The 69260-nt window shown below is 38.8% G+C and overlaps 2 protein-coding genes, 1 long non-coding RNA gene and 1 pseudogene across 3 annotated transcripts; all 4 read right to left on the bottom strand.

The window, feature by feature from the left end:
• Positions 1-1863: 1863 nt before the first annotated feature.
• LOC127537085 (uncharacterized) lies at positions 1864-18703 on the bottom strand. The gene is made up of 6 exons (XM_051958809.1): positions 18557-18703; positions 16897-17304; positions 11499-11948; positions 8816-9253; positions 4303-4743; positions 1864-2343 (listed from the first exon to the last, which is right to left on the bottom strand). Exons 1-6 carry the CDS (start codon positions 18694-18696, stop codon positions 1911-1913), a joined length of 2310 nt encoding a protein of 769 aa, XP_051814769.1. The 5' UTR covers positions 18697-18703; the 3' UTR covers positions 1864-1910.
• Positions 18704-28351: 9648 nt separating this feature from the next.
• On the bottom strand, positions 28352-30934 carry LOC127537090 (uncharacterized). Its single transcript, XR_007946572.1, has 5 exons — positions 30765-30934; positions 30512-30648; positions 30341-30408; positions 28941-29377; positions 28352-28763 (listed from the first exon to the last, which is right to left on the bottom strand). It is a non-coding gene; the product is annotated as an uncharacterized LOC127537090 (long non-coding RNA).
• Positions 30935-32570: 1636 nt separating this feature from the next.
• Positions 32571-50665, bottom strand: LOC127537239 (extended synaptotagmin-3-like). The gene is given in 22 exon segments (XM_051959371.1): positions 32571-32716; positions 35111-35208; positions 35349-35544; positions 35547-35709; positions 35918-36027; positions 36030-36066; positions 36410-36496; positions 36705-36776; positions 40012-40071; positions 40153-40215; positions 40396-40485; positions 41261-41309; positions 41667-41749; positions 42385-42561; positions 42783-42903; positions 42999-43054; positions 43141-43230; positions 43314-43383; positions 46171-46247; positions 46399-46533; positions 48353-48394; positions 50192-50665. Coding segments are annotated over 22 exon segments (2352 nt in total). The 5' UTR covers positions 50522-50665.
• Positions 50666-54009: 3344 nt separating this feature from the next.
• On the bottom strand, positions 54010-67590 carry LOC110956357 (protein mono-ADP-ribosyltransferase PARP14-like; annotated as a pseudogene).
• Positions 67591-69260: the final 1670 nt, after the last annotated feature.

Genomic DNA, 69260 nt, shown 5'->3' with positions numbered 1-69260 from the left:
CTATACACTGTTGGACAACAATATCTCAAGAATTATTGAAGTTAAAAACCTGAAATTTTTACTGTTTTCCTCGTGTCATTAAGTTAGGATTGTTCATATTGAAAAAGTATTTTTTTAAAAACTGTCTCTGATGGTGGGTGAGCAGACATATGAAAAAGGAAAAATTGAAGCCATCATGAAAAGTTCCATCTCTGAACTCACATTAACAAACAAATAAAATATTGATGCAAAACTCAACCAGTGATATTTTCTGAACCACATGTAGCTGAATGTCACAATAATACACACAGAACACCAAGAATACTTTGAATATAAAAACTTGGTCACAAATGGAAAGAAATGTATTTCCATTGAACTTTCAGAACTGAGCAGCTTTGACAACTTGAAACACAAAAACTGAAATAATAGTAATACTCCGATCTGTTTCAACAGAGTTCTGCAGTTTATAAACTCTTCTCCAATATAACACAGAAAATATATGTATATTTAATAAGGGCATATTTGTCATCTTCAGACCCACTTTGCAGACATAAATGTAGCTTTGGAGGAGACTTGTCATGTAGTTTGCTGTCATTTCTTTGGAATTATCACTGCATCAGATTATGAGGATGACAGCAGCAGAATAGAACCAAATCCACTCATCTGTTGGATAGTGGGATGTTTCTAGTGGGACATTTTCATACCTGGACATATATTTAATGCTAATCTCATCCACTAATGTGACCAACACTTCACTGCTAAATTTATCATCATGAAGGAAAGTGTTTGATAGGAACAAAATGGATCCTCTGCTTTGTGTTCCACTGAGAATAAACTTCAAGACCAAAGTCACAGCTGGACTCTGACAAAGTTCAAGTGTGACAACATGAATATTTAGAGTGACTGATGAAGAGTTTACCTTCAAGCATCTGCAATAAGTAGGAGGACAATACACTGAGTTGAATTTGTGGAGACTGAAAATGATGTCAGATGCTTTTATTCAAAAAGAATTTATCTTATTTATTTAAAGAAGCATTTTGAAACTCCACAACTCTGTTCTACTTGGATCATTTTTGTTTTTGTGGTAAAAATTGTCACATCTGCTCTATCAGTGATGAAAGATAAAAGAAAATAACTTGGTGTTCATTTTTGTGATCAAGTATTTCAAATTAAAAGTATTCTGTGTTTAGTTTTGTATTATTGTGACATTCAGCTACATGTGGTTCAGAAAATATAACCAGATTATTTCTGGATTTTGAGAATTTAAGCTAAATATTATCATATTTCAACTCACTCAAAATGAGAAACTATTTCATTACTTTTCCAATATTCCAGATTCTGAATCAATGACATGAAGAGAAATAAAACTGAACATTTCTGGAAGCCTCAAATTTCACTGAGTGAAAAAAATCTGCTGAAAGATGGTCAACAGGACATTTTTAAACAACTTTGATCGCAGAAGATATTTGATATATAACCTAAAATTTCACACATTCCATTTTACAAATTATATTCAATAATAATTGTTTTATCTAAACGGAGATATTTAATCAGAAGACCTCTGATGATCAGAGATGGAAGAACCCTCAAGAAACTGATATAAATGACTTCACTTTATATCCTGTTGGCTTGTTCATCTATAATACAGCCAGTTTCATAAACTGATCATACATGTAGAGAAATCTCAGACTCAAAGACAAAAGTAACTAAACACTAAATAAATACAGTGGTGGAAAGAGAACAATGTTTCCCTCTGACATGAGCAGAGATGAAATAGAACTGAAATATGACCCCATGTGGATAAAGTCAGAATGTAGAAATATAAAAGTGATGACAAAGAAATATGACTGAAATGTTTCAATCAGTACAATGACATCAAGAATTCATGGATTTCTCCTTGTATAGACTGAATGGTGTAAAGTAGAATTCATTTACCTGAGCTGTGAGATATAAGGCAGACACTGCAGGAAACTCCTCACTTCACTCTCTTCATGTGACCAGCCTGTCAGACACACTGGTTTCTTCTCTGATTGGAGTTTCAGCACTTCCAGGAGGATGGAAGTCTTTCTCTCTGAGAGGTTTATGGACCAGACTGCAGGAGCTGACTGGAAAACTGACTGTAATGATGAAAGGACTCTCAGACCTTTTTTAGTCTCATAGTCCTTCACATGGGAGAACAGATCCAGCAGGAAACCAGTCTGATATTTTCCATCCATGTATTCTAAAGGAAATCTTTCATATGTGCACACTGATGATAACAGCTCCAGTATCTTCTCTCCTGTCTGCTGTTCTCTCTCTGCTGCTGCACAGAACAGATTCACAAACATCCTGGTTGTTTCATCAAGAGGTAACTTCTTCTGAACTCTGTAAAATGATGAGAAAAACATGTTTTAATGATTTCATCTCAGTCATAGAAATACAACTCCACATGAGGAATGATTCCTGTTTCATCAGTGCAGTAACAGATGCTTTACAGGTTACACATTTCATCTTCAAACTCTTAAAATATTCACAAACCCAATAACTTTACATGTCAGAGTTTTTCCTTGTCTGTGTTGTGTTTCTGTTCAGAGAAATAAAATATTTTCTGAGATAAATGCTTTAGTTTAATAATGGACAGTCGATCCATTTTCAACAGGTTTTTTCTGCATAATGAAATTTCAGGTTGTTTGAACAACAATATCCCAGAAACTATTCAAGATAAAACCTGAACATTTCTCTCCTTTTCTCATCATGTCAATAATTCAGAATTGATAAGATTGGACAAGTAGATCTAATAGTCTCTGATTACAAGTGACACAAAACATTTTAAAAACTGAAGCCATCATGAAAAGTTCCATCTCTGAACTCACATTAACAAATAAAATATTGATGCAAAACTCAACCAGTGATATTTTCTGAACCACATGTAGCTGAATGTCACAATAATACACACAGAACACCAAGAATACTTTGAATAGAAAATACTTGGTCACAAAAATGGAAAGAAATGTATTTCCATTGAACTTTCAGAACTGAGCAGCTTTGACAACTTGAAACACAAAAACTGAAATAATAGTAGATACTCCGATCTGTTTCAAACAGAGTTCTGCAGTTTATAAACTCTTCTCCAAATAACACAGAAAATATATGTATATATTTAATAAGGGCATATTTGTCATCTTCAGACCCACTTTGCAGACATAAATGTAGCTTTGGAGGAGACTTGTCATGGAGTTTGCTGTCATTTCTTTAGGAATTATCACTGCATCAGATTATGAGGATGACAGCAGCAGAATAGAACCAAATCCACTCATCTGTTGGATAGTGGGATGTTTCTAGTGGGACATTTTCATACCTGGACATATATTTAATGCTAATCTCATCCACTAATGTGACCAACACTTCACTGCTAAATTTATCATCATGAAGGAAAGTGTTTGATAGGAACAAAATGGATCCTCTGCTTTGTGTTCCACTGAGAATAAACTTCAAGACCAAAGTCACAGCTGGACTCTGACAAAGTTCAAGTGTGACAACATGAATATTTAGAGTGACTGATGAAGAGTTTACCTTCAAGCATCTCTGCAATAAGTAGGAGGACAATACACTGAGTTGAATTTGTGGAGACTGAAAATGATGTCAGATGCTTTTATTCAAAAAGAATTTATCTGATTTATTTAAAAAGAAGCATTTTGAAACTCCACAACTCTGTTCTACTTGGATCATTTTTGTGGTAAAAATTGTCACATCTGCTGTATCAGTGATGAAAGATAAAATAAAATAACTTGGTGTTCATTTTTGTGATCAAGTATTTCAAATTAAAAGTATTCTGTGTTTAGTTTTGTATTATTGTGACATTCAGCTACATGTGGTTCAGAAAATATGAGTTGACTTCTGATTTGATTTTCAATTTATATTTCATGATAATTTTAAAAGAAGTAAATCAGAGATTAATTAGAAGACCTCTGATGATCAGAGATGGAAGAACCCTCTAGAAACTGATATAAATGACTTCACTTTATATCCTGTTGGCTTGTTTCATCTATAATACAGCCAGTTTCATAAACTGATCATACATGTAGAGAAATCTCAGACTCAAAGACAAAAAGTAACTAAAACACTAAATAAATACAGTGGTGGAAAGAGAACAATGTTTCCCTCTGAAATGAGCAGAGATGAAATAGAACTGAAATATGACCCCATGTGGATAAAGTCAGAATGTAGAAATATAAAAGTGATGACAAAGAAATATGACTGAAATGTTTCAATCAGTACAATGACATCAGAATTCATGGATTTCTCCTTGTATAGACTGAATGGTGTAAAGTAGAATTCATTTACCTGAGCTGTGAGATATAAGGCAGACACTGCAGGAAACTCCTCACTTCACTCTCTTCATGTGACCAGCCTGTCAGCTCCACTGGTTTCTTCTCTGATTGGAGTTTCAGCACTTCCAGGAGGATGGAAGTCTTTCTTTCTGAGAGGTTTATGGACCAGACTGCAGGAGCTGACTGGAAAACTGACTGTAATGATGAAAGGACTCTCAGACCTTTTTTAGTCTCACAGTCCTTCACATGGGAGAACAGATCCAGCAGGAAACCAGTCTGATATTGAAAGTCTTCATCATCATACATGTATCTTAAAGGAAAGTCTTTATATCTGCACACTGATGATAACAGCTCCAGTATCTTCTCTCCTGTCTGCTGTTCTCTCTCTGCTGCTGCACAGAACAGATTCACAAACATCCTGGTTGTTTCATCAAGAGGTAACCACAAACCAACTCTGTAAAATGAAAAGAAAAACATGTTTTAATGATTTCATCTCAGTCATAGAAATACAACTCCACATGAGGAATGATTCCTGTTTCATCAGTGCAGTAACAGATGCTTTACAGGTTACACATTTCATCTTCAAACTCTTAAAATATTCACAAACCCAAAACTTTACATGTCAGAGTTTTTCCTTGTCTGTGTTGTGTTTCTGTTCAGATGAATAAAATATTTTCTGAGATAAATGCTTGAGTTTAATAATGGACCGTCGATCCATTTTCAGCAGGTTTTTTTCTGCATAATGAAATTTCAGGTTGTTTGAACAACAATATCCTAGGAACTATTCAAGATAAAAACCTGAACATTTCTCTCCTTTTGTCATCATGTCAATAATTCAGAATTGATAAGATTGGACAAGTAGATCTAATAGTCTCTGATTACAAGTGACACAAAACATTTTAAAAACTGAAGCCATCATGAAAAGTTCCATCTCTGAACTCACATTAACAAATAAAATATTGATGCAAAACTCAACCAGTGATATTTTCTGAACCACATGAATGTCACAATAATACACACAGAACACCAAGAACACTTTGAATAGAAAATACTTGGTCACAAAAATGGAAAGAAATGTATTTCCATTGAACTTTCAGAACTGAGCAGCTTTGACAACTTGAAACACAAAAACTGAAATAATAGTAGATACTCCGATCTGTTTCAAACAGAGTTCTGCAGTTTATAAACTCTTCTCCAAATATAACACAGAAAATATATGTATATTTTTAATAAGGGCATATTTGTCATCTTCAGACCCACTTTGCAGACATAAATGTAGCTTTGGAGGAGACTTGTCATGTAGTTTGCTGTCATTTCTTTAGGAATTATCACTGCATCAGATTATGAGGATGACAGCAGCAGAATAGAACCAAATCCACTCATCTGTTGGATAGTGGGATGTTTCTAGTGGGACATTTTCATACCTGGACATATATTTTGTCAAGTGAGATGCTGATGTTGAGGTCTCAGAAAGGACTCAGGCTCATTATGGCCCTAAGGTAACAAAGGTTTTGAAGCAGATAAGTAAAGATCTTAAGAAGAAACATTATAAGTTAACCATATGATTATGCTTGCTGAAATATATATATACATTTTTGAAGTGTTGATTTGATTAAAGTAATGATTCAGATGATTTATTATGTTCAGATTGAGAAGAATGATTTAAGAAGTAATCCTGTGTGAAGTAATCCTTGTTTAGGCTCTGTGTGTGTGTGCAGGCCTCATAGGCTTGTGTGTCCAGGCCTTAAGAAAGCAGAAGTGCAGTAAACAACAGTCACCATGACTCGGCAGCCACAATGACATTGCAGCCTCCTCAGAAAAAAGGGAAGTTTGGGAAAAACCCAAAAGGGTGGGCTGAAATGTGTGTGTGTTAAACAGAATGTGGACACTGTGTATTTGCTGTAACAACATGACTTCTGTATTACTGCTGTATGTGATGACAAAGTTGATTGCATAAGTTAGACGGAGTCAGAGGGCGTACCTAGCCAGTTTTGTGTGTCTGGAGAGAGTATAAGAATGGGAGAGCAGAGACATTAAGGGGGAGTTGTTCGCCGGAGCTGCTAAGAAGAAGCTGCAAAGGGAACTTAGCCGGAGTTCTGAAGAATCTTCACCTTCCTCTTTTGCCCAAGAGACGGGAAGACGACGCGGGACTTAGGCTCCAGAGATCGCTGAGGACATCGTTGGAGGCAAAGTCTTTTTCTGACTTTGTTCAACAAGCGAAGACCACACTCTGCCAAACGGAGAGTCCTAAGAGGTTCTGCAGTTATCCAGAAGAAACCAATAGAGGGAAGAACCGACTACACCCGAAGAGGCAAAGGAGGCAACAGCACCGGGCTGTTCCCCTCCCCGGGGCTGGGAGCCCCAGTGACCCACTACAGCCTGAACAGACGAGGGTTTCCCATCACCACCATACCACAGAGAAGACAGCTGGAGCGTAAGCACTAACGTTCCAGCCAATTCCAGAGGTAACTGCCAGACCACGATTGGCTTACAGGACTCCTCCGCTCCCCCCTGCCGAGGGATAAGATCCTTTTGTCCACAAAGAAGACATCGTACCGAGTCCTCCGGACAACTGAGTGCTTTTCCCAGACGCAAGACAAGACCGAGTGATACGGTAGTGGCCATACTGTTCGCTCTCTCTCCTAAATTTAATAATTAGAGAAGATTGTCAGGTACGCTCAATTTATTTACTTTAGTATCATTTGAAATCAGAAATAATTAATTGTTTTAATCATGAATTGATGCTGTGCTCTTGCTAAAATTTGCTTAATAAAACGCTCTATTGCATTTAAAGAGAAGCCTAATGAAATTATTATAAACCACTGAAAATCTGCATAGTGGTAAAAAGTTAAGTTGATTGTGTGCATTCAATCCAATGGTTCTTAAAGGTTACTTAGTCCAGAGTGAGATTGTTTAAACATTACCCCTGAGGTTAGTTCTTTCCAAACCTCTAAAACGAACCCAGGAATAGCACCAAGTGCAGGCAAGTCCTTAAGGGAGAAGCTGACCGATAACGAATGTGAATGATAGATTAATTCTACTACTAGAAAGGCTGCTTGGTGGGATAGCATTTATCAGATAAGAGGGGTGAGACATTCGGATGCAAGGCAGTTAGAACCTGGGCGAGTGTCTCTCGATTCCAGCTTAATTTATTCTGCTGAAACCTGTTAGGTGAAATACTAATAGGCAGATAGAATCTAACCCTTTAAACGGAGAGCTGGACCAATTCTAACCTGAGGCAAGGGTTAGAAAAAGGCTAGACTGGCGAACAATTTAATGCTAATCTCATCCACTAATGTGACCAACACTTCACTGCTAAATTTATCATCATGAAGGAAAGTGTTTGATAGGAACAAAATGGATCCTCTGCTTTGTGTTCCACTGAGAATAAACTTCAAGACCAAAGTCACAGCTGGACTCTGACAAAGTTCAAGTGTGACAACATGAATATTTAGAGTGACTGATGAAGAGTTTACCTTCAAGCATCTCTGCAATAAGTCGGAGGACAATACACTGAGTTGAATTTGTGGAGACTGAAAATGATGTCAGATGCTTTTATTCAAAAAGAATTTATCTTATTTATTTAAAAAGAAGCATTTTGAAACTCCACAACTCTGTTCTACTTGGATCATTTTTGTTTTTGTGGTAAAAACTGTCACATCTGCTCTATCAGTGATGAAAGATCAAAGAAAATAACGTGGTGTTCATTTTTAAGATCAAGTATTTCAAATTAAAAGTATTCTGTGTTTAGTTTTGTATTATTGTGACATTCAGCTACATGTGGTTCAGAAAATATAACCAGATGATTTCTGGATTATCAGAATTTAAGCCTAAAGATGAAACGTTTCATGATGACAAAGTTTTTTCATATTTCAACTCACTCAAAATGAGAAACTATTTCATTACTTTTCCAATATTCCAGATTCTGAATCAATGACATGAAGAGAAATAAAACTGAACATTTCTGGAAGCCTCAAATTTCACTGAGTAAAAAATTCTGTTGAAAGATGGTCAACAGGACATTTTTAAACTACTTTGATCGCAGAAGATATTTGATATATAAACCTAAAATTTCACACATTCCATTTTACAAATTTATATTCAATAATAATTGGTTTTCTCTAAACGGAGATATTTAATCAGAAGACCTCTGATGATCAGAGATGGAAGAACCCTCTAGAAACTGATATAAATGACTTCACTTTATATCCTGTTGGCTTGTTTCATCCATAATACAGCCAGTTTCATAAACTGATCATACATGTATAGAAATCTCAGACTCAAAGACAAAAAGTAACTAAAACACTAAATAAATACAGTGGTGGAAAGAGAACAATGTTTCCCTCTGAAATGAGCAGAGATGAAACAGAACTGAAATATGACCCCATGTGGATAAAGTCAGAATGTAGAAATATAAAAGTGATGACAAAGAAATATGACTGAAATATTTCAATCAGTACAATGACATCAGAATTCATGGATTTCTCCTTGTATAGACTGAATGGTGTAAAGTAGAATTCATTTACCTGAGCTGTGAGATATAAGGCAGACACTGCAGGAAACTCCTCACTTCACTCTCTTCATGTGACCAGCCTGTCAGCTCCACTTCTTTCTTCTCTGATTGGAGTTTCAGCACTTCCAGGAGGATGGAGGTCTTTCTCTCTGAGAGGTTTATGGACCAGACTACAGGAGCTGACTGGAAAACTGACTGTAATGATGGAAGGACTCTCAGACCTGTTTTAGTCTCATAGTCCTTCACATGGGAGAACAGATCCAGCAGGAAATCACTCTGATATTGAAAGTCTTCATCATCATACATGTATCTTAAAGGAAACTCTTCATATCTGCACACTGATGATAACAGCTCCAGTATCTTCTCTCCTGTCTGCTGTTCTCTCTCTGCTGCTGCACAGAACAGATTCACAAACATCCTGGTTGTTTCATCAAGAGGTAACCGCTCAACACTGTAAAATGAAGAGAAAAACATGTTTTAATGATTTCATCTCAGTCATAGAAATACAACTCCACATGAGGAATGATTCCTGTTTCATCAGTGCAGTAACAGATGCTTTACAGGTTACACATTTCATCTTCAAACTCTTAAAATATTCACAAACCCAATAACTTTACATGTCAGAGTTTTTCATTGTCTGTGTTGTGTTTCTGTTCAGATAAATCAAATATTTTCTGAGATAAATGCTTTAGTTTAATAATGGACAGTCGATCCATTTTCAACAGGTTTTTTTCTGCATAATGAAATTTCAGGTTGTTTGAACAACAATATCCTAGGAACTATTCAAGATAAAAACCTGAACATTTCTCTCCTTTTGTCATCATGTCAATAATTCAGAATTGATAAGACTGGACAAGTAGATCTAATAGTCTCTGATTACAAGTGACACAAAACATTTTAAAAACTGAAGCCATCATGAAAAGTTCCATCTCTGAACTCACATTAACAAATAAAATATTGATGCAAAACTCAACTAGTGATATTTTCTGAACCACATGTAGCTGAATGTCACAATGATACACACAGAACACCAAGAATACTTTGAATATAAAATACTTGGTCACAAAAATGGAAAGAAATGTATTTCCATTGAACTTTCAGAACTGAGCAGCTTTGACAACTTGAAACACAAAAACTGAAATAATAGTAGATACTCCGATCTGTTTCAGAGTTCTGCAGTTTATAAACTCTTCTCCAAATAACACAGAAAATATATGTATATATTTAATAAGGGCATATTTGTCATCTTCAGACCCACTTTGCAGACATAAATGTAGCTTTGGAGGAGACTTGTCATGTAGTTTGGTGTCATTTCTTTAGGAATTATCACTGCATCAGATTATGAGGATGACAGCAGCAGAATAGAACCAAATCCACTCATCTGTTGGATAGTGGGATGTTTCTAGTGGGACATTTTCATACCTGGACATATATTTAATGCTAATCTCATCCACTAATGTGACCAACACTTCACTGCTAAATTTATCATCATGAAGGAAAGTGTTTGATAGGAACAAAATGGATCCTCTGCTTTGTGTTCCACTGAGAATAAACTTCAAGACCAAAGTCACAGCTGGACTCTGACAAAGTTCAAGTGTGACAACATGAATATTTAGAGTGACTGATGAAGAGTTTACCTTCAAGCATCTCTGCAATAAGTAGGAGGACAATACACTGAGTTGAGTTTGCGGAGACTGAAAATGATGTCAGATGCTTTTATTCAAAAAGAATTTATCTTATTTATTTATAAAGAAGCATTTTGAAACTCCACAACTCTGTTCTACTTGGATCATTTTTGTTTTTGTGGTAAAAATTGTCACATCTGCTCTATCAGTGATGAAAGATAAAAGAAAATAACTTGGTGTTCATTTTTGTGATCAAGTATTTCAAATTAAAAGTATTCTGTGTTTAGTTTTGTATTATTGTGACATTCAGCTACATGTGGTTCAGAAAATATGTGTTGACTGCTGGATTATCAGAATTTATTTGATTTGAGCTCAAAGATGAAACGTTTCATGATGACTTTAACTTTTTTCATATTTCAACTCACTCAAAATGAGAAACTATTTCATTACTTTTCCAATATTCCAGATTCTGAATCAATGACATGAAGAGAAATAAAACTGAACATTTCTGGAAGCCTCAAATTTCACTGAGTGAAAAAATTCTGCTGAAAGATGGTCAACAGGACATTTTTAAACAACTTTGATCGCAGAAGATATTTGATACAGAAACCTAAAATTTCACACATTCCATTTTACAAATTTATATTCAATAATAATTGTTTTTATCTAAACAGAGATATTTAATCAGAAGACCTCTGATGATCAGAGATGGAAGAACCCTCTAGAAACTGATATAAATGACTTCACTTTATATCCTGTTGGCTTGTTTCATCTATAATACAGCCAGTTTCATAAACTGATCATACATGTAGAGAAATCTCAGACTCAAAGACTAAAAGTAACTAAAACACTAAATAAATACAGTGGTGGAAAGAGAACAATGTTTCCCTCTGAAATGAGCAGAGATGAAATAGAACTGAAATATGACCCCATGTGGATAAAGTCAGAATGTAGAAATATAAAAGTGATGACAAAGAAATATGACTGAAATGTTTCAATCAGTACAATGACATCAGAATTCATGGATTTCTCCTTGTATAGACTGAATGGTGTAAAGTAGAATTCATTTACCTGAGCAGTGAGATATAAGGCAGACACTGCAGGAAACTCCTCACTTCACTGTCTTCATGTGACCAGCCTGTCAGCTCCACTGGTTTCTTCTCTGATTGGAGTTTCAGCACTTCCAGGAGGATGGAGGTCTTTCTCTCTGAGAGGTTTATGGACCAGTCTGCACGAGCTGACTGGAAAACTGACTGTAATGATGGAAGGACTCTCAGACCTGTTTTAGTCTCATAGTCCTTCACATGGGAGAACAGATCCAGCAGGAAATCACTCTGATATTGAAAATCTTCATCATCATCATCATCATCCATGTATTCTAAAGGAAATCCTTTATATCTGCACACTGATGATAACTGCTCCAGTATCTTCTCTCCTGTCTGCTGTTCTCTCTCTGCTGCTTTACAGAACAGATTCACAAACATCCTGGTTGTTTCATCGAGAGGTAACTTCTTCTGAACTCTGTAAAATGAAGAGAAAAACATGTTTTAATGATTTCATCTCAGTCATAGAAATACAATTCCACATGAGGAATGATTCCTGTTTCATCAGTGCAGTAACAGATGCTTTACAGGTTACACATTTCATCTTCAAACTCTTAAAATAGTCACAAACCCAATAACTTTACATGTCAGAGTTTTTCATTGTCTGTGTTGTGTTTCTGTTCAGATAAATCAAATCTTTTCTGAGATAAATGCTTTAGTTTAATAATGGACCGTCGATCCATTTTCAGCAGGTTTTTTCTGCATAATGAAATTTCAGGTTGTTTGAACAACAATATCCCAGAAACTATTCAAGATAAAAACCTGAACATTTCTCTCCTTTTCTCATCATGTCAATAATTCAGAATTGATAAGATTGGACAAGTAGATCTAATAGTCTCTGATTACAAGTGGCACAAAACATTTTAAAAATTGAAGCCATCATGAAAAGTTCCATCTCTGAACTCACATTAACAAATAAAATATTGATGCAAAACTCAACCAGTGATATTTTCTGAACCACATGTAGCTGAATGTCACAATAATACACACAGAACACCAAGAACACTTTGAATATAAAATACTTGGTCACAAAAATGGAAAGAAATGTATTTCCATTGAACTTTCAGAACTAACTGAGCAGCTTTGACAACTTGAAACACAAAAACTGAAATAATAGTAGATACTCCGATCTGTTTTAAACAGAGTTCTGCAGTTTATAAACTCTTCTCCAAATATAACACAGAAAATATATGTATATATTTAATAAGGGCATATTTGTCATCTTCAGACCCACTTTGCAGACATAAATGTAGCTTTGGAGGAGACTTGTCATGTAGTTTGGTGTCATTTCTTTAGGAATTATCACTGCATCAGATTATGAGGATGACAGCAGCAGAATAGAACCAAATCCACTCATCTGTTGGATAGTGGGATGTTTCTAGTGGGACATTTTCATACCTGGACATATATTTAATGCTAATCTCATCCACTAATGTGACCAACACTTCACTGCTAAATTTATCATCATGAAGGAAAGTGTTTGATAGGAACAAAATGGATCCTCTGCTTTGTGTTCCACTGAGAATAAACTTCAAGACCAAAGTCACAGCTGGACTCTGACAAAGTTCAAGTGTGACAACATGAATATTTAGAGTGACTGATGAAGAGTTTACCTTCAAGCATCTCTGCAATAAGTAGGAGGACAATACACTGAGTTGAGTTTGCGGAGACTGAAAATGATGTCAGATGCTTTTATTCAAAAAGAATTTATCTTATTTATTTATAAAGAAGCATTTTGAAACTCCACAACTCTGTTCTACTTGGATCATTTTTGTTTTTGTGGTAAAAATTGTCACATCTGCTCTATCAGTGATGAAAGATAAAAGAAAATAACTTGGTGTTCATTTTTGTGATCAAGTATTTCAAATTAAAAGTATTCTGTGTTTAGTTTTGTATTATTGTGACATTCAGCTACATGTGGTTCAGAAAATATGTGTTGACTGCTGGATTATCAGAATTTATTTGATTTGAGCTCAAAGATGAAACGTTTCATGATGACTTTAACTTTTTTCATATTTCAACTCACTCAAAATGAGAAACTATTTCATTACTTTTCCAATATTCCAGATTCTGAATCAATGACATGAAGAGAAATAAAACTGAACATTTCTGGAAGCCTCAAATTTCACTGAGTGAAAAAATTCTGCTGAAAGATGGTCAACAGGACATTTTTAAACAACTTTGATCGCAGAAGATATTTGATACAGAAACCTAAAATTTCACACATTCCATTTTACAAATTTATATTCAATAATAATTGTTTTTATCTAAACAGAGATATTTAATCAGAAGACCTCTGATGATCAGAGATGGAAGAACCCTCTAGAAACTGATATAAATGACTTCACTTTATATCCTGTTGGCTTGTTTCATCTATAATACAGCCAGTTTCATAAACTGATCATACATGTAGAGAAATCTCAGACTCAAAGACTAAAAGTAACTAAAACACTAAATAAATACAGTGGTGGAAAGAGAACAATGTTTCCCTCTGAAATGAGCAGAGATGAAATAGAACTGAAATATGACCCCATGTGGATAAAGTCAGAATGTAGAAATATAAAAGTGATGACAAAGAAATATGACTGAAATGTTTCAATCAGTACAATGACATCAGAATTCATGGATTTCTCCTTGTATAGACTGAATGGTGTAAAGTAGAATTCATTTACCTGAGCAGTGAGATATAAGGCAGACACTGCAGGAAACTCCTCACTTCACTGTCTTCATGTGACCAGCCTGTCAGCTCCACTGGTTTCTTCTCTGATTGGAGTTTCAGCACTTCCAGGAGGATGGAGGTCTTTCTCTCTGAGAGGTTTATGGACCAGTCTGCACGAGCTGACTGGAAAACTGACTGTAATGATGGAAGGACTCTCAGACCTGTTTTAGTCTCATAGTCCTTCACATGGGAGAACAGATCCAGCAGGAAATCACTCTGATATTGAAAATCTTCATCATCATCATCATCATCCATGTATTCTAAAGGAAATCCTTTATATCTGCACACTGATGATAACTGCTCCAGTATCTTCTCTCCTGTCTGCTGTTCTCTCTCTGCTGCTTTACAGAACAGATTCACAAACATCCTGGTTGTTTCATCGAGAGGTAACTTCTTCTGAACTCTGTAAAATGAAGAGAAAAACATGTTTTAATGATTTCATCTCAGTCATAGAAATACAATTCCACATGAGGAATGATTCCTGTTTCATCAGTGCAGTAACAGATGCTTTACAGGTTACACATTTCATCTTCAAACTCTTAAAATAGTCACAAACCCAATAACTTTACATGTCAGAGTTTTTCATTGTCTGTGTTGTGTTTCTGTTCAGATAAATCAAATCTTTTCTGAGATAAATGCTTTAGTTTAATAATGGACCGTCGATCCATTTTCAGCAGGTTTTTTTCTGCATAATGAAATTTCAGGTTGTTTGAACAACAATATCCCAGAAACTATTCAAGATAAAAACCTGAACATTTCTCTCCTTTTCTCATCATGTCAATAATTCAGAATTGATAAGATTGGACAAGTAGATCTAATAGTCTCTGATTACAAGTGGCACAAAACATTTTAAAAATTGAAGCCATCATGAAAAGTTCCATCTCTGAACTCACATTAACAAATAAAATATTGATGCAAAACTCAACCAGTGATATTTTCTGAACCACATGTAGCTGAATGTCACAATAATACACACAGAACACCAAGAACACTTTGAATATAAAATACTTGGTCACAAAAATGGAAAGAAATGTATTTCCATTGAACTTTCAGAACTAACTGAGCAGCTTTGACAACTTGAAACACAAAAACTGAAATAATAGTAGATACTCCGATCTGTTTTAAACAGAGTTCTGCAGTTTATAAACTCTTCTCCAAATATAACACAGAAAATATATGTATATATTTAATAAGGGCATATTTGTCATCTTCAGACCCACTTTGCAGACATAAATGTAGCTTTGGAGGAGACTTGTCATGTAGTTTGGTGTCATTTCTTTAGGAATTATCACTGCATCAGATTATGAGGATGACAGCAGCAGAATAGAACCAAATCCACTCATCTGTTGGATAGTGGGATGTTTCTAGTGGGACATTTTCATACCTGGACATATATTTAATGCTAATCTCATCCACTAATGTGACCAACACTTCACTGCTAAATTTATCATCATGAAGGAAAGTGTTTGATAGGAACAAAATGGATCCTCTGCTTTGTGTTCCACTGAGAATAAACTTCAAGACCAAAGTCACAGCTGGACTCTGACAAAGTTCAAGTGTGACAACATGAATATTTAGAGTGACTGATGAAGAGTTTACCTTCAAGCATCTCTGCAATAAGTAGGAGGACAATACACTGAGGTGATTTTGTGGAGACTGAAAATGATGTCAGATGCTTTTATTCAAAAAGAATTTGTCTTATTTATTTATAAAGAAGCATTTTGAAACTCCACAACTCTGTTCTACTTGGATCATTTTTGTTTTTGTGGTAAAAAATTGTCACATCTGCTCTATCAGTGATGAAAGATAAAAGAAAATAACTTGTTCATTTCTGTGATCAAGTATTTCAAATTAAAAGTATTCTGTGTTTAGTTTTGTATTATTGTGACATTCAGCTACATGTGGTTCAGAAAATATGAGTTGACTTCTGCATTATCAGAATTTAAGCTCAAAGATGAAACATTTCATGATGACTTTAACTTTATTCATATTTCAACTCACTCAAAATGAGAAACTATTTCATTACTTTTCCAATATTCCAGATTCTGAATCAATGAAATGACAAGAAATAAAACTGAACATTTCTGGAAGCCTCAAATTTCACTGAGTGAAAAAATTCTGCTGAAAGATGGTCAACAGGACATTTTTAAACAACTTTGATCGCAGAAGATATTTGACACAGAAACCTAAAATTTCACACATTCCATTTTACAAATTTAAATTCAATAATAATTTGTTTTATCTAAACGGAGATATTTAATCAGAAGACCTCTGATGATTTGAGATGGAAGAACCCTCAAGAAACTGATATAAATGACTTCACTTTATATCCTGTTGGCTTGTTTCATCTATAATACAGCCAGTTTCATAAACTGATCATACATGTAGAGAAATCTCAGACTCAAAGACAAAAAGTAACTAAAACACTAAATAAATACAGTGGTGGAAAGAGAACAATGTTTCCCTCTGAAATGAGCAGAGATGAAATAGAACTGAAATATGACCCCATGTGGATAAAGTCAGAATGTAGAAATATAAAAGTGATGACAAAGAAATATGACTGAAATGTTTCAATCAGTACAATGACATCAGAATTCATGGATTTCTCCTTGTATAGACTGAATGGTGTAAAGTAGAATTCATTTACCTGAGCTGTGAGATATAAGGCAGACACTGCAGGAAACTCCTCACTTCACTCTCTTCATGTGACCAGCCTGTCAGCTCCACTTCTTTCTTCTCTGATTGGAGTTTCAGCACTTCCAGGAGGATGGAGGTCTTTCTCTCTGAGAGGTTTATGAACCAGACTGCAGGACCAGACTGGAAAACTGACTGTAATGATGGAAGGACTCTCAGACCTGTTTCAGCCACATAAGAGTACAGGTCCAGCAGGAAATCACACCATTGTTGTTTTAGAGGGAATGTTTTGTATCTGCACACTGATGATAACAGCTCCAGTATCTTCTCTCCTGTCTGCTGTTCTCTCTCTGCTGCTGCACAGAACAGATTCCCGAAGAACCTGATTTCCTCAGAAGGTTCTGATAACTGTGGCACGAAACTGAAATTACAAAGATTAAAAAAATATACCCATTTAATCAAAGTGAAATTTTCTGTATACTGTAGCATGAAGTTAACTTTTATACTTAAAAAGGAGAAACACTTGATTTAGACAAGGACTTTACATGAATGCTGAAGTTATATACACTGCTCAAAAAAAAAATTAAAGGAACACTTATTAATCTAAGTATTGCATCAAGTCAGTGAAACATGTGGGATACTGATTTGGTCAAGTAACTAACAGGAGGTTTTTAGTCAGTTTCAGCAGCTTTGGTGTTCATAAAATTAACAACAGGTGCACTAGAGGGGTAACAATGAGACAACCCCCAAAACAGGAATGAGTTTACAGGTGAAGGCCACTGACGTATTTTTCCTTCCCAATATTGTCTGACTGTTTTTCACTAGTTTTGCATTTGGCTAGGGTAAGTGTCACTTCTGGTAGCATGAGGCGATACCTGGACCCTACAGAGGTTGCACAGGCAGTCCAACTCCTCCAGGATGGCACATCAGTGTGTGCCATTGCCAGAAGGTTTGCTGTGTCTCCCAGCACATTCTCAACAGCATGGAGGAGATTCCAGGAGACAGGCAGTTAGTCTAAGAGAGCTGGACAGGACTGTAGAAGGTCCTCAACCCATCAGCAGGACAGGTATCTGCTCCTTTGTGCAAGGAGGAACAGGATGAGCACTGCAATAGCTCTAAATGACATCCAGCAGACCACTGGTGTGAATGTCTCTGACCAAACAATCAGAAAGAGATGCAATGAGAGTGGTCGGAGGGCCAAGCATCCTCCAGTGGGCCCTGTGCTCATTGATCGGCACCGTGGAGCTCGGCTGGCATTTGCCATAGAACGCAGGAATTGGCAGGTCCACCGCTGGTGCCCTGTGCTTTTCACAGATGAGAGCAGGTTCACCCTGAGCACATGTGACAGACATGAAAGGGTCTGGAGAAGCCGTGGAGAACGTTATGCTGCCTGTAACATTGTTCAGCATGACCAGTTTGGTGGCGGGTCAGTGATGGTGTGGGGAGGCATATCCATGGAAGGATGCACAGACCTCTACAGACTGAACAATAGCATTCTGACTGCCATTAGCTATCAGGATGAAATCCTTTGACCCATTGTCAGACCCTACATTGGTGCAGTGGTCCTGGATTCCTTCTGGTGCATGACAATGCCCAGTCTTATGTGGTAAGAGAACTCATGCAGTTCCTGGAGGATGAAGGAACTGATACCATTAGCTGGCCCCCATGCTCACCTGACCTGAATCCAATAGAACACCTTTGGAACATTATGTTTTGTTCCATCAGACACCACCAGGTTGCTCCTCAGACTGTCCAGGAGCTCAGTGATGCCCTGGTCCAGTTCTGGGAGGAGATATCCCAGGACACCATCCATCGTCTCATTCAGAGCTTGTCCCGCCATCGTCAGTCATGCATACAAGCACATGGAGGCCATACAAACTACTCAATATCATTTTGAGTTGCTGCCAAGGAATTTCAGAAAGATGGACTAGCCTGCCACATCAGTTTTTTCACTTTGATTTTGGGGTGTCTTGAATTTAGCCCTCCTGGGGGGTTGATAATTTTCACTCCCATCAAACAATGTGGCATCTTTTCATTCCTAACACATTATCCAGTCCATATCAATGAAAATGTCCAGTTTGTTTTTCCCCACATTGAAATAATGATGTGTTTTCAAAGTGTTCCTTTAATTTTTTTGAGCAGTGTATAAATAAAAAAAACAATAATAATTTACCTGAGCTGTGAGATATAAGGCAGACACTGCAGGAAACTCCTCACTTCACTCTCTTCATGTGAGCAGCCTGTCAGAATGACTTGTTTCTTCTCTGATTGGAGTTTCAGCACTTCCAGAATGATGGAGGTCTTTCTCTCTGAGAGGTCTATGAACCAGACTGCAGGAGTTGACTGGAAAACTGACTGGAATGATGGAAATACAATTGTTCGTGTTTTAATTCCGTAAGTGTACAGGTCCAGTACGAAATCACACCACAGCTCCTTAAATGGGGAAGTTTTGTATCTGCACACTGATGATAACAGCTCCAGTATCTTCTCTCCTGTCTGCTGTTCTCTCTCTGCTGCTGCACAGAACAGATTCCCGAAGAACCTGATTTCCTCGGAAGGTTCTGATAACTGTGGCACGAAACTGAAATTATAAGGATTAAAAATGTTGAATCTACACATTTAATCAAAATGAAATTTTCTTTAAATTCTCGCATCAAATTTCCTTTGATACTTAAATGTCAAAGGAGAAACACTTGAATTAGATAAGACAGCTTCTAGTGAACACGGAACTCATGAAAACAACAATAATTTACCTGAGCTGTGAGATATAAGGCAGACACTGCAGGAAACTCCTCACTTCACTCTCTTCATGTGACCAGCCTGTCAGCTCCACTTGTTTTTTCTCTGATTGGAGTTTCAGCACTTCCAGGAGGATGGATGTCTTTCTCTCTGAGAGATCTATGAACCAGACTGCAGGAGTTGACTGGAAAACCGACTGTAATGATGGAAGGACTCGCGAACCTGTTTTAGTCTCATAAGAGTACAGGTCCAGGAGGAAATCACACCATATCTCAGGAAGAGGGAATGCTTTGTATGTGCACACTGATGATAACAGCTCCAGCATCTTCTCTCCTGTCTCCTGTTCTCTCTCTACTGCTGCACACAACAGATTCCTGAAGAACATGGTTTCTTCTGAAGGTTCTGATAACTGCGGCATGACACTGAAATTATAATAATTACAAAACACATGACATGTTAATTTGATCAAATACAAGAAAAACTTCTCAACTCTCATATGAAATTGTTGCCGCTATTTCATCCTCCACGCAGAATCAGCCAGCATAAATTCTCATGAAAATATCACAGGAATATTCAAAACAGTTTTATAAGAGAAATGTATTAATTTCTTATTGCATGAAGTAGATTGTGTAAAGTAGAATTCATTTACCTGAGCTGTGAGATATAAGGCAGACACTGCAGGAAACTCCTCACTTCACTCTCTTCATGTGAGCAGCCTGTCAGAATGACTTGTTTCTTCTCTGATTGGAGTTTCAGCACTTCCAGAATGATGGAGGTCTTTCTCTCTGAGAGGTCTATGAACCAGACTGCAGGAGTTGACTGGAAAACTGACTGGAATGATGGAAATATAATTGTTCGTGTTTTAATTCCGTAAGTGCACAGGTCCAGTACGAAATCACACCACAGCTCCTTAAATGGGGAAGTTTTGTATCTGCACACTGATGATAACAGCTCCGATATCTTCTCTCCTGTCTGCTGTTCTCTCTCTGCTGCTGCACAGAACAGATTCCCCAAGAACCTGATTTCCTCAGAAGGTTCTGATAACTGTGGCATGAAACTGAAATAATAAGGATTAAAATTGTTGAATCTATACATTTAATCAAAATGAAATTTTCTTTAAACTGTAACATCAAATTTCCTTTAATACATAAATGTCAAAGGAGAAACACTTGAATTAGATAAGACAGCTTCCAGTGAACACGGAAATCATGGAAACAATAATAATTTACCTGAGCTGTGAGATATAAGGCAGACACTGCAGGAAACTCCTCACTTCACTCTCTTCATGTGACCAGCCTGTCAGCTTCACTTGTTTCTTCTCTGATTGGAGTTTCAGCACTTCCAGGAGGATGGAGGTCTTTCTCTCTGAGAGGTTTATGGACCAGACTGCAGGAGTTGACTGGAAAACTGACTGTAATGATGGAAGAGGACCTAAGCCCATTTTAGTCTTATAAGAGTACAGGTCCAGCAGGAAATCACACCATTTCTGGTTGAGAGGGAATGTTTCAAAAGTGCACAGAGATGGAAGCAGGTCCAGTATCTTTCCTCCTGTCTGCTGGTCTGTTTCCGCTGCTGCACAGAACAGATTCCCCAAGAATCTGGTTTCTTCTGAAGGTCTTGATAGCTGAGGCTGGTAACTGAAATCATAACAAGTGGCACAGTAGTTATGCATATTTTTGATCAAAAAGAAATTAACGCTAACTTGCCAACTTAGTTTCAGGAGCACGGCCATGCACCTCAACCACATGCCTAATTACCTGACAGGCAAGACACCTCTGCCTCCACAATCCAACCACAACAGCAGACTGAGTAGTAAAGCACCTCAGTACAAGATCCATGCCCAATTTACCACTCTCCAGAATCAACCAAATGCGAGTTCATACTTGCTCCCCCAATATCCCTCCTTCATCTCATTCATCCAACCAGTGGCTCATTGTCATCCTTGCTCTAACCCTTTATCATTTGTCATCCCTCCAGCATTGTTCCATTATCCCTCTTCCCCATCTTCCCTTTCCTCCTCCATCCCTTCAACATTTTCTTCAACCCTCCACTATTTCTTCATCATTCCTCCCTCATGGCCATCATTCATCACTCCTTAATCTCTGCCATCCCTTCCCCACCATCCGTCCATCATCCCATGCCATTCCTCTGGCATCTCGTCGTCATTTCTCCAACCCTTGTCATCTCTTCATCTCTCTGCCTTTCTTTGTCATCCTTCCTCCATCTCCTTATCCTTCTCATCTCTTCGTCATCCCTCCTCTATCCTGAGACCGTATCTTTGTCATCTCTTGAGTCTTCTTCCACCATCTTCTTATTCCTCCTCCATCACTATCATCCCCTCTCCATCAATCCTCCTCAATCCTTTTCATTCCTTCTTCAGTCCTCATTATCTCCTTCAACCCTCCAACATCTTTTCATCGTTGCTCCTCTATTTTTTGATCATCTTCTTTAAAGCCCCACCATCACTCATCATCCCTCCCTCATCTTCATCACCCCACCTTATCTCCATCATCTCTTCCTTTTCTGTAACATCCTTCCCTCAGCTTCATCATCCCTCCTCTTTACATCCTATCATTCTTATTTCATGCCCATCATCCCTCCCTCATCTCAATGGCTGGAATGTCTCTGTAAAGCAAAAATAAAAGCAAAGGCGGACCATAAGAAGTGCATAGAGTCTCACCTGTCCAGCAACAACACACGTGCGGTGTGGCAGGGCATTTATGACATCATAAACTCCAGGGGCGGCACTACGACAACAGAAGACCTGAGTGCATCACTGGCTGAGGAGCTAAACAGCTTTTTTGCTTGCTTTGAATCATCCCAACAGCAACACTCAGCAGCCCCTGACCTACCTCCACCCCCACCCAGTTCCTGCACCACTATACTCACTGTCAGCGAGCATGAAGTCAGACGGGTGCTCCTGGCAGTGAACCCTAAGAAGGCTGCTGGCCCTGATGGTGTTCCTGGTAAAGTGCTCAAGGTGTGTGCCCTCCAGCTCACCCACATCTTCACCAGAATCTTCAACCTCTCCCTGGCCCAGGCAGTCATTCCGCCCTGTTTGAAAACCGCCACAATCATACCAGTACCTAAGAAGTCTCCCACCACGAGCCCAAACGATTATCATCCTGTGGCCCTCACTCCGATAATCATGAAGTGCTTCGAGAGACTGGTCCTCCAGCACATCAAGGACCATCTCCCCCCAGACTTCGACACCTACCAGTTTGCATATCGTGCAAACAGATCCACTGAGGATGCCATCGCTGTAGCTCTACACTCCGCGCTGTCACATCTGGAGCAGCAGCAGAGCTATGTCCGAATGCTCTTCGTGGATTTCAGCTCTGCCTTCAATACAATCATTCCGGACATTCTCATCACCAAAATGGACACTCTCGGCCTCCCCCCTCTCACATGTGCCTGGATAAAGGACTTCCTCACCAACCGGCCCCAGGCTGTGAGACTCGGCCCCCACCTGTCCTCCACGCGGACACTGAGCACCGGCTCCCCACAAGGCTGTGTGCTGAGCCCCCTCCTGTACTGCCTCTACACCCATGACTGTCGTCCGGCCCACAACAGCAACCTCATCGTGAAGTTTGCTGACGACACAACAGTTGTCGGACTCATCTCAGGAGAAGACGAGACAGCCTACAGAGGGGAGGTCCTGAAGTTGGCAGCTTGGTGTTCAGAAAACAACCTTGCTCTGAACACCAAGAAAACAAAGGAGATCATTGTCAACTTTAGGAAGCTCGGCACCGACCTAGCTCCCCTCTACATCAACGGTGAGCATGTGGAGAGGGTCCACACCTTCCGGTTCCTGGGCGTCCTCATCTCCTCCGACATCTCCTGGACGGACAACACCACGGCAATCATTAAGAAGGCGCAGCAGCGGCTACACCTCCTGAGGGTTCTCAAGAAACAACTTGGACCCCACCCTGCTGACGACCTTCTATCGCTCGTCCATTGAGAGCCTGCTGACTTACTGCATCACAGTGTGGTACGGCAGCTGCACCATGGCAGACAGGAAGGGGCTTCAGAGGATTGTTAAGACAGCACAGAAAATCATCGGCTGCCCCCTCCCCTCCCTGATGGACATTTACACCTCCCGCTGCCTTAAAAGGGCAGGAAACATCATCAAGGACAACTTCCACCCTGGTTCCGATCTGTTTGTCCTGTTGCCCTCAGGAAGCCGCTACAGGTGCATAAGAACCAAAACAAACAGACTCAAAAACAGTTTCTTTCCAAAAGCCATCACCACTCTGAATTCAAACATGCACTGACAATCCAAACCCCCCCCCCCCCCCCCCCCCCCCCAAGACTACCTCAAACCGTCTACTGTGCAATACGGACTATTCTAATGTGCAATATCACACTGACCATGCACTTTTTATTCTTTTTAGCTGTTTTACTTATCCTTTTTTTGTGATTTTTATTACCATGTATCTTGCACTGATGGAGATGCTCGAAATCTCATTGTACTTGTGTATAGTGACAATAAAAGGCATTCTATTCTATTCTATTTTTTTACCATCTCTTCATCCCTTCTTTGTTCCTTCCTCCATCCCTCCATTGTCTTCTCACCCATCTTTCCTCCATCTCCCATCATCTCTCCTTCATCCCTCCTCAAGTCCTCCTTATTATCATTCCTTCATCAATCCCTCCATCAAGAAGAATGTTCTAGGCCTTTTGACCTTCAGTCCACTTCCATCTTGATGAACTATAAGCAATCAAAATAGCGACAACTCTCTGGGGATCTCAACAAGAAGTTCATACTTATCTGCTATTCTGGGAGCAATATCCACAACATCCAGGACAGGCAACTCAACCAAAAAATTCAAGCTCTTGGCCACTGGCCATCTCTGACATGTTGTTCATGCACCTGCAACAATGCCAATGACCTTGGTCAAGTCCACCTTCAACTGAATGTCATGATCACAAACTTGGGAGGTCCATTGCAGTCTTTAGTGAAGAGTGTCACCCGAGATGGAACCTCCACATTCAGCTGCCTTTCACTCAAGCTTTGAACATCATGGTATCCCAGATCAGCCAACCAGCCAACCAGAAAACATTCACATCCATCCTCATCCTTACATCCTATAGTCTTCCACATCATCCAACACTACCGTTCCTCACTAAAAGCTACCAACTCGCTTTGTTGTGGCATGGTCCTTGCTAGTGCATTAAACCTTATTTATACATGTCAGTATGAAATTTGCTACATTTCAATCTGTATGTGGAAACACTCAAATGAGATAGCAGAAATCAGAAATCGTTAAAGAGATAATCCATTCACCTGAGCTGTGAGATATAAGGCAGACACTGCAGGAAACTCCTCATTTCACTCTCTTCATGTGACCAGCCTGTCAGCTCCACTGGTTTCTTCTCTGATTGGAGTTTCAGCACTTCAGGAGGATGGAGGTCTTTCTCTCTGAGAGGTCATGGACCAGACTGCAGGACCAGACTGGAAAACTGACTGTAATGATGGAAAGGACCTCTGAAACCTGTTTCAGTCACATACGAGTACAGGTCCAGGAGGAAATCACACCATTTCTGTTTGAGAGGGAATGTTTTGTATGTGCAGACTGATGATAACAGCTCAGTATCTTCTCTCGTTTCTGCTGCTTCCTCTCTGCAGCTGCTGCACAGAACAGCATCTCCAAGAATCTGGGTTCTTCTTGAGGTTCTGGTAACTGAGGCACGAAACTGAAATCATGTAATTAAAATACTGTTATTTTCCATTAAAAAGAATTGAATCTTTTCTATAATTTCTGGTATGAAATTTGTTATATTTTAATCTCTACTAAGAACCTCTCAAACAGGGGCAGAAAAAAACATAATCATGAAAAACATTATGACTCATTCACCTGAGCTGTGAGATATAAGGCAGACACTGCAGGAAACTCTCACTTCACTCTCTTCATGTGACCAGCTGTCAGCTCCACTGGTTTCTTCTCTGATTGGAGTTTCAGCACTTCCAGGAGGATGGAGGTCTTTCTCTCTGAGAGGTCTATGGACCAGACTGCAGGAGTTGACTGGAAAACTGACTGTAATGATGGAAGGACTCTTGAACTTGTTTTAGCCTCATAAGAGTACAGGTCCAGGGAGGAAATCACACCATTTTTGTTTTAGAGAAAATGTTTTGTATGTGCACACTGATAACAGCTCCAGTATCTTCTCTCCTGTTTGCTCTTCTCTCTCTGCTGCTGCACAGAACAGATTCCCCAAGAACCTGATTTCTTCTGAAGTTTCTGATAACAGTGGCACAACACTAAAAGCATAAAGAAAAAAAGAATATTTTGTAACCCTTTGATGCACAGAATGGGTCAGGAGATACCCATTTTCATTGGATTTAGGTCATTTTTGACCCATGTTGTGCATCAAAGAATCAATCAAAAGGACAAACCCCAAGACAAACTGAAAAGAGAAAGGCAGTTTCTTGTGAAAATAGAAATCATGAAAAGATCATTACCTGAGCTGTGAGATATAAGGCAGACACTGCAGGAAACTCCTCACTTCACTCTCTTCATGTGACCAGCCCTGTCAGCTCCACTGGTTTCTTCTCTGATTGGAGTTTCAGCACTTCCAGGAGGATGGAGGTCTTTTCTCTCTGAGAGGTCTATGGACCACACTGAAGGAGATGACTGGAAAAGCAGCCTCAGTTTTGGAAGGATACTCAAAAATCCTTCATTCCTAACATGTTGGTACAGATCGAGATAGAGGTTACTTAAGTCACTTTGATGAGGGAAACAATGAGAGGAGCATATTCACTGCATTTGGGAAGCTTTGCTCATTGTGAAGTGCTGCCTTTCAGGCATAAATCCAGTAACAGTCCTCCTTTGTTGCCTCTCCAGTGTCCATGGAATTGCTCATGGTTCCACAAACCTGGACTTCTGGTGGTCATCCTAAATCTGCATAAAATACAAAGTTTATTAAGTTCATTAGCAACACAATTGAACACTCATCACAGAACAACAATTTTTTCTAAGCTCACACCTTTAACCCACAAGGATTCAGTCATCCTATTAATAGCACCATTGTTGTGATGGGATTTGTGTGAGCATAACTCTAGACAGAAGGACTTACATTTTAACATTGACAGATTGGTTAAATTATGTGGAATCAAAGTTTGACTAAAACTACATACCTGAGTGAGCTGACGTATGGCAAAGCCTCTATTAAGGACTCACACAGACTCTGGCAGACAAGAGTTTCTCTGTCCCAGTAGAGGCAGATATTGACCTTTGTTGTCATCCTCTTCATGACTTCCACAGCTCTTTCAAAACAGCTGTTTTTTACCCTCCACTGGAAGGTGCAGCTGATTTTCAATGAGGCTAAGTAAGCTGACAAAGTCCATCTGTTCTTCACTGAGAAGGAAAATCTTCCACAGCTGCTGTGGCAAAGGGTCACACCTGTAGTTTAAGGAATAACCTCATGATCAAACAAATCCGCAGTAGAATATCATTCTCATTATACTGTATTTTGCAGCCTGAGCAGTAATATGACACTAAAAACACACTCTCACTCATACCATTGGATATTTTGAAGGCATCCAAACAGTTGTCTCATTCCTCGCTCTGATATCGTGACATCATCAAGGTTCAACCATATTTTCCGTCCCTTCGACTGATTGACCACATAGGCCACAGCACAGCAGAGGTAAGGAATCAAGACTCTCTCCACAGAGGTCAAGACGGTAGTCCAGTTTGTCTAGAAGGTAGATGCATGCCTCTGGACTCTGGGACTCATACAAGCACTGACATAAGAACAACGTGTCGACATCAAGCCCACCGTCTTCAGTGTCAACCACATCTGGGACAAATGTGGTTATGAGCTCCTTGAAGAACCAGTCAGATGTACTGTTGAGCTCCTCAACTGGAACCAGACACTTCATCCAACTTGGGCTCTTCTTGTTTCAACAGTCGACACATGAAAGGGATCAAATGTTTCATGTGTTTCTTGTCCTCAGTGAGGCTCTGCTGAAAAACATTCCTGATTTTATCAGGATTCTTTAAGAGCCACATGGCTGCAAAAACTCCTGCAGTGTGTAATGGAGGAATACGTGTCTAGTTTCTGTTTCAGTTCGGCTGACTTTGATAAAAAGTGGTTTCAGGAAGGAAAGGACAACAGCTGTCTTTACAGGGCACTTCATTCAGGTTCACAGTTTTTCCCTGAGTTGCATTGAAAGCTATTTCAGCCAAAAACAATATTTCCTCTCTCTTGGTTTTTGATGAAGGTGTTTAGATCTTCTGTTTTGTTGCTGTTTACCTGAAGGCAGTAACGAACAATGTCAATGTAGATTTCTGTTATAGTGCATGGCTGTGGAGAGTGTTCTGATGAAGAGCAGGCAGCCACCATCAGAGCATACATTGGTACATGGCAAAGAGTCCAGCAAACTCCAATCTGCTCAAAACCTTCTGTGCATCGCAGAGTGTTGCAGATAAGTAGGACTTTATGGTCTGCTCCTAAATCCTTTCACCTCCACTCTGAGACAGTCCCCAGAGAAGAAGTCTTTCTCGTCATCTGGTCTGCATGTTATGATGATCTTTGCATCAGGTAGTAGTTCTTTCTCTACAAGGTCCTCCACCACTGATGGAGACAGACTGTGATGCCATCAAAAATGATGGTAACATTGTCAGAGTTACTCTTTATATCCTGTAAAACCTCATCCATGCCTACATCTGGTTCACTGAACTTATTAAAAAGAAATTCCTTCAGGGTCATAGCGGGTGGTGGTTTGGGACATTTTCCTCATGTCAAAGTAGAACATGTAATCTAACTCCTTCTTGTCCTTTTCTGCCCACAGTCTCAACATTTCACGAACGACTGCCGTCTTTCCAATTCCAGGCTTCCCGACCAAGAGGATGTCTTCCTGTGTTTTCAGAAGGTCAGTGGGGGAAATTTCTGGTTTGTCCTCAGGGATGTATGTCCTCAGTTTCTTAGGTCGACTCATCTTACTTTTCTTTCTCTTCCATTTCTTGATTTTAGATGGAGATGGGCTTTTCTGTGTATCCAATACAAGTGAGGTGTATGACAGATCAGGCCTCCTTTTGTCTTCAAACAGTTTTTTACTTGGATTCCAAAACTCTTTAGATAATTTCTGTGCTTTCAACTTCAACTTTTTCTGATATCTGTGGCACGGTCTTGGTCCTAAAATAAAATAACAGTAAGAAAATAAACGTAATATGACAAAACCACAGTTTTCTCCTGAACTCTTGTTAAATTTCAAATATTTATACACAGACACAATAAAATGCATTATGTAGAATTGCTAAATTTAGTAATAAGAAATGTGACACATTTGAAGCAGAATTTTCTTCACAATACCTTGCAGGTAGTCCACATCCATTTGCGTTTCTTCCTTGAAAGAAAAGCAGCTGATCCAGTGGTGCAGGTCAAACTTCTGGGTTCCAGTGGAAGTTCCAGTGTTTTTCTCAGGAGAGGAGGCGGCCTCTCTAAAGTCCTCTTCCTCGTCACGTCAATAATTCTGAGTAACTCGTAGCAGGCTGCTTCCCCCTTTTTTATGACCTTGTCCAGGATTTTTCTGGTTCTATCGAAGTCATCACGCTCTGTCTGTATTTTGCTGACCTCCTCATCACTGAGAACTCCTTTCTGATACAAGTTCTCCAGAATCACAGAGAGATTCTGTAATTCTCCCACAAGGCGCCCTCTGGCTCTACTGACATAATTTAAGGCAGACTGTGATGTACAAGCCATGTTTCCAGACTCCTGTGAGTTCTGCACACAGACCAAACGCCAATGACCTGCAGAACAAGACACCAGATTAACAAATGTTCAATAACTACTCTGCCTGTGATGTATCAGATGTTACTCAGGAACTTAGATGAAGCAATATTTGCAGTTCAACATCAACTCTAATGGTGTATCTCAGTTAAAAGTAGGCGAGTACTGATGTGTTATTTTTTAAGCCAGTTTTGATCAAGATTTTGAGTAATCAATCAAACTGATAATCTATATTAGGAAACAATACACATTGGCAGTAAAAATGAAAACCTTTTTCAAATTTGGAATAACACAAATTTCAAGGCAAACCTTCACTGAAACGTCTTTGTCTAATTATGTTCTACATACGTCTGATTAATGGGCCAGGCCAATAACCAGTCCATAACTAATTCAATGATAGATATCCATGTCCTACTGAAGAATATGCTACCAAAATGGGAAGGTAGGGATCCAAACACTAATCCTGTCTGTAAACACAGGTAAAACACCTGGTTAAATCTGTGGCTTCTGAGGAAGTTTAAAAGTTGTAAACCCACCAGGATTGTCACTTTGAGGCTGAGTGCTGAAACACACTATTCACCACACCAAAGACTCTAACAGCTCCAAGTAAAGTTAATACTGAACATCTCTGAACTGTTAAGTCTCACATAGTAATGCTCTACAGGTCTGACCAATAAACTGTAGTTTGCTGTGGACGTGTTAATATGCATTTGATAATGTGTACATTTTGTTCACATCAATGAATCATGTTCAAATCATGTTTACTTTTCTTATTATTCATCTGCAGTGTTTAATTCATTTGTGAATATTGTGAAACAGAAAATTGGCATGTTATTGTGTGGAATGTGTTCTATACATAGATTCATGGTTTTATTTCAAACTAAAATGTTTGAAGACATCAAAACAAGTTTACCACATTTGTAAGAACACCATCACACACAGCTCCGTGCAGACTGCTCAGTAAATCAGAGAGAAACACTTACACATCAGCCTCAAAGTCTCCTCTGATGACAAACTATCAGCTGCTCAGCACCTTTAGAATGAGATTTTCCTTATAAGACAAAACAAGAAAAATATCACAGTAAAAAACTGTAAGACAATAATAATAATAATGTCGGAATAGCTTTGATCTATGATTGGTTAATGTCACACACCATCACACCTGCTCCTCTCTGCACTGGGACCAGGAGGCCACATGAGCCGAGTGAGATTCTCTTCATTTTCTGTGGGATGAAAATAAACCGCCTCACAAAGAATTGTTGGATAGCAAGTGACATGAGACTGAGGCCACCTGTAAAATATATAAAGGGTCACGATTCCAAAAAAACATTAAATTTCATGCTAATCTAGTTATTTGCTGAAACACAGACAAATAAAGCTGTTGACAGAAAGTTTGTCTGAGCTCACCTGAAGGTACCTGCAGGGTTTATGACTCTAAAACAGCATTTTGGATCCAGCCATGGTTCAGTATGAAACTTTCACAACTGTGATGTGGAAATTTGAAACCTCCAGTCTGCACACACTGAGAATAGATTTCACAGTAAAGTAGAATAGATCCTCTGTCCAGCAGTGAAACTTTTGAAATGAAAAATATTTACATATTTAACAAATGTAATGTTTCATTTCCACAAGAGGAGGCGATGGATCTTCAAGAACTTCTAACAAGGCAGCTTAACACTTTTGTGGAAAAACATCAAATCCAAATGATGACAGAATCCTAACATTTTTATGTGACTTTAAGCATTTTGGGAGGTGACTTTTAGGCTTTCCGAGCAGTAGTGACAAGTCTGTAGGCTTCTATTTCGTCCCCGTCGAGTTTCAGGGGAAGTGTGAGATTGAGATCTAGTCAAGGCTGAAAAGCGTTTTCACCTTCTCTGAAAATTTTAAAACACACACATGATTTATATTGTGATTAAGTTCTTATTGTCCCTAAAAGACACGACAACTGAAAATCAACCAACATACAAGAGAGTTCCTTTAAGCTACAAGCAAATACAGTCTCTGGGACCAACCAAACTAAAGATGATTTTAAGCAGAATTAGAGCATGTATGAACTCTTTTTACAGACTTTTTATGCAATCATAAGTAAGGACAGAAAAAAATAATCTAGTTTTGTTTGTATGCATCAGTTTATTTCTCTTGAGGGAAAGAAAGCAAAACATGTTAAACAGAAAAAAACAAGATAACTACTACTGGACCATTAGCTTCACTTGTTAGCTTTAGCTGTAGGTAACAAAGTTGCGTACACCGGTCTCATAAAAAAAAAACATGTAAAAGAGGAAAATTAAAGTCAATTCCCAATGGATTATTGGCTTATAAATTATATTCATTTGTTAGTTAAAACCTGTTGAAAGCAGTTGGCTAGAAAGGAAAATATGTCAAAAAGAACTGTATCATAAAAATCTTTATGATACTGTCTATGCTCCAAACAGATACTCTTGCTAGCACCGTTACAAAGTTAGCTAACTTAATGCTAATAAAAACAGCTTGAAAAAAGTCAAGACGCCGAAGTTACTCACACACTGCTGGTTTTGTCTTCGATGGGCGAAAACAAACAGTTCGGTAAAGTTGGAGAGACATTCACAGATCCAGACTTCTGGCATCAATAACTCATTAGATATACGTTGTCAAAACATAAACGAAGCCTCTTTCCCATTGTTGTAAGGTAGAGGTTGTGCTACAAGGCCAGTTTTATCAAAAGTCGCAACATTGGTGTCTATGCTCAGCCGGCCTTTCAGTAACTTTACTCTTCTACACTACAGTGTCATTAACATTACTGCCTGCCGTTGGCTCTTGTTTATCATGCTACAACACTTAGTTTTATATATATAATGGATAGAGGAAACAGACGAGGAAAATTGGAATGAAGCTTGTTCAAAGGCACAGAAACAAACAATAAATACAAGATTTAAACTATTGCAGTATAAATGGCTAATGAGAGTGTACATCACTCCTGCCATGCTCCACCATATGTCAGCATAAATCCCAGACACAGGACATGAGACCTGCTTAAAATATTGTATTTGTCTATCTGGCACTGTATTTAGTTACATTTACTTCTAGTGACTTGTATTTTACATGTTCCATTTTGATATTATGATTATAATTACTGCCTTACCTAATTTATAATTCTTCATTTCTACATTGATTCATTATTTGCTTAACCGTTATTTATTTACTGATTTTTTAAAAAATTTATTGAATTTGCTTTTGTTACGGCTGTGCCTCTGTCCGCCTCCCCCTGTCTGGTAATTTGTATTTTTGTGTGCTGGGCTGCTGTCGCCCCGCCTCCTTGTCCGTCCCACCACACCTGCAACATCTGGAGCTGAGGTTGGATTGGAGCAGGGGAGGGACGACCGCTTCAATCGAGGGTCCAGCAGCTGTTAAAAGGCCTGTTGATGCCAGGCGTGAACTAACCGTGACACCCGTTGGTTTCAACGCGAGAAAATGAAGCCCGGATTTTGCTACTTCCTGGTCGCCGTTTTGGATTTTTTGGAGCCAGTGACGTAAAAAGCGTCATCAAACAGGCTGGACCGGAGAGCAACTAGGGGCAGGATTGGCTGAGGACTCTCTTATCCCGCCCACATTTTACCGCAGAGGCTTCTGTGCTGTCTATCAAGTATAGCCACGCCCCTGGCTCCGCCAACTTTAACGATTTATTTAAAATTCAGTATTGATTTATTTTAAGATCGGCCACCTGATCTCTCATTTTGACCATGAAAACTAACGGGGAAAAAATCCTGAGCTGTAGAAAATCATTCTATCAAATTTTATTTTTTCCAAAAATGAATTGGGGTCTATGGAGAAAAAGCTTTTTGGAGCCAACCCTCGCGGACGGCGTGATATTGCAAGTTTTTGACTCTTCCGGGTTGGCTTCAATTCTGGAGCCAGATGCTACGTCCACTATATATACAGTCTATGGTTGATGCCAGCATTCGGTGGCAGTTCCTCAGGAAGGGATCTGTCCGTGTTGACTCTGTGAACTCGTCTGTGAGGCTGGAAGCTAGTCAGAAGTGTGAAGTTAAACCATATCTGAAACCTTTGATAGCTTTAGTTAGGGGTGCTTTTGCCTTTGTATTTCTATTTGGAGCTTTTATTTGTGTCTGATGTATTTTTATTTTTCCCACAGTCTCGTGGAGTCTACTTCCAGAGAAGGCCACTTTGGTTCGATTTGTTTCTTTAATTTCAGCAGCACCCATTTACTTTCAGATCCCTCACTTTGTCTGTTGAAACCTACCCTTATCAAGAATAAAACAGACTCGACTCTGGAAATTCATTGCTTTCATTTGCATTTGTTAAAATTCGGTTACACTAGACAGTGGGGTTGTAACAGCTTTGTTTTATTATTATTTTCTTTTGTTTTGCTAAGAAATCATTGAATGATACAAAGAGTTAGAATGGTGCAGTGTGTGGGTGTTTGCACATATGTGTTCTTTTGTGAAAAGAAAAAGGGGGGAAATCCAAATTTCCCTTTTCAAACCACTTTTGGGGGGGGTTTTTGGCGCCTTTTTAGTTTTTTTTTTTTTTTTTTAAAAATCAAAACTACAAAAATCAAAATTTCACTTTGTGTTCCATTCAGAACAAAACACCAAACATTACTTGCAGCTCATTTACGCTACTGTGTTTCAAAACAATCATGAAAAATGAGAAAAATGCCCCCATACCATTCTGTGATGCCTTTGGCTATATCCAGCTGTGAAAGATCTAACATCACCTGTGGGCATGAGCAAAATTCAGTCAATTATCCAGACGGAGCAGCAAACTGCAAAAGTGTAACAAAGAAAGTGGTAGGAACTTTGATTCAGTAAATTATGTATAAAATAAAAACATTTACAACACTAAACCAGAAAGAGTCAAAGTTGTAAAATTAGAAGTTGTATATTTCTCTCATCAATGACTGTCTAACAGTATAAAGCACTTCAGCTGCACCAGCCTTTGAAATCTTGATTCAGGAATAAAAACATATGTTGGTACCACAAGGAGCATTACCTACCATGCCAATGTCCTTTCTCTCCGAGTGTGAAACATCCTGTTATTTTTCACTGCACATCCAACTTCCTAGTATGTGCTTCCTGAAGTGACACATCAAACTCAAACCTGCAATAAAAGAGGGTTGGCAGATAGAGAAAAGAAAGTAACAGACAGTCTCAACCTCTGAGCTTCAAATATACACAAACTATGAACTATGAATGTGTCAATTTTTATTTTCTTTTTTTGACAAAAATGTGCGACGAATCCAGTAAACATACTTGTCATTGAAGACAGGATTGACCGTCCTCTCTTGACATGCGTCTTCTTGCGGTGTCTCCAGGTTTGGTCAGGCAGCAAATACAGGCGGACGTAAGAGTCTGTGCCGTTCTCACTGCAGGGGAATAAGTTCCTGTAGGAAATAGATACTCATTTCCTAGTCCCATCAATTTCGCGCCTGCTACATATTTAGGTTACACGAGTCGGTATCATACATAATGTACACATGCCTGTGCTCACTGCAAGGTCATTTTTTTATTAAAGATTTCATCCGTCTGTAATTATACACGACTGAGCAGCCTTGGCAGAGTACTACACTCTCTGAGTGCTTTTCTTGTACTTGTATGGCATTGCTTGTATTACTTCTTCCATGTCTGATTTCTATTAACAAGTAAATTTCATGATGAGTGATCAGTAAGTGTATCTTGTCTTATCTTAAATTGCAGTAGCAAATACACAGGCAAGTAGCTTAAAATACTAGTCAGTATGTTTTTTTAGTGACGTACCTGCAAGAGTTACAATGACGATGAGTTTGTTCCTCAGGGTAGCATACCGCACAGTCAGGTTTATCTCTCCAAATGAACCCTGATGTTTTCTAATGGCCCTGTCGAGGGGAAAATAAGTTTGAAATGTCACTTCTACTGCTTGATAAAACCCATTTCGCTAAGTCAAGACATCTGAAGAAAGTCAGCAATAAAGGCCTGAAAAAGACGTGTACAGATACAGAAAAGGTCAGGGACTCACTCTGGATAGCAGGCTCCGTCTGAGAGGTCGAAACGTGATGAAGCGATGGAGTTCTCTGACAGCAGGCTGTGAGAGTCGAATCGACGCATGTTTTGTGGGGAAGAAGGTGACTTCCAGGTTTCACCAGCCAGGTAGGAGCCATGGGGGTGAGCTAAATATTCTTCACTTGAGCCATTCTGTGAATAGCCAATCGGGTCGGAGGAGAGGCAGCGGGTATGTTGTTGGAGGAAACTTCTGGAGTCGAGGATACACCAGTGGAGAGACTGGCGTCACCTCCTTGGTTGCTCTGTAGCGTTTGCTGTTTGGGTTGTGGAGGAGGATCCAGAATAATCTTGGGTGGCGGCTGGTCCTCAGTGAGAATCTGGTGTGGTTTTGAGACATGACTAATCTCAGTGACTCGATAGACATCAGTGTGACAGACCTCACTTTCTAATGATTGAGGTGTTTTGTTGAATAACATGAGCTACAGTATATTAGCTGGGAATAGCAGGCAAAAAGAGATGATTAGCTAAGAACACTAAGCAAATAGGGAAGGAAATGTGTATGAGGTTGCAAACTTGTGTGCTAACCCTGAGAGTGGCCTTCAGTTTGATATGGCTGTTTGCCCCAGAGCGCTCCAGGGGGAAACGCTGGTCTAGAGTCATGTTGGAGGTGTTGAGCAGGCGACTGAGAGCAAGTTCAGAACACCGAGTGCAGTCTTCTTCTCAGGCTCTTTGACCTGAACCACACGAACAAAGAAAACATGAAGAACAGTGAATCAATTAACCCCTTGAGGAACGGACATGTGGTAGCTGGTACATAAACTATAAAGATGGTGATTGGATTTGAATTGTATTGAGGTCCGACCACTGTCAATTGAGGCAACTGATAGATCCCCAGCAAAACAGAAAGAAGTGGGAACACGCTAAAAGAACTCAGCATTATATTTTTGTGGTGTTGGCAGTGGTTATTAAAGAAAGGGAGACTATCACACAGCAAGCGTTTTCATACTGTGTTTCAACAACCACTCTTATGGAAAGAGAAATCTTTTATGTAGTGCATACAATACTAAAATGACAAACCTGAACTGTGAGCTGCTGTGTTTTGACGCTATGCACAAAGAAGGTGAATCCCTCCTCAAACACTGGGTCTTTAGATGCATACACAACCTGTTGAAAAAGAAGTTTAGAACTGCAATGGAATGGTTTCATCGGCATAAAAAGCAACACAGTTACGGTGCTGTGTGACTGCAGCACCGCAGAGTTTACATTTAGAATTTGTACATTTTCCAGGCTGTGCAGTAAATATAATACACCAAAAAAGTATAAACAGTTAAAGGGAAAATGGTGTGTCAGTGTGTTGAAGAAAGAGTAATACCTTGCTTTTCTGAACATCCTTATCAATGGAAAATTCCACAAAGGAGTTGGGATTGGCAGTTCTCCTTGTGAGCTGCAAACAAAACAAATCAGGTGAGTACATGTTCAGCTCTGTCTACTCTAATCTATTACCACTGTTTCACTGAGCTACAAAATTCAAACCACTGGCAAATGAGGGGAATAATATTAATCATCTTGTCAGAATTCTATGTAATCTTGGGTCCTGAAATTATTTCAGGGTAGATTCTCAGGGCTTGAGTAGAAGGCAACTGGACATCTTTCTGGTTTGTTTATTTGTTTCTCATCCAGCAGCCTTCCTCACTTTTAACTGACTGGTGGTGAGTCTCCAGGTAGTCTGGCAACCATCAATTGGTGGTGAGAATATATACCTCATGTCACTCCCCTGTTCATCTCCCTTCACTGGCTTCCAGTTGCAGCCAGAATCAAATTCAAAACTCTCCTCCTGGCTTACAAAATATTTACAAGAACGGCCCCAGCCTACCTGGATTCCCTGATCCAGGTCTACTCCCCTTCACGCCCACTTTGCTATGCATGTGAGAGACGCCTGGTGCTTCCAGCCCAGCACGGCTCGAAATCTCTAGCCAAACTCTTATCCTCTGTTGTTCCCAAATGGTGGAACAAACTACCAAACTCTGTGCGTTCTGCTGAGTCCCTTTCTACTTTTAAAAGACAATTGTTCAGAGAACACCTAGGCACTTAATCTGACTCCACCTTAGGGGTAGAATAAGTCAGGTGGTCCAAAACCCAGCACTTATTTATCGCTGACAATGTTGAAAAAACAAAAAACAAAAACACCAAAAAAAGGGGGGGTGGGGGTGGTTAGCAATTCTTCCGCAACTTGATGGCAACACCTTTGACCAATCGCACTTGAAGCACTTTTGCACTTACTACAGGTTTTTCCTTATGTCTGAATTCTTGCTTGTGTTGTACGTTGCTTTGGACAAAAGCGTCTGCTAAATGAAATTGTAGAATTGTAGAATATACCTGGGATGAATCCCCCACCCGTCAGTTAGAACTGAGGAAGCATCTTGGATGAGAAATGAGACAACTTTAAGAATCAAATGGGTGACAAATCAAATACCCTGCCCCGCTGCAAAAACTGCTCAGGAACAGCTTGAGGGGAGACCAAGGCATTGACCCTGTGCCTTCAAACTGATGCCATATCCTAATCTGGTCAAGTGTTCGCAGAATGCAATAAAATAAGCCTCAAATCCTGGTGCCAGCACAACTCCACAACTCATGTGACAGAGGAACATCTATAGTATTAATCAGATTTTAAACATCCAGGAGTAGTAATAGTAGATCAATGATATACAGTAACTGCACTTGAAAAATTATTCTGGTGTGGTCTCCATTTGGCACAATGCTATCATCAAAACACTGTGTGAATGAAGTAAACAAACGTATGGAGGGCGTTTGTCTACAAGCAGACTGCAGACACATCACAACACCTGGGACGCATAAAACTGCTTTTTAAAAACAAGAATCAGGGGAATGGAATGCAACTCAAGGCTGACCTTCATTTTAACATTCCAAGATAATGAACCTTAAACAGACCTTCACACTTTTGTTTAATGTATTTTCACACTATGACCAGCAGAGGGCGATCAGAGGACACGGTTTTTGTAGACAGTTCAAGTTAGGACACCTTGGATTGAGATTTTTTTCATGTGGCAAATTGGAAAACCTCCTAAATAATTTTCACACATAGCTTGCAACTGGCAAATTGTAAAACTGAGTGTATTTACAACTGTTCCAAAGAAACTAAAAGCGACCTGTGAATTTAGACATCGCTATGTTTGCTTAACAAATGTGTCCAGATTTAATGATTGTCGAATAAATGGTTCAAATTCCCACAACTAAATCCACTCTAAAAGCACATTTACTTATTAAACACATACTATTTTTATGTTGTGAAAGTCAAACTGAACATGCCTCAGGTTAAGGAGGAAATCTAGCACCATGAACACCAGCTGGTAACAACACACCCACAGAAAATGACAGGCATGCACCAGACAAACGGGAAATACAAGCTACAGGCAGGGACGAACACACCTGGAGCACTAACAGAAAGTATCTGATATAACTGAGGCTTTTGTCAGACATTAAGATACAAAAACAATATCAATTGTAAGGGTTTATAATAAGAAGAAAGCCACCAGAATGTCTCACTTAATACTGAAAGAGAAACACCATCCTCATCGGATAGAAGCTATAAATCTAGAGGACGGAGCTGCTGTATCTTTCACATGTACTGCCTTTTTAGGAGCAATGATGTTTCAGTACTGCAAAGTGTGTTAGATTTAGTAGAACAAGTTTATGTGATAATGCGTCTAAAAATATGAGGATAATGAAACTGGACTAAGTTTGAGTTATGATATTATTCTGGGACCTAATTAATGATTGATAATACAGCTCATATATAAAATACTGAACTAAAGACAGAGAAAGAAGGTTAAAAAAGATATTCAGAGCAGAGGAATAATGGAGGAAAAATCATTTCAGTGAGGAAGAGAGTTTTTTTCATGAGATGAAGCTTCTTTCTTGGGGACAGAAATTAGCTTCGAATTCCTGCTGATCACCTGTTTGTGGTAATTTGGTTATCACAAAGTCAATTTTGATAGTGCAAAAGCAAATTCAGTTGTACACTCATAGTTTATCATTTATTTACATGATGATCATCTATTCGTTATCAACCATATGCATGTCTGCTTATTTTCAGAGGAATAAAACGTTTATTTATTTTCAGTTTAAAGCTAACCACAGTTTTAAGTAATGTGACATGTGTCTGTGCCACATAAGTAGAGTCAATAAACAAACACACAGCCTTTTATGAGGGTAAAATAAGCCAATGGGGAAAAAATTGTTTTGTGTTGACTGTCTTTCTAAAAAGAAGCGGTCTCGTTTGTAATTCTCTTTGAGAGAGATGATGGACAAATTCTCTCTTCCTCAGTACTGCAACAGATTAAAGTTGCCCAATCACCAGTGTGTTGCTTATCTTACAAGGTCATACAAGTTATAGCAGTTTGTTCAAAACAAAAGAAGGGCCCTTCAGCAACAACAAAAACAAGATAACGCAAGACCTGCTGTGAGGTCCTCATTCTTTGACATAAAATGCTGCTGTAATAGTCAATGCTTCTTTTAAATCAGCAGTCAAGCAAATTGCAACAAACCTTCAGACACATGATACATACTTAAAGGCCCATGAGGAGCTAGGGCCCTATATAAAATCCTAAGAGCACAGCCTTATGTAAGAACACTGAAAACTTAAAAAGCTCTCGTCTTACCCGTGCTTCCTTTGAATGCTTCCCATGTTTGTGATGCTCTGTGATCTCACTGTGGTCTTTCTGGAGACGAGTAAGAAAACAGTTCAGCACATTGGCATCATCTTCTCACAACAGGAACATGAACCCTATGAAGCCACTTACCGGTATGTTTGAGGCATTTTCCAGATACACTGCAAGCATAGCACAAGCAAGCCCATCTGTAGACTGGAAGAGAGTGATGGGATGCTTTATACAGCTGACTTCAACCGCTAGGAGCTGAGCTATACACAGCTGCAACTTACAGTTAGGGGTGAAAGCAGAGACGCTAAAAGTAACTAAAATATTAAATGAAAGTGTTCTGATCCCAATAAGTGTGACTGACGCAACACTACAAGACTAACGCACCTCCTTTAGCAGGCTGGAGTCAGCCTGAAGGGAAAGCCACTGGAGCTTGAGACGAACTTCCCCATACTGAACCCCCTCCAGAGGAAACCACTACAAGAGAAGGAGAGATGCATTCATTTACAGGACATTTATTATGAGCAGCTCCATTAAAAGTAATGCATTTCTATCAGCTTGACATGAGTGAAATAAACACTCAAAATGCTGCCATGAGCAGGTAGAGGTGGGTGGAGACGAGACAGGGACTTCATAGATCTGTATGTTCTATTGGACAGCTGCGCCAAAGCCATTTTAAAGAAGGAAGTGAGTATTTTCATGGAAAAGTCTGAAAAATATGTAACTTTGAGGTGCTTAGATGAGTTTTTAGGGGTTAAATCAATGATCAGAGAGTGATATGAAGAAGCAATAGCAATGAATCATCCTACACTGAACTGCAATGCTGGACCATCACTCTTTCTAACAGCATAGAAATCTGTGTTATGCAAACTGAAAGAAGTGCAGGGTATTTGAGTGGACAAACTTGATCCATTTTTTAAAATCATCTATATCTTGGTGTAATAGGAGAGGCTGTGATTTAAAAGACTTGAGACTGTTTAAAATAATACTTGTTTGAAAAGAAAAAAGTGACCACAAGACTTCAAGCCTCACCCAAGGGATTGATACAGTTAAAGAAATGTTTGTAGCATAAAGGATGACTTTTTTCTAAGGTCTAGAGGACTGAGCTTTTCCAAAAAAAAATAATTGAAATTTGAAGAGAATGCTACTTTGCTGTCATTTTTTTTCCGGTAACAAAATACATCTCCCCCGTTTTATATGTATTTTATAAAAATGTTAAAATTCCTTAAATAAAGGTTTAAAAGAAGCTCACCTGATCCATTTGTTTCTCCTTCTTCACCTCGCCGAAGTCAAGGTTATATCTAAAGCAGAAAGTAAATTCAAATGCAATGCAAAAATGACATTGTCGAGCCTGTCAAGGATTCGATTCAGATTCAGAGCTTGTTATTTGCAGCACTTAAAATACATGTTCAGACAATAACTGTATTGTTATATATATATTTGGTAATAAAATTGCATTTTTCCTTTGATTTTATTACAGTATGCCATTGTGGCCTATGAATGCAAAGGAAGTGGCAAGTATGCTACATAAATAAGTGATAAAATCTCTAATTTTTAAGTAGAACTAAGATGACTTGTAAAAACTTTGTGAAGACATTACAAGTGACTCAGAAAGTATAAACTACATGTGTTTTTGCTGTCATTAGATGGTGTCTTACGTTCCAAGCAAGTCATCTTTATCTGTGTCTTCGTCATACAGCTCCACCTCCAGCTCTTGACCCGGGGCCTCGTGCACAACAAACTGCATACAGACAAGGAAAAAGTGGATGTAATTAAATGATGAGACAGTAAAGCTCGAACCACCGAGACAAAGGCTTTAAGCAGACGATATATACTAAATAAGATACAGATAGGTGATTAAATAAATGAAAAACCAACATAAAGTGTCTCAGTAAGGTGTTGGGCCGCAAGTGCTCCTGCCCCTCATGCCCCAACAAGAAACGCTCTTTCAAAAGTGACTTAATTTTTTGCCATTTTGATACAAAATCAGGATCAGCTGGTACTTCTTAGCATTTATATGCATGCTTTTCTGTAATTTGTCATCTGTCTATATTGGACAATTAATGTTATATATGAAAGAGCAGTGACAAAGGAACTAAACAGAAACTGGTGGAATGTGTCAACCTCTGCCTTCAAACAATCAGTTGGTCACAGAGATCCAAGTATCTACGACAAAAAAAGTCTTTAGCTTTGCCTTGTGGGATGGAATTTTAGCTGAAAAAACAAAATCTTGTTCTGGCTTAGTCATCATGCATGTTTTAGTTTATTGAGGGAGAACTGAAAGAATACTAAATACCCATAAATGAATGAATGAAATGGTAATATCATTACTGAAATCAAAGTGTGTACAACTGCAGTGTGTTTGTGTTACTTTACCTCATACACTTCATTCCATTTTGGGTGCAAATCCTCTTTGACGGTTTTGCTTTTGACTTGTCGGTTGCCGACTCTGAGTGTGGCGTAGGGGTCTGATTTGCCTTTCACTAAGCCCATCATGTATGTATCCTTCGCCAACAGGTCTCTGGCCTCCAGCAAATGGACTCTCACCACTCCCTGAGGACCACAGGAGTCAGAGGATTCACAATTTAACAATACAGTCTAACAAAGCACACCTAACAGCATAAAACTAACATTAAAGTTTTATATTTTTTGCTGGTAGGGTGTTTGTTTTTTCATCTGAAAATGTGCAATGCATTTTAGTAAGGCAACCAGCAACAGGTGGAAAGAAAAGGAAAAACCTGGAAATTGGAAAAGTTACAGTGTATCTTACATACACGAGGAAGTGGGAACCTCATCTGGTCCACTTTGACCTGATCTATGAGGGGAATACACATGCGGTTGGGCAGCACCATGAGAGAGGCGATGATGTTCATTATCGTGTCCTCAGACAGTGAACTGGAAAGAGACAGATGAGATGAGATGAGACTAAACACCAGAAGGCTGGAGTGACCATAAAGAATGATAATAAGGGTAATTGTGTAGAAGATAACCTAAAGGCAGGACTGTCCAAAAGGTTGGTTGCACCTGTCCAGTTGATCTGTAGCGTCTGAAGAAACAGAAAATAAAATAAACCAACAAGTCTAATCACACAGTTTTCACAATAAAATACTGAACACATCTGTGAGCACTCACAGGGCGGCGAATGAAGAAAAAGGTGACCCCTCCCACCAGCGGTGCTTCACCAATAAGAGGCTCTAAAATGACTCTTAGCATCCCCTGGAGCTGGAAGATTCACAGCAGTGTTAACAGTAGGATTCAGCTGAAAAATGCTTGAAAGGTGATGGAGACAAAGGGAAGTTGCTCACTTTAAGTCCCTTCACACCAGCTGTGATCGGCGACTTCACCTCAGCATCGATGTCCACATCACCGTCATAACTGCAAAGTAAACAGTGCTCAAGTTCAAGTTCATTTTATTGTCTCCCATGGGAGAAATTAGTCTTGGATGAAGGCAAAAAACAGCTGCACTGCAACACACAAGACAAAATACACACTGACATACATACATACATAAAGTCCCTGACAAAAGTCTTGTCGCTTCTCTTAAGTTGTAGGAACAACAAATATCAACTGGACTTTTAGTTGATCAATTGAAATCAGAAATTACTCATATGAATGACAAAGCCCTCTAGATTATGTTTATTATGCCAAAATAAAGTTCTGTATCATTCATTGAGTTTTATCATTTAATTAGGACAGAAAGGTCAGATTTTGCTTGGACAAAAGTCTTCTTGCATACAAAAATTATGTTGAAATTATACATACACTTTATTCTGAATACACATATGCTATCAAAACATCAGAACATTCAGTCATGGTGTCTTGCAAAAAAAATTAATATTGTGTATGACTTCCAGAGCTTGGAGGACTGCATCCATATATCTCATCAATGACTCAAATAACTTATTGATAAAGTCATTTTAAATGGCAAAGAAAACTGTCTTGCAGGGCTCCCAGAGTGCATCAAGATTCTTCGGTTTCATCTTCCAAGCCTTCTCCTTCATTTTACCCCAGACATGCTCAATAATGTTCATGCCTGGTGACTGAGCTGGCCAATCGTGGAGCTCCTGGACCATCTTTGCTTTCAGGAACTTTGATGTGGAGGCTGAAGTATGAGAAGGAACACCATTCTGCTGCAGAATTTGCCCTCTCTTATAGTTTGCGATGTAATGGGCAGCAAGAATTTCTTGATACTTCAGGCTGTTGATGTTTCCATCCACTCTGCAGAGCTCTCGTACACCCCATACCGGATGTAACCCCAAACCATGATTTTTCTTTCACCAAACTTGACTGTTTTCTTGGTGAATCTTGGGTCAGTGCGGCTTCTGCAGGATTTGCGTTGATTGGGATGCAGTTCAATGCATGATTCATCAGAAAAATCAACCTTCTGCCACTTTTCATTGTCTATCCTTCCTGCAAGCTGTGGACCTTGACAAATGCAACACGATTTTTGTTGTCTTCTGTTTAATGCTGGTTTCTATGCACTATTTTGACTATGGAGAACACCGTGTGGGAGAATTTGACAAACTGTTCTTGTAGATACAGGGATTTCTGGCAACCAGTTCATGTGTAACTCTGCTGCAGTTGAAAAAGGGCTGGCCCTGGACTGTCGAAGCAACAAATGCTCTTCTCTAACAGGTGTCTGCCTGACCTGGGCTCGTCATAAACGTCACCAGTTTCTTCAGATCTTTTTCTTATCATCTCTACTTGACTTTTGGATACATTAAAGCTGTCTGCTTCCTCAGCAGCAGACTTGGTCTTCAGGGTCTTGATGATCAGCACTTTGGTCTGTGGTTGGATCTTTGGCATGCTTTTGGGGTCAGGGTGGGATTCATATGAAGGTCTTGTGTCTTGGGTTTCTTTTTATACAAACCTGGGAATGTGTCAGTTACAGTATTTGTCACAGGTGAACTTCTAATCTGTGATTGGTTGAATCATTTAAAGACATGGCAAGACTTTTGTCCTAGCAAAAACAGATGTCATGGGCTTTGCCAAGACGTGAACATCAGGACACTTTATAACGGGTTCAATTTGCACCCAGTTATTAATGTAAAAGCCCTTGACATTAAAATGAACCATTTTTTGTGAGAACTGATTGATTAGAAATAAAGTTATATGCCATTTAAGGTTACTATATCCTTATGCGACAAGACTTTTGTCAGGGACTGTACATACATACATACGTATCCAACATTTAATTACTCTACCGTATATGGTTCAAAAGTTTGGGGTCACTTAGAAATGTCCTTGATTTTGAAAGAAAAGCATTTTTTTTTCAGTGAAGTTGACGTTAATCAGAAATACAGTGTAGACATTGTTAATGTGGTAAATGACTATTCTAGCTGGAAACAACTGGTTTTTAATGGGATATCTACATAGGGGTTCAGAGAAACATTTCCAGCAACCATCACTCCTGTGTCTAATGCTATACTGTGCTAGCTAATGGTGTTGAAAGGCTAACTGATGCTTAGAAAATGCTTGAGCAATTATGTTAGCACATGAATAAAAGTGTGACTTTTCATGGAAAACATGAAACTGCCTGGTGAGCCCAAACTTTTGAACGGTAGTTTACATACCCAACATTTAACAACCTCCTTTTGGTAGCTACACCTAACTGCACATTAATGAGCTTGACTGATTGAGGGATAAGAGAGTTTATAAAATGGTTGACCCTGCACAGTGGTACGCTGTATCTCCTGCCTGAATTCAACAGTTCATACTCTGTCAACAGGACATGTGATGAGTCAGACAGAATGCTGTTTGCATGCCTGATGGTGGCCTGTATAAACATGTTTTATGGCAAGAGTGGAGCATGGGGACCCATGATCTTACTTGCTATTTTCACCAGGTTATCAATCTACATTTTGACTGTAAGAGCCCCAAACCAGCAGGTGACTCTGTACCTAAGTATGGATGCAATGGATGCACAGCAAAAAAATCAACAAGATTTCTCTACAGATACCAAAAAGCCTAAGTCGTCTGATAAAGTGGAGGCGCTGATGGATTCTGGTACAAACATTTGCCATCCGCTGGGCTGGTTAGATGAAAATGACTGAGTTGTTGCTTAAGGTTTAAAGTGAACTCTGAACAAAGACTGACACATTTAGCACCTACTGAGAAAATATATAAAGAAGCAAAGAAAAGCCAAAAATGTCTTTCACCAACCAAATATTTAAGTCCAGAACCACCTCCCTCTGATCCACTTCATGGGTGTAGGCTTTCATTCCAGTGATCCTGAGAGGCTGAAATTAGGGAGATAATGAGAGGAACTTCCTCAATCTTCCTCAGTCTAAAGATTGTAAAATCACATGAATGCACTTGGTTTGACAAAACACTGTGTGGCCACTGTTTAACTGAACACTAAGAAGAAGTGGTGGATAAATGCCAACTCACAATGTGGCCAAAGTGGACCTTGGTAAAAGTGAACGTCTTGAGTGCAGCGTTGGACTGCCTGACGGCCGCCTGGATGTTTACTTTGAGTAACTTCTCCATGTACATCCCAAAGAAAGGCCACGCCTGCTCCAACACCTGAACACATGACAAAACAGAGCATATAAAAACACCTTGATTCAACACCTTGCTCAAATAGCTAATGTAACTTTAGCTGTACAGTTCAGTTGGGTGAATACTAAGACTATGTCGCATCAAACCCCGTTGTATATTTGAATTTAGGTTTCATATGTTATTTTATAAAAGAAGGGACCACAACCACACATTTTCTCCCTGCTTTCCAAAATCATTATTGGAAATGCAGTGTCTTGGTCCTCAGACTTTGATCAGGTAAAATGGAGGACCCAGACAGATATATCCAACACTTTGAATGTAGCAAGTACATGAAATTTATATGTTACCTCTGATGCATTCAGAGGTATCTATTCTGTGTTCTTTTGCTTTTTAATTGAGCATACATTCTGCATGCAGCTGGTAAACAATGGCTGAGGTTTTTTTTTGCAGATGCAATATCTTTAAGCATGATGTTCAAAAAAAAGAAAAAAAAAAGGAAAGGGGAAGACTTCCACAGTGTGTTACTTTAAATCAAGGTAAAGAATGCACACAATAAAATGATGCCCAGGATACAGTGGTTATTTGTATTCAGCATACATTTTGACCGGTTAAACAGAGTTTTACTATGTTACCAGTGTAGTGACGATAGTAAAATATAAATAAATGAAATAAACAGAAACAAACATTCCAACTTCTGTAGCTATGAATTAGGGGTTTTTCCACAATGTGCATCTCAGATGAATTCAGACCTGATCAGTTTTATGTACTCTATCCAGTTTTCCCAAATTCTTTCAAATCTGTCCACCCCCAGTCTCAAAGAAAAAGTTAGCCTTTCCATCACATATATATAATGTACTACCTCAACCCAATCCTCAACCTTAGGCAGCTCATTCGTCATCCATTTTATGGTAATTGCTTCTTTGCTTGCAAATCAGCATTATTCTATAAATATGTTTGTCCCCAAATCTTGTCTGTTCTGTGTTTTAAGGACTATTGCACAATGTTTTCATCATGACCCCGTGACCCTAATGAGGATTAAGTGATGTATAGACAATGGATGGATATTTGACAGGGAGATCTACCATGAGTCTAATTTTATTATTGTCATTTTGGATGAATTGGTTGAAATTCTATAACCTTTATGTTACAAATTGATGTCATTTCTGTTTATCGTAGATGAGTAAAAGTCCAGTTTAAAGGGAAGGATGTTGCTTCTAACCTGCTAAATGCATACAGGCTCGTAGTTCCTGACAGACTTTATCTGAGGAAGTGTTGGCTATATCTGTCTGGCATATTGTTTTACCTGATGAAGGTCGAATGATCCAAACACTGCGTTTCCCAGTTTCCTTAAGTAAAAGGACAGTGTGTGGGAGAGCTCTCATCTCCAACAAATGGACATTTCCTCCTACACACCTCTATACAAAAGACTGTAGGTGTGCAGAAACCTTTACAGTCAAGATACGTTGTTTTGTGTCGTAATGAAATAATGCAGTTGACAATATATGTAGTCTGCATGTTTTCTGCCAGTTTATCTCTTTGACCCTGACAGTGGCTTTGTCCAAGTGTTCAACGTTTTAAGTGCAGACACTGCTCCAGACCACAAAGTAGTGATTACAGACGGAAAAAAGCAGCGACATCGAAGCCAGAGTGGCATGTTTTAAATGTAGTTATTTAATCAGGAATGGTTAGGTTAGGTTGTGTTCTGAACCTTAAATTGTAGCTAAAAATAAAAAAAACACCAGCTGTCTTTAGCAGACTGACACCAACCTAGCCTTGATAAAACATCAACTCATAAAACCACAAAAGCAGGACAGGGTACGATAAGTTTATGGTTTTACTATACCTTGTTAACCCAGTGCACTTTCTCAACATTAGTGAAATGGACCTTTGGAGAGAAGAAGCAGTGACATTAGAAGTTGGTCCGTAACCACAACAACTTTGATTGATATTATCACACAACAACACAGTGACATGCATGATGGCGGCGATGGAAGACGTTGTGGTCTCATTATTTCTTCGTCATCCTTCATGCAAATTTTCAAATGTCACGAGTCAAAGTAAAATGAAATCAGTCAAATGGAAAAATCAAGTGCCTTTAAGATGGGTGGATCCAACTCAGAAAATATTACACAGATGTTTCACATTCCAGAAATTCCAGGAACAGTATTCCTGAGTTATAAACAAGCACAGCAGCGCAAAGGCTTACCAAAGCTTCTTTGTGGCATCACAACTGTGGACTGTAAAACAGGAAATGTTCATTCTAATGCACAGCATCTGATAGGTCCACATCTTATCCACATAAACTGAAGAATCATTAGAGACCTCTGCCAGACGCTAACCAGGGAAAACTTCCCTGACATTCAAATGATATTTTTCAACACCTATGAATATAGTAAAATAAAAACACAAACAACGATGAGTTTGAGGGCTTGTTGAGTAGAGTTTTGAGATACTTGCATTTTACTTGAGTATTTCCACTTTGTTACTTTATACTTTCACTTGCATTTTACACTTTACTTTCTACTCCTGTACATTTATGTGGCAGCTTTAGTTAGTTTCATCATAAAGATCCCACACAACTAACCACAACTACCTTTAAAAAATAGAGAAAGGCGTGTGTAGTCGGTCACATTTCAGATGTCTATGAATTAACAGCTCTCCCAAATGATGACTTTTCCCTAAAGACCTAAATTTAAAATGGGTTTATGTATCAGAACAGCTGTTTCTTCTTGTCTCTCTGATTAATTATTTGATAAGCCCTCAGATTTATTTGTTATACTTGTATATAAAACTGGATATGAAGTAGTTCTCCAACAGTAACATGCTGCTGACACACTGATGCTTCACTATTAATAATCTAATGATATTATATATACTAATATATCTGTCAGAGGACCAAACCTGCACTTTAACACTTTAACTACATCTGGTTGCTAATACTTACCTACTTGAAGTTATGCAGGATCTCCCATTTCACTTGAAATGTAGTTTTTTTTTTAACTTGGCTGTATTAGTACTTTTACTGAAGGAAGGATCTGAATACTTCTTCCACTGCTTATAGAACATATTTACATTGGGTGGATATCATCAGTCAGATCTGCTAATCTGTTTATCACATGATAGATCTGGAATCTTGCATGTGTTCAAACCTGCATTTTAGTTTTTAAAACCATAAAGTATGTCACACACACACACAAAGACAGAAGGCCGCAAGGTACAAACTACCCCACCTGTAAAAATGTGATCTGATTTCACATCTATTGTACAGATCACATTCCTCTGATGTTGGGAGAAGCTCTCTCTTATTGTCTCTGCCTGTGTGGGTCTCATGAGTCACTTTTGGAGTGGGTGTGGTGTAAGCAAATGTGAAGAGGTGAGCAAAATAACAGGACATTTGGCTGGAGGTTCAGCCTCAGTCTGGCTTGTCATGCAAATACAGCTGTCATGGCAACAGAGTGGCATGATGTCCTACAGTTCAAGGTTTTTCTAAGCATTACTGCATAACCTACAGCTTCAGTTCAACCAATAAAGATATCAATAAGTACATTGAAGGTTGGCGCTCTCTGTAATGCCTGAATGCTGCTGAATCAATGCTGCTGAAGTGCTCTGAAGCAAGGCAGAAACTCTCAGTGATCTACAGTATCTACAGCTCCCTGATAATAAATGCCAGCAGAATACACACCCATGATGCCATCTGTAATCCACTCTTCAGCTCTGTGTTGATCACGTGCGTTTCGTTGTCCACAAATTCAATGGCACCTCCGATCCGTGCGTCCTTCCACTGACGGTTTTTCTTCCACCAGGTGACCATGAGCATGCATAGCAGCACCCAGCTGATACTGAGGCCCAGGTAGCCGGTCAGGTACACCGGGTAGAAGAGGAACACGGCCCGCCCGAAGTACATGAGGAACTCCATTAAGACGCGGTTGACAGCGGAGGGGCTCAGCTGCTCCGAGTTGCCCCCGTGATCCGCCGCCTGCGCCGGGCTGCCTGGATACATCTGCCCGGCCATGGACTCTTTACACCCGCTAAGGACCCCGGTTCTAAAAGGTCCAGAAGAGCTGCTTCCTCTCAGTGCCTGAACAGATTTAGGTGTGGCTTATTTCGGCTGTCTCTGGCTCGGCTTTCTGTCAGGAAACAGGGCAGCCAAACTCGCCCTCGGTGAAGTGGTAGAACCGGGATAGTCCCAAAACTTCCGTGTTTGTAACGTCTGAGAGGCAGGTACAGACACACCTGTACCCATGGGTGGGGAATGTGTTCAGAAAAAAATAAAAATAAAATAAAAGTTAAAAAACAAAAACAATCACGTCTGTTTGTGCTTGTGCTGCAGCTACCTGGGAAAACTTTTATTAAAGATGTCGTTTTTTTATTTTTTTATATATTGAATAATGTAATGAATACATAAATATTCCTATGAAATAAATAAATGTGGCAGGAGGAAAAAATTACATATGCAAACATGTATTTATTATGACATTCATTTCTATATTTTCTTAGTAGAGGGCTTCTGTGAACTTCGTTTAGGGGTTAAAATTGAGATAAAATAGTCCGAGGAGCAATAACTGTACCAATAAATTATGTTACAGAGATGGGATGTATGGACTACCATCTATACCACAGTATAGAAAAATAAATAAATATTTCTATGAAATAAATAACTGAAGAAATGAAAGTTTCGTGACATATATATTTTTTAATAAAAATCAATTTATCTAATTTGTTACATGAGTTTATATATATATATATATATATATATATATATATATATATATATATATATATATATATATATATATATATATATATATATATATATATATATTAGCCTACATGTATTTATATTTTTTATTTGGTTGAATATTTATTTTACAGGTTTGTTAATTTATTTTTATTTATGTCTTTATTTGAATGTAATAAAATACAGTGGACTTCTGTGAATTTCTTCAAATAATAAAAAGATAAAATAATAATAATAAATAAGAAAATATCCCCATGACATAAATAAATACAGAAATAAATAAATCCCTAAATAAATGAGAGTTGTCCTTTAAAAATAAAAAAACACATTTAAAATTTTTCATTTTTATTGCCTATGTTATTTATTTAGGATTCATTTCAAATTATTTATTTATTTAGGTAAATTCTGATCAAATGTAGTGAGTTTCTGTGAGTTTCTATTAAGGTTTAAATAAATGAGGAAATATGAAATAAATAAATGTGGCTAAGAAATAAATAGTAAGATAAATGACATGAAAAGTAATTATTTCATAAGATCATTTAATTTATTTAATACTGTTGGTTCTTTTAGGGAGTGGAGCTGAGATAATACAGAGGAACTGTTTGTACACTGGTGCAGTTTGTCCTGCAGATGGGGTCAGAGAGTCCAGCAGAGAATCTCATTTTAATAAAGCTGTGTGATAAGAAGTCTGTGATTTCCCTTTGACTCATGTGATTGATGAGTCTGGAAACTTAGTAATAATAATAAGAAATTTAATTTATAATGCACTTTACATTTGAAAACAAATCTCAAAGTGCTACCAATAAAAACATCAACAATAGAAATACATCGTATTAAGAAAACACTTTTAAAAACATGGTATTACCATTGGTAATAATAAGATTTTGTTGTTTACAGTAGATGTGAATATTTAATGGTAGTACAGCCCCAAATTAACTGACAAGAGTGAACCAAATGTGGTTGCAAAATGTCTTCAATATATGAAGGGATAAAATGCATTAAAACTTTTCTCTCTTTTTTTTTTTACTGGATGTTTTGCAGTTTAAATAAGAGTATCATTTGAGGGTGACCTCTCTTTTCTTTTGTCTCTGTAATACTGTTTAACATGAGAGTAAACTATGCATGTGCAACTTTTCTATGGCTTAAGATTTGTAGTATCTGAAAATTCTGCCCAATAAAAGGCAGTTATTTTCTGGTTCAGCTGCAATTTTACATTACAAGTTAGAATTTTTTGGAGACAGCAAGATGCTTCAAAACAGACTCCTTCAATTTCTGTATACTTTGAACTGTAAATTTGATTTTGAATGGGATACTTTTGAAAAAAAATAATCTCCCCACCTAAAATGGAAATTTTCCTGTTTAGGGATCAATAAAGTTTATCTGACCTGTGTGTATAAGATCCACTGACACTGCATGTCAGGAAGAAAACCAGGTTATAAAGTCCAAAGAACTCTCTGTAAACCTGTAATAAAAGTGTGGTGAGGCACTGGTGAAGGCAGTAGTACAAAACCATTTCTAAAGCTTTGAGAGAGACAACAGTGGCCACAATCATAGAGTTGTCTGCCAAACTGAGCAACCAAGCAGAACAGTTCTTTGTCAGGAAGGTGATTGGGGACTTAACTGTAGCTCTAATAGATCTTCCAAAGCTCTCTACAGAGATGAAAAAATCTCAGTGGCATTTTATCAATCAATCTTTTATGACAGAGCAGCTCGACAAAAGCCAGTTTGGATAAAAGGCATGATAGCCCACATGGCACTGCAAGGACTCCTAGAGTATTAGAGGAATCTGATCTGATGAGACAAAAGTGAAGTTGTTTGACCAGAATTTTTTAGCACTGTGTCTGGTGAGCACCAGTCTCTTCTCATCACCCACTAATGCAGTGAAGCCTAGTGGTTGCAGCATCACATTACTGATCTGTTTCTCAGGAACTGAGACAGGGAGGGTTGACTGAAGCTCGGATGCCTGCTGCAGAGTGCAGCAGCCTGAGATTCAGGCGATGACTTAATTTTCAGTATGATGGCGAACACTGATCACGCTAATACTGGAGTAGTTTCAAGACCAGTTGACCATTTGACTTTTTCATTTGTTTGGGGAGTTCCATTTCATTTTTTGTCCCTTCTTTGAACATGTACTGTGCATGGCCTTTACAAGTGTACGTAAGCTATTGTTCACAAGTGTATGTAGTTGCACTGATTATACCCAGTGGTGGAAAACAGTTTTCGGACACCCCATGCATTTGTGAAACATTGCATTAAGAATCCCTCTGAAGTGCACTCTTTAAGTGCATTGTCTTTTAGTACAATCACAGCCATAATACTAAACAAATCCTAAAAAAGCCATTAAAAACTGAAAATTGATTGGTTCCATAAATGTAAGAAATTTTGAGTATTGGGTCATTTTGGTAGAATTTAGTTTTGTTCGTTTTTCTTGTAAATAAGCAAAAAATATCATTTGTATTTGCGGCTGTCTAATGCAGCCACACACTGAAACACGAAAGATTTTTCCACAAATATTCATGATAATATTTGACATTGTGAATAATTTTAAGTGTGTCCAAAAACGTTTTTCCACCGCTGTATTTATTTTTCACCAAACAGTCAATACATTTCATTTGTTCAGGCTTGTTTATTGGAACAGCAGTTTGTTTGTTTGTTTTTTAACCAAAACAGCAGGTGATTATTAACTTGATTTATGCAAACACAGGCCAGCTTATGCAATCACATGATTTCCTGGAACAGAGATGGTACTTCAGTCAGCCTAGTGTGAGTCATAAAACCTGTTTATTGCAATTACACAGTGCATAATGTAGAAGACAAAAGTTCTGAAGTTATTCCATTTACAGATTTCTGCTTGCATGATAAATCTGTGGCATGTTCACTGATACATTTTCAAGGCACTATCGGGGTCTGACTACTAATACTTTGTGATCATTCCCTGTTGCTTGTAAACCTGAAAACAGCTAATAGTTATATGATTGCACTCACTTCAAGTTTAAACTAGATATCTTAATGAGACAGTTAAACAAATGCATGAATAATGTTGTGATTATTAAGAAGTAGTCTAGTGATCTAAGGCAGTATCTTTTTTTCTCAGTGCATGGCAGTGTCATTTGAATGTAATCAAATATTCAGGATAAGCCTGACTGTCATGGAAAATAACAAACATGCTAGGGTTGACCATTTTGTCCACGACGCTGTCATATTTCTGAACGGAGACGGCTCCCTTGGATGGTGGCACGATCATGTTTTGTTGGCCAACGGTGAAATCCCCCGTCAGCACTCGGCAGAGGTACATGAACTTCTCCCCTTTTTGATTTGGCTTGGAGTAGGTGTCATGGGCAGAGTAATTGGCACTGACAGCAAAGTACGTGCCATTACCATAGCATGCAGCTGAAAATGAAACAGCAGCAGAGTCAGTGAGCTGATCGGTAACATATTTGACATTACTCTCATTTTATTACTTCTTTTCTGGCATCTCTCCACTATGAAGTCTCTGACAAAGGCAAAAAAAATTCCCAAAACTTCTCACCATTTTTTCCAGCGTAACTCCTGTTGAAGCCGAGCTCATTGATTGTAGTCACTGTGGTTTCACAGGTTCCATGGAAAAGACGTCTCTCATTGTTCTGATGACCATTTCTCACCTCCATGTCACGTTTCTTGATCTGAAGACTCTTCCATAGTGGAGGGTTCTGGATCCTCTCAATCTAAGAGAAGGGCAAAGTACACTTTGGTGCAATCTGCTATGAGTTTACCGTTTTCCCCCCAAAAAATCTAATTCTCACAATATGTTTTCTGCTCTTAACAAATATCTGCTGATGCCACGTAAAAAACATTTTATGTGAGAATGTTTAATGCTGGGCTGCATAGTGGCTTGGTGGTTAGCACTTTGCCTTGCAGCTAGAAGATGCCTGGTTCGTGTCCAGCCTTCCTGGGATCTTTCTGCATGGAGTTTGCGTGTTCTCCATGTGCATGTGTGAGTTTTCTCCAGGCACTCCGGCTTCCTCCCACAGTCCAAAACATGCTCAAATTAATTGGTAACTCTAAATTGTCTGTAGGTGTGAATGTGAGTGTGATTATTTGTCTCTATGTGTAGCCCTGTGATAGACTGGTGACCTGTCCAGCGTGTCCCCTGCCTTTGCCCCAAGTCAGCCGGGATAGACTCCAACCCCCCTGTGACCCGAGTGAGGATTAAGCGGTATATAGATAATGGATGGATGGATGTTTAATGCTACCTTAGTAACTGCTCGATTGCAGGAAGCTTTGAACAGATTGAGGATTTCAGTGTGCTCTGATGTCCCAGCATTGATGGTGACAGCCAGACTTGTGGTGTTAGCCGGCATGATAGCCCAGTGCTCAGGCACGTCTTCATCTAGTGGCAAAACAGACAAATTTCATGTCAATGTGATTGGCATTACGTTGGGACTTAGAAAATCTGTGACAGATGCCAGACCTGTAGCAAAAGCAGTAAGTCAACTCAGCTAAAAACTAGAAACAGATTTGTGGTCTGTTTGAGAGGACTTAGAAACAGAATGAGAGGTAACTCATTTATCTGTGAAATACCTTTTAGTTTGTCAATCCGCTTTATCTGCAGGGCATTTCCTTTGCTGTCAGTGGCTGGTCCATTTGGAATGGTGACAGTGTAGTCTTGACCGTTGACTTTGACTTTGACATTTTGTAGATTCTTTTCCAGTGCTTGTTCAAGCTCAAAGTTGGTCTTTGCATCGAAGCTCTGAAACTGAAGCCCCTGCTGCTGGTACTGCCACTCTGCCACTGTGCCAGCCAGCTCCACCTTCCTCTTCATGTCCTCGTCATCTCTCACCTTCCTCAGCATCTTATGGATCTCATTGCTGGCTTTGAGCACATCCTTGGTGAGGCCTTCAATTGTGAGTGAGGCTTGGGTTTTCTTGCTTTCAGTTTTTATGCAGACGCCCATGGTCTTTTGTATCTCAACAATGTGCTGGTGGTCTGCATCAGAGAAGCAAAGGATGGTGTTGTCTGAAATGGGGAGGATGTGTTGTTCTTTGGATATCAGGTCGTTGATCCACTGCTTGGCTGAGTCTATATCAGCTTGTGTGCCACCACAGATGTGAAAGCAGGCAGGGTCCACTTTCAGACTTTCAATGACAAAATCTCCCTCTTTTTGTGGCTTGTCAGTACTTTCACTAACAAATATTGCTGAAAGAACAAATTGCAAGACCTAGGTTAGAATCAAATACTCAAAATTGCATATAGCTGTGAAAACCCAAATTATTTTTTTCTGCATTTACATTTGATTTTGGAGCCAATGTTGAACCAGAAATTTCCTTTGTCCTTAGGGTCAGTCAGAGGTGTTGCAGACTGTGGGTCAGCAGTTTCTCTGTCTTGCATACTGTTGTAGAATTCTTTGAGCATAGGTGGCTGGAAAATAACTATCCGGACTGTTGTGAGGGTACTGGAGGTGTTTTGGCTCAACACATCAATCACTGCATCCAACATGGCATCTGCCACTTGCCTTGCCTGTACGTTGCCTTGACCTAAAGAGACACAGCATTAAAACTGATATTAAATTTGTTTCACGGAAAGAAGGAACTCTTAAGACAATTTAGCAATAATTTCAATCCAAAATGCAATTTAAACATTGAAATTGCCATAAACAGAATTGCAGAGTTTTATTTATGCATGTAACACTGTCAGCTAAATAATATTTGAGGATACATGTCAATATATTCAACAAAATACAATACTGAAATCTGCTGATACAGCTCACCTGTGCCAATGGCAGGAAATGACACAGAAGTGTAGTTTTTCACACACGCTTGGAGCGCATCTTTCACAACCTTGTTGATTTTAACTGGGTCTGTCTGACCAACCAAGTGAAGGATCTTCTTACACTTCAGGTTACCCGGCTGTGTCATTATTATGCCTTTGTTGGCCTGCGAACCTGCGGGTATAGGCAGTAAATCTGAATGACTTTAAACCATGACAACCATGAATATGTGTATTTAAGCAACACTTCTTTTCTGGACAATCTTGCGACTACAGAAATGGGTTATTACTAATTCAGTATCCTTTCTATCATCAAGCAAGAAAACTGAGTTTGGTGTTTTCTCTTGGTTATACTGTCATAAAGTGAGTTATCTTACCAAGAGTTTGGCATTCTGCTTCAACAGCCTGACCAGCTGCATCCAGAATAGCCTTAGATACACCTAGAGGTGGAAAAATAAACCAATGCAAACAAATCCACAGTGTACAATTAATGTAGGAAATTCAAAGTGTAGGAGCAAAAAGATGATATATGATTAGGTTTATGAACAAAATGTTCAGTAACCTTGTTGTTTCTTTCAAACACATTCATGTTCATTAGCCAATTATTTCTGTTGGTGTTGCTGCAGCTTAATTCATACATACACTTGTGATAATTAAAACTGAGGTTTTATTGGCTCCAGGTTTGTACTTCTCTGTAATTTACTCACCACTGGAAGTCAAATTATTTTCTGCCACTCTTAAAAAAAATACATTTAGATAACTAAATTGATAATATATATGTGCGATTGAAAGTTGACTATGAAAATCTCTGGCTGGTGGGAGCCTTTGGATGAATTAAATTTTAATTATTTTGCATGACTGAAATATTCCAGTTAATGTTATTACTTACCTGACTTGAGAGAAAAATCCTCATTGGAGGAGTTGACAACAACATCAGTGGTCTCCTTGGTTATGTCTCCCGTGACTACCTGTACAGTCACACTTCCCATTTTAGTCTCATGCATTCCTGAGCTTGAGGCAACTTTAGAGAAGGGGCCCCCTGGCAGTGGACATAAACAGAGTTTACAGGAAAAAAATGCCAAAATTACAACTGTAAATATACAGCTTCATTAAGATTTGCCCGCTGTATTATAATATCAAATTTAAAAAATGTTGGGTATATGAATACACTAATTAATGTGCTTCATTCCATAAAAGCATTTGCTACATTACACCTTAACTACACATAAACATGTGGACATAAAACAGCGTTGCCTACCTGGACTTTGTGATGAACTGGTAGACGGTAAACCAGTGGAGGAATTGGGGAACTTCTTCTTGAACTCATCACTGAAAGCCTACAAACAGAATTAGAGAACTCTTCAACCAAAACATATCAATTACTCAAAAGCAGAAGTCCAAGAAAAGATCGTAAAAAGTGTTGCTGTGGTGGGTTACGAAGCTCATTATCCTGTAGAGCTGAGTGTGATAGTCCATCAAAGCTTGTTATCTTTGCTTACCTGGATGGTCTGTGAATCTTTGGGGTAAAGGACAATGACAACCTTCTTCAGGTGCTTGGGTTGTTTTTTACTGCTGAATGCTAAAATTTCATCCAACATCAAAGAAACCACAAGGTTTTTTGGGAAACCCAGGTTTCCAGTGCCAATGGCAGGGAAAGATATGGAGGTCAGCCCAGTATCCTCTGCCTTGTCCAAGCAATCCTTGAAGATTCCAGTTAAGGTCTAAAAGACACAGCAAAATATTAATACTGCTACTACTCATATCTAACAATACTGCATATATGGAACTACTGTATATTGAAAGTTAATGATGTGACATGCAGAAAATAGCTGAAAGTCATTTACACAAATTGGGTTTACACAGAAAACAGAACTTAAACAATTTAGATCTTAAGTACATTGCTTAAGACGTGTTTTAAATTATCATCAACTTTATGTTGCAGAGGTCATTTACTTTACACGACGTAACACTCTACCTTTTCAGCAGTGCCACTGCCATTGTCCCAGTGAGGTGAAACTACATGAAAAACTTGCTTGCTCTTCAGTTTGCAGCCGTCAGTGACAATGACTTCGCCAAAAGTTCCATTGGCTTTGCTTGCTTTAACCAACTGCTGAAGTTTGGATCCAGCCACACCCAGGATGGCATTTGAAACTGCCCCTCTGTTGAGTGCAAGATCTTCAAATACAGTATTCACGATCACCGCCGTCTGAAAATGTATTCACACGTTTTATACAACAGAAAAGTCAAGCCTCAGTACAACAGGAATCAGTCAGTAACATCAGTCAAGCCCCATACAGTCATTCAGTGAGAGTAATACTTTATAGCAAGAGCACAGGAAAAATATTTATGACTATAAACTGCAATAGTCTTTATTCTTATCTTCAGAATATTTCACTCTATTTGCTTTCAATGAAGTATGACAAAAAAATGTTAATTACCGTGGCAGCCTCTATGTGTCCTGTTGTAAGTCTGATGTCCAAGCCCTCCTTGGTTTGTACATGACACAAGCAGGTGTCAGCAGACTTCATAAGTGTAGACTTAGCAGATTTGATGGGAAGAGTTTGTTGAGAATGACTGACACCATTATTTCCAAACTCTTGTCTGACAGCAGCCTCCATAGCCTGGACAGCACTGTCGTCGTTGTTCACTAGATGGATTCTCTTCAAGTTGATATCATCATAATTCTCATCACAGTATTCCTTAACTGCTTTGACAATGGTGATTGCACACAGATTGAGGGGAAAGCCTTGACTTTTGCTGATGGCAGGTAGAGCAACAGAGTCGCAGCCGTTCATTTCAGCAAGTTCTAAGCTTCCTTTAACAGCTCTTTTTAACTGCGCCGCAGACTTTTGGGGTTTAGTTGCATCAAAATGTGGTCCCACTGCGTGAATGATATGTTTGCAACAAAGCTGCCCTCCAGCACCAGTTATGACAGAGTCGCCAAGCTTGAGTTGTCCCTTCGAGCTAATTAGTTTGTTACATTCATCCTGCAACTGAGGGCCAGCAGCATGCAAAAGGGCTGCCGCAAGGCCTCCATCATGTTTCAAGGTCTGATTAGAAGCATTGACAACTGCATGCACAGGGTAACTGCACATGTCAGCCTTGCAAACAGCTATTTCTACTCCATCTGTTGTCTGAACTTGGTAAACTGGCTGTGGTTTTTGTCTCAGGGATGAGTGATCCTGTCCACTACCAGTCTCGTCAACCAGCTGGACCAGGCAACGAGTTTCATTTTTGAGGGAGGAAACATACATAGCTTCTTTATCCTGGAAGAACTTTTTCACTCCAGGTTTAGAGACTTTTAAAGTGTCAAAGAACACATTAGACACTAAGTCTTCAACGAATGTCTTGCAGTCCACCACATCAACTCTTGAACCGTTCAGACAGATGGCACCCTTTCTGTATGACACCACCACCCTGTCTTCCAATGTCTTCAACTGCGATATGTTGAAATCTCTAATGTACTCTATGATGGCATTGGGCTCGACCTCAACAGTGTCTTCAACTAGAGCATTCTCCATTAAGAATTTGTCAAGTTCAAAGCTCACTTTGCTGACACTATCCTTTGGGCCAGACACCACAACTTGCTGACCAGTTGTGTGGATTCCAGTTCTTGGGTACGAGTCACTGTTGTCATTCTCTAACTTACTGACCAGGCACTGCCACTCTGGCTTCTCTAGGACATTAGTGTCTTCAACATCAATGTAGTCAGATATCAGCAGCCGTCCCAGATGGTCTTCAGCATCCTCTAGGTCTGTGTCAGAAACAGCAACGAGCTGCACCCTGTTTGCACTGATCTCAAATGCTGCATTTATTCCTTTAGATGTGAGGAGAGCATCTGTCAGCTCCTCTTGTTGTTCATTCCTCAGCAAGTCAAGCACATTCTTATCAAGCTCTAAATTTTGCCGTTTCAATGCAAACATTGCATCAAATATAGCTTTGCTTGCTGCATTAAGCTCATCCCTTAAGCCAGTTACTTTCAAATCTGAACTCTCTTCTCCAAATGACATTTTGAGTTCTGGGTACACACATAGAAGCTTGTCCTTGAGACCATCTTGACATAGGATGTGGAACATAGATGGTGGCACTTTGATCTCTTGTGTTACACTCAATTTCTCCCTCTGCGCCCTTTTCACAATATTGTTAATGACTTCAGAAATAGCTTTCTCAAGTCTGTTGACAATACTCACAGGACCACCCACTGATAGGACACCATTGGCTTTATCAGTCACTACAACCACATCTTCCTTCATAAGCATCTCTCTGATCTTCTCTTCAGATGCTTCCATTACATTTGACTCTGGATGGAAGCTCAGTGATTTGAATTTTGACATAGCTTCTGCAAAGCCTGACCTCACAGTATCCCTCCACTCTTTGATAAGGACTTTGGACTCCTTTTGCTGTAGTAGTGAAGGAACAGGTCTCAAGCACACATTAGTCTGGTTGATGTTTACGTTGCAGAAGTGTTTTGCCAAGTCACTACGAATATTTTCTGCTGCTGACTGATTGTCACTAAGGTATCTCCAGACAGCACCGTCGATGGGTTCAGAGAGGGCAGCAGGAAGTTTTAGTGAAGGCTCGTCTTTGCCATAGAGGACTATTCCCAAAGATTTATAATAAGGATAAACTCTGACTTCTTGCTGCTTGATGCAATGCTTCATCTTCAGAATTTTGGTAACAGCTACAAGAAGAAAAAAAATAGAAAATCAACTGTCACACTGTCAAGAATTCATGCAATGGTTGTAATCACTATCACTGTATATTACTGGCATTCACAAAAGAACATCAAAAGTGTAGTTTGACTGAACTAACCTTTGTGGTCTTTAAATGTGATAACAGCAGACTGTTCCCCTTCACTGAGCATGACATTTTCCACATCCACACCTTTACTCTCAAAATAGAGGCGGAGCATTTCTTCCCTAAAATTTCCAAAGTCCTCAACAACTACTTCCTCTGTTAGTTCGAGTGGTCGGACTGTTAATCCTCTATTTTTGAACGTCCTGTTTTGAGGGCATCTTGTCACAAAGTCAGTGTTTTCTGTGAAACAGGGATAAAAAGTTAAGGAATATAGCAGTGTGCCTTTAACATGTATTGCTGATTTAGTTATAAGTACACCAATTTGTCAGCTTCTACTATGAGTGCAATCTGTGATTTACTGAATTACTAGATGTACACTCTGTCATAAACATCTGGCATGTGTGTTTTCTGCTGACTAACAGCAGAAATGTCATACTGAATAACAGTATTCAATGTGAGGTGACCTCTGTGTTGTTTAACAAGTGACTCCAATTCACCTTCGCACAGTGTCTTATTGCAATACGAAGGTGAAGCAGTACTACTGATTGTCTATCATTGGTTCACACAGATTCAACTTTTAGTTGTTATTTTTTTCCACTGAAAGTCACATTGCAGTATTTCTAAATGCTGAAAATCACAAGACATACCCTAAAGGTTATACAAGGGCATCTTTGGTTGTTTGTACAAGGAAAACTGTTGAAGTTAGGCTTTTATACCTATTACTGCACACATACACAAGGAAGCTTTTATACCTATTACTGCACACATACACAAGGGTGCACTAAATGGGTACCTTTTCCACTCTGGAAAGTCACCACAGCAGAGGATTTGTCACGAAAGACTTCCAAAACAAAGTTTTGGGAGTCAGATGGAGTCTCAGGATCTTTTGCAATGTTCTCTATTAGCATCTCCAAAAACTCCTGGTTTAACGTCTCTGGAATATTTCCTAAAACAGCCGAGGTGGAACACAGATCTTCATCAGCTGTGTCATCGTCTCTGCCTTTGGCCTCTGTCTCAGCTTTAGTTTCAGTCTGGTGTTCATCAGCACTCGACTGTTTGTTGGTCACAGCAGCATTCGCTGTTAATGAGACATGAAGGATAAATGAAAGAACATTCAATTATTACGCTAAAATCAATTATTGATAACTATCAATTATGGATAAAAATCACTAAACATTTTAAATTTAGTTCAAAATGTTTTGCATTACTTTAGATTTATTTAGGTTGCATCCTCTAAAACAGTGGTTCTCAACCCTGTTCCTCAGGACCCCATGTCCAGCATGTTTTAGATGCTTCCCTGCTCCAACACACCTGATTCAAATGATCAGCTCGTCATCAGGCTTCTGCAGAGGCTTGATGACGAGCTGATCATTTGAATCAGGTGTGTTGGAGCAGGAAGCATCTAAAACATGCAGGACATGGGGTCCTGAGGAACAGGGTTGAGAACCACTGCTCTAAAACACTGGCCCAAGCCCAAAAAATATGCAAATCAAGTTTTTAAAAATGTAATATATATGATACTGTGGTCAAGCCAGTGTTAATTTTACACACTCTTTGTTTCCTTTTTGCCACCTTTTAAGTGCAGTAGTGAAGCTGTTGCTTTGTGATGTTGATAATACTACATAATTAACTGCATCTATGTTATTTTCTGAAAATACATGTAGTCTATCCTAAACAAGGCTGCAAGTCTTCATGCATTTACTTAGTTATTATTTAAGAGTCTACATGCATCCAGTCAACACTGATTTGGAGAAGGGAGGAGTGATTTAACAGCCATTTCAGACATTTGACCACAGTGACTTCAGGCAAGCCAGACATTACAAGGCTGTGAAATTGATTTTCATGTTTTGTTATACATGACACTTAACTTGCTAAACAAACAGACTGCAAAAATGGAAAGAAAAGTGGAGACAGAGAGAGAGAAAAGGAAGACAAATGAGGCACATGTGGAGAGAGGTGAACCTTAAACTTAATCCTTATGTAAAAAAATACTTTGGCACTAGTTGACCCTGTTCAAATTCAGTATCAAAGTAGAACAAACTCTCAAGTGTCTATAGTTAGAAACAACATGTAAAAACTAAAGAAACTGTTCCTGTTGAGTTCAGTGATTAACAGCAATACATTCTTGACAAGCTGTCTTTTGGAAAACTTAAAGCTTGAAGGCAAACAGATGGCCATCCAGTGCGTTGTCAGTACAATCCTGTGAAAGTGGTGCCTTCAAGTGTTTAGAGGAAATGAAAATCAGAGTTGTAAATTTCCATTTACTGCAGGGCAGGTGCTTTCCCTGTCAATCAAGTGGCAAATCAGTCCACCTCCTCCCCAACCAACGCAACAGCATAGCTACGACAAATACCTGAAAAATCATGATCTGATAAGGGTCATAAAGTGCCAATTGTAAGAAAAAACACACCTGGAGAGGAGGAGATTTCATTCTTCACCGTCACTTCCTGACCTTTCTCTCTCCCTAACACCCAGAACTTTCTTTACAACAATGAACTGAACAGTTTTAAATTCACAAAATAAGGAAATTAAGCATTACTGCAGTGATTATCTCAACATCTGGATTCAATCTATGATACCAGGTTGATCAGGACCAGTATCAAAGAACGCATCACATCTGGAGTGTTTGTGGAAGATACACACACACACACACACACACACACACACACACACACACACACACACACACCACACACACACACACACACACACACACACACACACAACACACACACACACACACACACACAATATACAAACAACTACCTTCTCTCTGTCACTGCAATAAAATACACAGAGTCTTATTCCAAACATATACTGTATACAGATCTCTTAAGTCTTACTTTACTTGATAATGATAATATATGATTGTGGTCTTAGTTATATTAGAAATTTACTTTCATGTATCCTGAAATTCCACAGTTTGTATTCCTTTTTACACTTTTATATTATCTCAGGAACTGTAAGAGATAAACATTTTATGTTGGAAACTGTATTAATCACTTTCTCAGTTGTTTTCAGATCTGTGATTATCTTAGATATTTAACAATTGGATGGGTACGTTTAAGACTCGAACCAAAGTAAGTTGGAAAGGTATTTGGGTTTTGATCTCTCGTGGACAGTGAAGCTCAACACTACCCCTTGGGAGGAACACATCCACGACTGGTTAGATGCTGACCTGAATTTGGTCCAAAATTTTCAGTATTAAAGAAAATTGCTGGAATGCAACAGGTCCTCTTTTATGATGACTAAAACTTAAAACTTGACTTTAAACAAAGGTTTAAAACTGTGTTCTTTTGATGGCTTTAAAAACATATGGCTTAAACTAGGGCTTGTTTACTTGAGTATTTTCCACATTTTTTTTCATATAATTATTCAGGATTCTTTCCTACAATTTAAGCTAGACTTTGTTTTTCAATGTTTTACTGAAAGTTAAACTTCTTAAGTTAACTTTAATAATGCAACAGTGCACTCTTCATAGTTTTACTTTGGCACACTTTCGCAACACAAATTTGCAAAAGTGCCTCTTAGTCTCTGTGTTCCTGAACCAACTCATCCAGCAGTTCATCACAGCTTCACATACTGCAGCGTCCTCCTCTCCCTCCTACAAAGCCTACGCAAGTATCATTTTTCTTTTCCTAAACAGGTGAATTTCCAAATTACAATTGGTTTTCCAATTCCAGAGTGATTCTAAATTCATCAGCTTTCTACCAACTGCTTCCAGTGACGATCACTGGTAGTTAATTTATCTGCATTTATTCATTCATTTATTCACTGTCTGTTGTTAATGTGTCATTGTTGTTTATTGTTTATTTGTAGGATTAGTAAATAAATATTTATGTATAATTAACATCAGTTCTACCATGTATTTCTTTGTTTGGGGAACTGGAGGTCAATGAATCAGAGTGCATGCCTTTTGATTATGAGACTATTCAACACAAGTAAATTGGATAAATGTACGATAATTCAACCTGAAATATTTTTGATAAAGGTGTCTTAATGGCTTAAATTTAATATCTGAGTAGTGTCCCCGGTAATGAGAGCAATTTTAACCACAAAGTGTAGTTTCTACAATTATATAGGCTATATATTAGCAATATTTTTGCTACATATAAACATATTTTTACATGTGAGCTATTTCCGCTACAGGTACATGATTAAATAAAAGGAGGAAAACACATTTCTATCTGGGACAATGAACACATCCCCGTTTCAGCTTGATTGGAGTTGGAATTATGGTCCACAATGTTTAAATTATCACAGAAAGGCACTGTTTTTTGCATATTATATGCAGCTATAGTGAACAAATTATTCATGTTAATAACTTCAACAAACTTTTTGTAAAACTTTAATTTTGTATTTTGCAAAATACAAAGTTACAGTTTACGGTATGCTTTATAAATCTTTAAAAGAAATCTAACAATGGATTAACCTATTTCTGCTTCAGGGAGGCTAACATTTGTATTTTTAGTTACCACTAATTGACTTCCTTGCACATGTATGGTAAATTATATAATGTGAGAAGATCTCTGTGTATACGTGTATGTGTGTTGTGTGTGTTTGAGATTGCAAATTTGTATTAAACAATTCATATTTGTGACAGACAAACCTTTGGTGCAAGCAGAGTGTAGTTTGCACATTTGTTTTACTCACATTTCTTGTTGGCTTTATCAGAAGGAGGTTCCTGCATAGAATAATAAAAAATATATTTTAATCACTTTTGTTTTTGGTTCCACTGACATCTTGTGTATTGCCAACACCCAATTTTGAAGCTGGTTTGAAGGAAGTGAAACAACACCGTGTCAAGATAACAAAAGCCAATACTGCTCATCAAGTACTTTGTGTTGTGGTTCAGACTTTGGTTTGTGCACACAGCAGGAACTGAGTGGAGAAATCTAAGTATACAGCACCGCCTTGAGTTTATGATGACTCACATGACTTCCAGTAAAATGCAGTGCAGGGCCAGAGATCAGTTTGTTTTAAAACATACTGATCTCTGTTTGAAAATAACTCAAGTCTAAGTTAGGAATTCAAGCGTCCCCATGTAAATCACAACGACTTGAATATAGTGTAATTTTGTTGTAAGACAGACAGTTAATCTTGCAGAACAGAGTGAAACTATGGCAGGTTTTACTTCCTCTGAACCTCCACACAGTAGGTCTTAAAGCACTGGCACATCTTATTGACGCCCAAGTAGAGTCCCACAAATAATCTGTTCATTACCTTGAAATCAAAACTTGACGTCAAAGATAACACAGTTGTTGCTGACAAGTTCTGCTACATCTGACTGTTTTTTTGCCTTATTTTAGTGACTTTTTCGTGCACATTACCTGTGTGGGTTTCTCCTCTGGGGGTAAACGAACTGTCATCTTCAAAACCCCTGTATCCAAACGGATCTGATGGGCTTCTTTCCCCAAACATTTCGCTGGTCTGAGAGGAAAACATGAAAGCACTGTGAGTAAGGAAGTCGACTGACTATAAAGCGGGTAATGTTTTTGTATGTTTGTTTCGAAAATGACAAATAAAATCACTCAATAAAACGAACTTTACTTTAAAAAAAAAAAAAAAAAAGCTCTTCGAAAGTGTGCAAAGTGCAGAAAGTAGTTTTTTCAGTCCAGACTCACCCTCCTCTCTGCGGAAGCGGAGCAGGCGCCGTCCTGCTGCCGTTTTCATAGTCAACCTCACAGTCTCCACCGCGAGCTTTCTTACTTTGGAAGTATTTCACTAATTTAATTCTTAATTTCGGTATGTTGTTGTCTTCGAGCTCGGACGAGCACAGGATAACAATATGCGTCAGCCATGGTCGCTGGCCGGGCACCGTCTGCCTGAAGTTACTTTCACTTTTGTTTCCTAGGAAATGAGACGTTGTTCTGTTACTCCTATCGCCCTATAGTCAGGACTGGTTGGCTCAGGCTGGGCTGCTGCTAAAGGCAGGTCATATTTTCAGAAGTCGTATGACAAAAAATTAAGTTAGAGTTGGCTTGCATCCCGAGAGGGCAGTTTTGAGCAGGTCCGCACCCTTACTTTCATTCTTCGCTTTCTGCTTACCTTCGGGACTTTCCAGGCGTAGATACGTCGTGAGTATCTAATTTCTGCATAAAACCTACCTCTTCGTTGTTTAAAACTGAAAGTATGCTTTATTTGAACTGAATATTAGCGTTAACATTAACGTAAATAAGGTTTTGTCATGAATAAGTAGCATTCAGCGACTTGTGTTGTCTCGCGACATTGTGCGTCAGCGTGTTTGTCTGAGGTTTTAGAAGAAAAAATGGGGGCGAACTTGGAAGTCACAAAAATGTCAACTAAATTATGCATTTGCAGACTTATACTCATTTTAATGGGGTTTAGAATAATGCAGCCCTAAAAGCAAAATGCGTAGTTATTGTAAGCATGTATGCAGGGACTGTGCAAATTCGGTCAATGTATATGGCACCCAGTTAGTGAACTGCAGGAAAACCTATGTGATATATGATTATGAGTAGATTTGTTTTTTCTCTTCTGTGTAGGTTTTCCAAACTTTGCATTTGACAAAAAGTAAAGTGAATGACTTTTGCATTCACAACCAAACCCACATTTGCACATTAGTCAGTCTATTCCATGTAATTTGGGGCAGGAACACATCCTGGTTGTGTTCTGTGCGGGTGATGATTACTGATTGGCGTCATTACCTTCACATTCAGTGTCACTGTCTCCATCTACTGGAGGAAGGACAACAGCAACGTGTAAGACGTTTTAATTTATTTGTATAGATATATAATTAAGCATTAAAAGTCAAGAAAAATAGATTGAACAATCTAAGAGAAAGCTGCAGTAAACAATAGGGTTTTCAGTCCTAATCTTTAAAGAGCTGACAGTTTGAGCAGACCTCAGGTGTTCAGGAAGTTTGTTCCACAGGTGAGGGGCATAATAGCTGCTGGCTGGCTGAATGCTGCTTCACTGTTTTTGGTTCTGGTTCTGGGAACACACAGTAAACCTGTCCCTGATGACCTGAGGGCTCTGGATGCTTCATAGGGAGCTGATAAGTCCAGGATGTATTCTGATTCAAGACCATTCAGTGCTTTGTAGACCAGGAGTTAGATTTTGAACTCTATCCTTTGACTAACAGGAATCCAGTGTAGTGATTTGAGGACCGGTGTAATTTGGACCAGTTTCCTGGTGTTAGGTAGGACCAGAGCCTTAGAGATAGTAAGAGTTGCGACACTCATGCTCTCGCAGCGGGGCGGTCACGTGGTTCATGTAAGCCTGAATAGTTCCAAACAGGCAGCGCTGTCATTTCCTTCTATGGGACTGAGAGCGGCGATTTCACGGTAAAAAAGGAATAAAATCACACCTCCAAGTTCTTGTTTGATTATTAATTCATTGGAGTATGTATGTAAATGTCAGTTTTAATTTTGAGTCGTAAGGTGACATATTTAAAGACATTTTGGGGTTTTGGAGTTTGGAATGTTTTCACATTCGTGTTAGCATGGAA

Source organism: Acanthochromis polyacanthus, chromosome 14 (assembly GCF_021347895.1).
Source record: "Acanthochromis polyacanthus isolate Apoly-LR-REF ecotype Palm Island chromosome 14, KAUST_Apoly_ChrSc, whole genome shotgun sequence".
Classification (NCBI taxonomy): Eukaryota; Metazoa; Chordata; class Actinopteri; family Pomacentridae; genus Acanthochromis; species Acanthochromis polyacanthus.
This window is presented reverse-complemented; position numbering and strand designations above follow the sequence as displayed.

Coding starts and splice junctions, on each gene's coding strand:
- LOC127537085 (XM_051958809.1), bottom strand. CDS start 18,696: ATGGATGGTGTCCTGGGATATCTCCTCCCAGAACTGGACCAGGGCATC. Junction 11,949..16,896: donor CCTTATATCTCACAGCTCAG/GTAAATGAATTC, acceptor TTCATTTTACAG/AGTTCAGAAGAAGTTACCTC. Junction 2,344..4,302: donor CCTTATATCTCACAGCTCAG/GTAAATGAATTC, acceptor ATCATTTTACAG/AGTTCAGAAGAAGTTACCTC.